We start from the raw sequence: 72,089 nt of genomic DNA on the forward strand, positions 1-72,089 counted from the left end.
AGCTTACGGAGGGCTTTTTTATAGAGCAACAAACTCTTTTTCCAGGCTAAGTGAAGATCTTCTAATTAGTGAGACGCCATTTCCTCTCCAACTTACGGGTTATCTGCTTTAAGCTACGAGTTTGTGAGTTATACCACGGAGTCAGACACTTCTGATTTAAAGCTCTCTTTTTCAGAGGAGCTACAGCATCCAAAGTTGTCTTCAAAGAGGATGTAAAACTATTGACGAGATACTCTATCTCCCTTACAGAGTTTAGGTAGCTACTCTGCTCTGTGTTGGTATATGACATTAGAGAACATAACGAAGGAATCATATCCTTAAACCTAGTTACAGCACTTTCTGAAAGACTTCTAGTGTAATGAAACTTATTCCCCACTGCAGGGTAGTCCATCAGGGTAAATGTAAATGTTATTAAAAAATGATCAGACAGAAGCGAGTTTTCAGGGAATACTGTTAAGTCTTCTATTTCCATACCATAAGTCAGAACAAGATCTAAGATATGATTAAAGTGGTGGGTGGACTCATTTACTATTTGAGCAAAGCCGATAGAGTCTAATAATAGATTAAATGCAGTGTTGAGGCTGTCATTCTCAGCATCTGTGTGGATATTAAAATCGCCCACTATAATTATCTTATCTGAGCTAAGCACTAAGTCAGACAAAAGGTCAGAAAATTCACAGAGAAACTCACAGTAACGACCAGGAGGACGATAGATAATAACAAATAAAACTGGTTTTTGGGACTTCCAATTTGGATGGACAAGACTAAGAGACAAGCTTTCAAATGAATTAAAGCTCTGTCTAGGTTTTTGATTAATTAATAAGCTGGAATGGAAGATTGCTGCTAATCCTCCGCCCCGGCCCGTGCTACGAGCATTCTGACAGTTAGTGTGACTCGGGGGTGTTGACTCATTTAAACTAACATATTCATCCTGCTGTAACCAGGTTTCTGTTAGGCAGAATAAATCAATACGTTGATCATTATTATATCATTTACCAACAGGGACTTAGAAGAGAGAGACCTAATGTTTAATAGACCACATTTAACTGTTTAGTCTGTGGTGCAATTGAAGGTACTATATTATTTTTTCTTTTTGAATTTTTATGCTTAAATAGATTTTTGCTGGTTATTGGTGGTCTGGGAGCAGGCACCGTCTCTACGGGGATGGGGCAACGAGGGGATGGCAGGGGGAGAGAAGCTGCAGAGAGGTGTGTAAGACCACAGCTCTGCCTCCTGGTCCCAACGCTGGACAGTCACAGTTTGGAGGATCCAAGAAAATTGGCCAGATTTCTAGAAATGAGAGCTGCTCCATCTAAAGTGGGATGGATGCCGTCTCTCCTAACAAGACCAGGTTTTCCCCAGAAGCTTTGCCAATTATCTATGAAGCCCACCTCATTTTTTGGACACCACGCAGACAGCCAGCAATTCAAGGAGAACATGCGGCTAAACATGTCACACCCGGTCTGATTGGGGAGGGGCCCAGAGAAAACAACAGAGTCCGACATTGTTTTTGCAAAGTTACACACCGATTTAATGTTAATTTTAGTGACCTCCGATTGGCGTAACCGAGTGTCATTACTGCCGACGTGAATTACAATCTTACCAAATTTTACGCTTAGCCTTAGCCAGCAATTTCAAATGTCCTTCGATGTCGCCTGCTCTGGCCCCCGGAAGACAATTGACAATGGTTGCTGGTGTCGCTAACTTCACATTTGTCAAAACAGAGTCACCAATAACCAGAGTTTGATTCTCGGCGAGTGTATCGTCGAGTGGGGAAAAACGGTTAGAGATGTGAACGGGTTGACGGTGTACACGGGGCTTCTGTTTAGGGCTACGCTTCCTCCTCACAGTCACCCAGTCAGCCTGCTTTCCCGACTGCCCGGGATCTGCCAGGGGGGAACTAGCGGCGGCTAAGCTACCTTGGTCCGCACCGACTACAGGGGCCTGGCTAGCTGTAGAATTTTCCACGGTGCGGAGCCGAGTCTCCAATTCGCCCAGCCTGGCCTCCAAAGCTACGAATAAGCTGCACTTATTACATGTACCATTACTGCTAAAGGAGGCCGAGGAATAACTAAACATTTCACACCCAGAGCAGAAAAGTACGGGAGAGACAGGAGAAGCCGCCATGCTAAATCGGCTAAGAGCTAGTAGCTACGCAACCTAGCGGATTCCTAAAAACACACAAAGTGAATAATGTGTAAATAATTTAAAGGTGATTCAGCAGAAGGAGTGCCCCAATCAAGGCACCAAACAGGCCATGAAGCAGCACAGGCACGCACGACAACAGCGAACGCACGACAACGGTGCTAAAATAAATAAAAATCAACTAAACACGCTGTGGAGCAGCACAGATAACGCATGACAACAGTGCTAAAAGAGAAAAAAATAAATAAAAAAATAAATAACATAAATAAAATAAATAAAAATAAATAAAATAAAAACGAAAGCGTTAGCAAGCTAGTTAGCTTGCCAACGCTGATGAAAGTTAGCTGATAAAAGTGCTCCGTCGCGATGTTTCGACCGTTAGAGGTCTTCCTTAGGCGTTGGAGCACAGTAAAAAAATTTAAAAAAAAAGTAAAAAGGTAAAAAAGTAAAAAAGTCTTGAAAAAGACTGTTAATTCAAGTCCAAAGCAGCAGGTGGCAGTCTCTGTGTAAACAGTCCCAACAGAGAGCCAAAATTCTGATGCCAACACGTAAACCAACACGTAAATCACACACAGGAACTCGCTCAACTGAAGCAGAAGTCAAGCCCAAAGTTTTCAGTCATTGTGTTACATCACAATGACTGAAAACTGTCAACAAGTGACAAGACGGACAGATTTTTTGCCCACAAAAAAGAAACCAGCACCCAACGGGGAGGTGGAGTTCCGGATCAACCCGGCAGCTAACGAGTCCCGGATGTAGGTCTCCATTGATTCGCGTTCCGGACATGAGAGGTTGTACAGCCTGCTGGACGGGTACTCAGCGCCCGGTATCAAATCAATGGCACAATCGTACGGACGATGCGGGGGGCAGCATGAGTGCCAGATCCTTGCTGAGACATCAGCAAGGTCATGGTACTCGGCTGGCACCGCCGCCAGATTGGGGGGAACTAGACCCTCTTCCTTAGCTGTCACGCCAGGTGGAACCGAGGATCCTAAACACTGCCGGTGGCAGGTTTCGCTCCACTGCGTCACAACCCCAGACGGCCAATCAATCCGGGGCTTGTGTTTTAACATCCATGGAAAACCCAAAATCAGTCGGGAGGTAGAAGGTTGTTACATAAAACACAATCTCCTCCCTGTGATTCCCAGACACAACCAATGTCACTGGCTGTGTCTGGTGTGTGATTAGTGGAAGAAGGGTGCCATCTAGTGCCCGTACCTTCAGTGGTGAGGAAGGGCCACTAGAGGGAGCCCCACTTCCTCTGCCCATCTGCTATCCAGCAGATTCCCCTCCGACCCCCGTGTCCACCAGTGCTGGGGCGTGAAGGGTCAGATCCCCACTCAGGATCGTAACTGGGATGCGTGCAGATTTACGGGGTTTCCCCGCGTGAGTATTATGGCCCACCCTTATCCCAGTCTCTAAGGGCGAGTGTTGCTGTTTTGACCGTTTGGGGCAGTTTTTTCTGCGTGTGCTCGGTTGAGCTGCAGTAAAAACACTCCCCACGGGCCAGCCTCCTTTGTCTCTGATCTGATTTTCTTTTGGCCCTGCTTTTCCCTAACAACGTCAGCAGGGGCTGCTGTCGTCACGTGGAGTGCCCTGGCTGTGGAGCGTGGGGAAGAAGGCTCCCTTTCGGACCAGGGAGGAAGAGGGGCGGCTCGTGCCTGACCACACCCTTCGTCTCACTCCCGTCGGCGTTCTGCTAATCGGTTGTCTAACCGTATTACCAGGTCGATAAGCCCATCTAAATCCTGCGGCTCGTCCTTTGCCACCAGGTGCTCCTTAAGGACCAGAGACAGTCCGTTTACGAAAGGCGGCGCGGAGCGCAACAGCATTCCATCGGCTCGCAGGCGCGATGCGGAAGTCGAATGCATACTTCGCTGCGCTCTGACAACCCCGTCTTAACGACAGCAACACGCTTGAAGCGGTCTCGCCTCTATGAGGGTGATCGAACCTTGTCTGAACGCCCTCACGAACTCAGTGTATGCGGAATGGAAGCCGTGAGTTCTGTCCCAAAGCGCCGTAGCCCAGGCACGTGCCTCACCTCGAAGCAGATTTATAACAGCGACCCGGCTGGCGTCTGACGCATACATGATGGGACACTGTGAAAAGACGAGCGAACACTGCATCAAGAAGTCTGCGCACGTCTCGATACAACATCCGTACGGTTCTGGAGGGCTTATGTATGCTTCAGGGGATGGGGGGAGGGGGTGGGTTTTCGTTGAACGACCACTGGTATATCTGTAATGCGGCACTCGTTCAGCAGGAGTGGTGCTGCAGCAGCGCCCTGCGCGTGCGCTTCCACCTGTGCGGTGAGAGCCTCCATCTTCCGATTGAGTATACCTCTGCTCGGTTAACCAAGTCCAACCGAGCAGTGAAGGCGGATAAGATTTGCTGCAGCTCACCTAACACGCCTCCTGCCGACGCCTGTGCACCCTGTGTTTCCATTGGTGGTTCACTTGATGGTTGACGCCCCTCGGGATCCATGACGCTGGCCGAGAAATCCTGTTGTGAAAGTGTAGGTACACGGACCCACAACAGGGGGCGTAAATGAACGGACAATGGAATAAGCCAAACTACAACAATTTAATGTTGTGAATGTGCACAACAGAACAACAGACAACACAATTTAGAATAGCAGTCAATAATTCACGGTGATGTGTGGGCAGGCTCGAGGATAGAAGACGCCTGTCCAGAGAAGAGCTGGATTCCACACGTCTTCCATTGCCAACGGATCTGGAGCACTCCGGAGCCACCAAGCGCTGAGTCCCCAGGTGGCCACTGCCTCCGGCTGTCAGATCTGGTACTGCTGGCAGAAAAAAGCAGACAGGTGATGGTGGTGCGTGCACACCCAGCACACAGTCCAGAAACGGGGTGGGAAACACCTCCACCTCTTAATCACAGTTTTATAGAGTTACGTGCAGATCCTATCGGTATGTTCGTCGCCTCCAACCGAGGAGCGGAGTACGCCAACTCCCCACACATGACTATTCCGTACAAACAGGTACGTCTGCAACAGTACTATTACACACAGAAGCAAAAGGACGTTACTACTGATGTGTTGGTTCAGGCTGAGTAGTTTACCTGTTAGGTAGAACGATTTCTCGGGCAGCGAGGTGAAGATGCTGCCCGGCCTTTATGGTGATGTGGTTGGTGATGATGGTGACAGCTGGTGCTGATGATGAATGACAGCTGCCACTCCCCGGTTGCTCCGGCGCCCTCTCGTCGCCTGAAGCCCGCACTTCAGTGCAGGGCGCCCTCTGGTGGTGCGCCAGCAGTAACCTTCTCTTCAGCGGCCCACACAACAGATTTCATGTCACAATTTAAAAAATGGAAAATTAATCCAGAATCCACATCCAGATCAAAGCCAAAATTTTATATTTCCAAAGATTTCTAGCACCTGATTTGTTATCATTCCAACAAGTTTTTTTTAGAACTTTGTGAGCTAAAATAAATAGAAATTCAATAAAAATAAGCACTCTGCAATTACCGTCAATTTTTTTTTTGTCTTTGACAACTTTCTTCACTCAGGTGAGGGATACATGAACTTTAACCAAGTCATTTAATGTCATTTACCATTAATCATGAAGAAAACCTACACAATGCCATGTTCAAACCAGTTTCCAACACTGAGTGGACCTGCAAGAAGACAAGTGAGGGAAGCCACCAAGACACCAAGACAAATCTGGAGGAGTTACGGCTTCTGTGGCTGTTTCCTGGGTGTCGACAGAAAAGTGGCTTTAAAATGTGATGATTTGCACTTAGTATAATCCTTATATTTAGTTTGTCGAATTACGTATGGATTTGAAAATGCAAGTGATTTTTTTTCCTTTGAAATTCTTTATCCTTTGTTAGCGTGTCACAGATCAGAGAAGATAGACCGTCCATATCTGCCCGCATCCTTCTGTCCCTGTGGACTGATGACCTCAAACCATCGTTCCTGCCAATGAACTTTCAGAAACTTTGTACAGCGATCTTCCCGTCGTGGGATTTCTCTTCGGATTTCTTTTCTACAGTTCAATGGGATGATTAGCATTGTAAATTAGCGCTGACGAGCTGACCGGGATCAGCGGGAGCACAGTGGTGTCCGCGAGGATGATGATAATACTTAACGCCGGCTCGGGCACGCCGAGGTCATCTTCAGGCTCCGCTTGCGTTCAGAAACGAGAAAAAGGCTCCGTAAATTCAAGCTAAAGTCGGAAGGAGTATAAGTCAGGATTCCTCCGGTGTCTTGTGAGAGACACGTCAGCACTTTAAAGAAACATTTTGCTCCAGTTATCGCTCTTCAAGGGAATTACACTTTTTATAGAATGATGGAAATTGACTTACTTCTACCTCAAGGGGTAATACTTAAATGTCATTTTTGTCAAGCAGATGATGAGAAACTTTAGCGTTCTTATTAAATACCTCATGTCACATCCCATCAACCTTGATGCTGAGAACAACATTAGACATTTTCGTTGTGATCAAATGTGGTTTTGATTTGAAAAGAGACAACAATGAGGCGCCGTGAGAGAGGATTCACGCGCTTTACCTTGTAGTTGTAGCTGGATGTACGGCCCATGGCTGGCAGGCTGCTGCTAGCGCTCCGCCAGGCAGATGAGAGCCGGGTTAATGTTGGGATTTGTTCCCTAAAGCTCCGACACAGAGGAAATACTGATCAGTTCCACTGTCAGCCTCCAGACCTGCTAATCGCTAATCAGCACTTACGCCGCCTCTACCTGACTCACACACACACACACACACACACACACACACACACACACACACACACACACACACACACACACACACACACACACACACACACACACACACACACTCTCACGTATGCGACTGGTGACAAGGTGACACCAGGAGTGACTGCTTTGTATACAAGGCTGAAATACTAATTATTTGCCAAATGTTGAAAGTTTTTACTGTTATTTATGGTAAATAAATATTAGAATAACTAAAGTAACTTCAGAGCGTGGTTGAAAATGTTTCATGGTGCTTCTTACTGCCTTGCAGTTAGCAGTCTTCAAACTTTATCAGTGGATGCAGGTCGACTCCGGCATTCAGATCAAGGTCATTGGGATCAAAGGTGAAAATTTTGATTAATACTCCGATTTGTACCAAACCTGGCTCACGCCAGTTCAGAAACTGCCCAGGTTACAGAGTGAATCCACAGGACGCTGTTCTACTATGATCCAAAACAAGTGCAAAAACAGGAAGAAACAGCTTAATCTGCCCTCTCTCCTAACAGGCTGGTTTATAAAGTGCAGACCTGGTAACCCGCCCAAAAACGAAAGAAATCTGGTGCGCCCTCAGCCAGACATGATCAAAAACCGCAACAAACGCTGCTTCAGCTTCTGATTTTTACCCCGATGGAGCATGATCACGCAAGTTTCAAGCCATAGTCACTACGAAGAAGTTCCAACATGACTGAAGCCATTAAGACTAGAAACACCCGGAATTAGCCATGAACTAATAGCAATTTCGAGAATCAGGATGGAATTTTTTAACAATCCCGATTTCAAATCTGGTGGCGTAACTGCTACGTATACTAAGTTTGTTCAAGATTGACCAAGATGGATCAAGAAATAACTGTGTTGCTTCAAAATGTGCCACGATTTGCTATTTGGGATTAAATGAGAAGGAACGGCTCACTGGTCAGATTCATCAGAAGTCAATCACTGGGTTCAAATCTACATGTGTCTCCTGCCACATCCTATGACTGACTTCCACCAAAGCTGGTATGCATAAGGTGAACCCCAGACCTGCCCTTAATGGGTTTGTTTGGGTAAAGGTCAAGGTTGTTGGGTTAAATTCAAGGACAATTATTTTTAAATTTCATTTTGATCAAACATTCACATATGCAAGATTCTGGAATTTCCCTGGCAAGGTCAGCTACAGATCAAACTTTTGGGTGAAGGTCAAGCTCATTGGTGTTAAGATAAAAGATCAAGGGTTTTTTTCTGGTATCATTCAGTGTGCCTTGGAACTCAAATATTTTTTTAAATCAAGATTTCAGTCACTCTGTCAGTTTTTCTATATCAGCTTACCTCATAAACATAATTTCCAACAATCCTGACATCAACCAAAACACACTATTTTAAACTTAATCAAGAAGATTAGCATAAGTACATACTCTTAAATTTTACTGCTTTAACATTATAAACCATAAAAATGGACACACTTTCCATGAATTCTGAAAATCAGAATATAAGCAAATAAAAATAAATAAAAGTCACACTGGAGAGTGTATATAAGTCACGTGTTTTTCTGTGTAGGGAACTCACTTTCTACACGATGTTACATTTTACAAGTTTAATATTGGACAGGGTTCAATGTAGCACAAGTGCACACAACAGCCTGTGCTGTTATTTGACATAAGGACTTTTAAACATCTGAGGTCTAGAAACACAAACACACACACGCACGCAATGAATTCCAACAATAAACAAGCTGAACAAATAAACATCCAGTCCACAGCATGTTGGCTGCTATCTGATGCCGTTTGGACCACAGTAAACATCAGAAGAAACGTGTGGAGAAGAGTGAGTTTTTGCAGGAAGCAGGTGTGTGTCAAAAGGTCTTTTAAATTCCAAACATTACGATTATTAGAATTATTATTGAACATGATTTTTCAGTATATAAGTCGCACCAGAGTATAAGTTGTAGGAGCTCCGAAAATAATAAAAAACTGCAACTTATACTCCAGAAACTATGGTAATTCCAATTAAAGCTGACGTTCTGCATTTTAAGGTCATAGACATTATTTGCTTTCAGCTCCAATATGCTGCGATAGTCAGAATAAGAAAACTTGGACAAACTATGGACGAACTGCACCGCGTGTCACATCCAATCCCCACAGCTGATTTCCTCCAGATGTTCTTCTTAAAATCATGATGACTTTAGCCGTCTTTGCTGCCCCGATCCCCCCACCCACCTTCAGATTGGACAAGTCATATGGAGGGGTAATATGGGCATTGTTCTAAGTTCGGCCGGCCTCTCCACAGTAACATTGGATTCTGTTTGAAGTCGTGATCCGGCACAGCCAACTCACCTACAAGATCAATACGCCGGGTTCAAAGCTGCCGGCTTCACAGAGAACACACTCTTATTAATTTATAGAAACTTCTAGAAACTTTGTCTGAAGGGAAAAACCTCCAACTCTGTGTGGTGGAGAGACAGGGGGAATTATTAATATACTTGGAGAGAGAAAAAGAGAGGGAGAGCGGGAGAGCAACGTCTTCTAACCACCTTATATGAATATTTAAATGAGTTGCTGTTTGATGTGGATTGATCATACAAAAAGTGTGCGCGAGAATGTGTGTGTGTGTGTGTATGTGTTGGCAGTTTCCGAGGAGACGGACTGATGAGGAAAGATGATTGTAAAACTCATTAGATCAAGAACGTGTGTGTGTGTGTGTGTTTGTGTGTGCAGGCGTAGGTGTGTGAATGTGTGTTTAACTCATTAAGGCAGTCTATTTGAGTTTTCCTTTGTTGTCAGATTTGATGATTTGGGGGAAATTTCCAGCCTTGGATTCAAAGCATTCCTGTTCGGCGTTCCAAGCCCGCGGCGTCAGGAATGAAACACGCGCCATTTATATTTAATGATATCAATTTATTAACAGGAACAATATCAGGATGTTGGCTCAGATTTGATTCCATGTTCGCCTGTTTTACCTGTGGGACTTGTGCACGTGTTCGCTCATTGTCGTGTCATTACCATACTTTTCTCTCACACATCTGTGCATTCGTAATAACCAACAACTTCCTGACAGTGCAGTTCAGTCTCCGGCTCACACACTTACTGCACAAGGGTGCAGACGGAGTGTAACGGTTTAAAACTATCATCAAAAAAAAAAAAAAAAAAAAAAAAGTAATAATTTATTTGAGGCCAAATTTGTGATGTGTATCTTTGGTAAATTTAAGTTCTAAAAAAACAATTAACCAAGGCTTTGAAAGCAGTCAAGGAATGAAAATGGAAACCAGAAATAACTGATATATCATTTGGACCAAGAAGAAATGCAGACTCTTTATATTTTTTATTGTTTCACAATAAAACTGTTCATTTTAAATAATGTTAAGCAGATAATGTTACTTTTTACATTCATCTATTGCAAATTAAAAATATTGTCAGCTTGCAGTAAAATAGTCTCGAGTTTACGTCCTGTCTCCTTTTGTGTAATGATAAACAGAGGACCCCAGTGCAGAGAACAATGAAAATTGAACTGTCTTTAGGTTGACTGTCAATAGGTTTGGTCACTAAGGCCCTGTGCCCATAAAATATCCCCCCCACCCCAAGGTGAAATCATTGAAAGAGTGCCCACATTTCAATGGAAAACTAAAAAAGTCTATGTTTGGGATTTAATTTTATGACAATAACCAGCTAAGGACCACCTAATAATGTACAGCAATTAAAAAGTACTCACTCTCAACAAGAACCAATTGTCTGTCCAATTGCTATCACAGATCAGTTTTTTGTTTTTATTAAGATTTTGAGTGACAAATCAGCAGCAATAAACCTCCCCTCCCAGTTGGTTCGAAAGGCCTTGCATTGACATTACAGCAGCTTTTTTAAAAGTTCAGGGATTTTCAAATTAAAAGTGCTCAGTTTATGACGCCCCCTGGACAGGACGCCTGTCCAATGCAGGTTACGCCCCAGCTGAGACCAGTACCTATTTACAACTGAGTGGACTAAGATCATGTAGATTAAGTGTCAGATAGCGTGAGCAGGATTTGAAACCAAGTGTACATACTGGCAGACTACCTCTTTATCCTCTGAGCTACTTGCTTTCCAACCCGAGGTGGCAAATACTGTGCAATGTACCTTGTAAATATAGATATTAACTTCAAAGCTTGATGGACAGGCAAAAAGAGAAATATCAATCTGTAAAAACATAGATTCTGCTTCGAACAAAACAGCTGAATGAATTATTTTTGTTATTCATTCATTTTCTGCCATTTATCCAGGTTCAGTTTGCAATGACAGCAGACCAATAAGCTCATCCCACACTTCCCTATCCTGGGCCAAGTCCTTTCACTCTTCCTGGGGGATCCCAAGGTGCTCCAAGCCAGCTGGGAGTCATAATCCCTCCAGCATGTCCTAGGTCTTCCCTAGGGCCTCCGCCCAGTTGGGCGTGCCTAGAAGACCTCTATTGAGAGATAACCATTGGGCATCCTCATCAGATGCCCAAACCACCTCAGCTGGCTTGTTTCAATCCAAAGAAGGAGGGACTGTCCCTGAGTGTAAGACACCCAACAGAGGGGACCCCATTTGCAAGCTTTTATCAGTGCCATTGTTCTTTTGGTCTTTACAGAAAGTTCATGACCATAACTGGGTCCAGGAGTGTAAATCAACTGGTAAATTGAAAGCCTCACATACTGGATCAGCTCTTTCTTCACCGCAATGATCCGGTACAGTGTTCACAGGACTTCAGATGCAGCCCCAGTCTGTCCTTCTGTATTTTTATTATTGGCTGACATAACAGAAGGAAGCTGTCACTTATCTGTAAAACAGTACTTTGATATTAACAGCCAAGCAAGCATAGATGGTACAGTCTTGATCTGAAGGCCATTTATACAACATTTTGTTCAATCTGGTGCAAAGCCGCTGGTCAGATTCAAGTTCTTTATCACGTCAATTTTATGTCAATCTATATAATAATCTGAAGGCCGTTTATGACTTTGTTTTTCTGAACAATTCACTGTGTAACATGATTTTTGTTCCTGGCAAATAAGTGTCTTTTTCCAACTGCATTTATTGCAAAATAATAGAAAAAGCCCAATTTTCATGCCAAACTTTGTTTTTTTGGGCTGCACAGCAATTTTATCCCCTCAAAACACCTATTTTTGACAATTTTCCGACTTTTTCACAATAAAACCAAAATACGGAACATAACTGCAGCAAGGTTTATTTTCAAACATTTGAAAACAATTTTACAAAGTTAAAAATGAACTGTTTTCCTTGATTTACGAATGTGCAATGACTCACTTTTCCCTTATCAGACCCCCATTATGTTTTCATTGTAAGATCCCTGATATCTGTGTTCAAAGTCCATTATGTCTTGGTGGAAGCGCTGCCCATGTTCTTCTGAGTATACCCCCATGTTGTCCTTGAAGCTGTCAAGGTGAGCATCCAGAATGTGGACCTTCATTGACATCCTACATCCCATTTGGCCATAGTTTCTCACCAAAGTCTCAACTGGTTCCACATAAATGTCAGCCTTGTGGTTGCCCAGAAACCCATTGGACAACATCAACAAAACTTTTCCATGCCTCCTGTTCCTTTGCTGTCAGTTTCTTTGGAAAATTCAGGGCACTCTATTTTTTCTTGACTTGTGGTCCAGTGAAAACATCAGCTTTCACTTTTGCCTCTGACAGCTTTGGGAAAAGTCTTGAAGATACTTGAATGCTGCAGACTCTTGTCAAGCGCTGTGACAATTGTTTCATGAGACCCAGTTTGATGTGCAGAGGATGGGAACAAAACCTTGTGAGGATCCACCAGTGGCTCATGTTTAATGTTACGGCTTCCAGCTGAGAATTCAGTCCTTTCGGTCCATTGCTTCCGGTGATACTGTGCTGCCCTGTCTCTACTGTCCCAAAGGCAGAGAAAACAGGGAAACTTGGTGAAACCTCCCTGGAGTCCCATCAAACATGCCACCATTTTGAAGTACCCAGTGACCTCCCATCCATACTCATCATAGTTCAAAGCTTCCAGCAGATATTTGACACTGTAATCCTCCTTGAGATGCACTGAATGAGCCAAAGGAAGTGATGGATACTTAGTTCCCATTGTGCAGTAGGCACAGCCTTCAGGCTTCTGGATGAGCTATCAATGAAGAGTCTCCACTCATTTGATTACATGCAATTCCAATTGCATTGAACAGTCCTGAAATGTCACAACAATAGCACAAACTCTCTTCCTTGGCAAAGAAGCTAGAGAAAAGTTGGTGACAGTTTTCTTTGGCTTGTTACTTGCCACTTTTCATCCAACAAGTCCCACTCCTTCAGCCTTGAGATCAAAAGGCTCAGCATTTGACTTTGTCAAACCAAGATTCTCTGATCAGGTCATTCAGATCTCCTTGACTTGGGAAGTAAGGGATTCCTCTCATCAGACTGTATCTGTAATGTCACAGTCCACTTCACTGTTCTCCCCATCCTGATTCAGTGCTTTCTTCTACTGATGGTTGTTTTCTTTCTGGAGGTGAAGGTACAGGAAGCTCAGCACTATGTGGCACTGGTGCAATGGAAGATGGAATGTCAGGATAAGGAATGGCAGGTGCATTCTTCCCACTTCAGCGTTTGGAAGGATCCACCATGTAGAAGTAGCAGTTGGTTGAGTGGTCAGTGGGTTCATGCCATATTCTTGGAACAGCAAACTTCATTGCTCTCTTTTCCCCTCTGTTGTTTAATTTTCTTTGATTAAAGAGTGAAATATTCATGAACAAAGGAGATTCTTCAAACCTCAGTAAATTACTCTCCTGTTCTTGAAAGTTCTTGCTCAATCTGTACAAATGAGGAAGGTTTTCATAAATATAATTGCTTTGTTGACATTGTATTATGTTTGAAATGATGTTTGAACCCTTTTGACATGATCACAAAAAGAAAATATGATGACCACAACTCTGACAAATGGACTTAACTTTTCCAGAAATTAGCAGTGACCACTTAGTGAATGTGAAAACTGGTTAATTTGCAATTTCATTGTCTTGACCACAAAACCAAAGTTTGGAGGCCAAGACCACTCTTTTCTCTTTTGATTGGTTGTGAAGAAATGGGAAATTATGGTTTTAACCCAGGAACAAGACAAAAGTGAAAATTTGTTACTTTGTGACACAGCTCATAAACTTTGCTCCATAAGCGAGAGTCATGCACATGACAATCTGACACAAAAAGAAGTAGATCCGATCAGATGTCTGGTTGGTAATGTCCTCTTCAGTTTGTGTCAGTAGAATACGAGTCTCACATATTTGGGTTCAGTAGTGGAGTTTTGGGAATGTTCAAAACCCCAGAGTGACTGTGCTGTGTGGTGAAGCAACACAACAGAGAACACAAGATGTCTGCGTAGACTTTGTGAAATCCTTGGAGCTTGGAATATCCTCCAAGTCACCCATCAGTACCGTATCTTCAGCAACCAACTCATTATGAAGACAGGGATGGGACAGAGGATATCAAAATACATACCAAAATGGTAGGCCCATATAGGCCTACACTTTCCCACTTCTGTTGGGAAAGTGTAGTGACACGGACCCACAACAGGGGGCGTAAATGAACGGACAATGAAAGAGTCGAATATGAACGCTTTACTGTTGTGAATGAGCACAACCACAATACAGAGGAATACAGAATTTTGCAAACAGTCAATCCACAAAGGTGACGTGTGGGCAGGCTCGAGGATAGAAGACGTCTGTCCTGAGAAGAACCGGAACCACACGATTTCCTCCGCCACCGAACCCGGAGAATACTGGAGCCGCCAAGTCCCGAGTCCCCAGGTGGCCACCGTCTCCGAATGTCGGCTCTGGTACTGCTGGCGAGGAGCAGAAACAATAAGATGTGGGTGTGTGCACACCCAGTAACAACAATGGTGGGGATTCCACCTCCACCTCAAACACAGTAACACAGTTGTGCAGAGCCTGAGAGCTACTTATCCGTTTTGGCGTGAGGGGTGAAGAGCGTCACTCCTACACAGTCCACAAAACCCAGCACCCAGCTGAAAGTAGCTACAGAAACTCCTGCAAACACTCAGAGCACAAATACAAGTGCGTTTGGTACCGAACAGAACGGCTGAGAGTTTACCTTTACAGGTCGATGATATCTCGGCAACGAGGTGGAGATGACGTCCGGGTTTTATGGAGTAGTATGATGAAGTGTAGATGGGTGACAGCTGTCATGAGATAATGAGTGACAGCTGTCACCCCCGGCTGTGTCCGTGGCGGCAGCACCCTCTCATGCCTGAAGCCCGCACTTCAGGCAGGGCGCCCTCTGGTGGTAGGCCAGCAGTACCTCCTCTTCTGGCGGCCCACACAACAACTTCCTTCAAAGTTCAGTGAGGAGGATTAAAGTGGCTTTAATCTCACTCGGTTCCGTCTTTGATGCTATTCATGGCTTCAATCAAAGACAAAGTGACATTTGTCTCAAAACTGTACTGTCACAGGTGAAGCCATCATAAATGTCTACAAAATTTCACACCAACGTAAGAGTTCGTCACAGTGCACCACCTCAAGATTGAGGAGCTACTTTTATATCATTTGTTACTCTGGCAGACAGATGACTGGCCTATTGCTAAGTAACAGTATCTGCAGCAACCAACTCATTATGAAGACAAGGATGGGACAGAGGATATCAAAATATATATAGTAAAGTAAAAGTCCCACTTCTTTCCTTCTGCAGTGTCCAAATATTTATCCAACATTAGTATCTAATGTTAAATAGATAAACATACTGAGCAGTCAAAAGCAAAGTTCAATGAGGAGGATTAAAGTTGCCTTTAATCTCATGGGGTTCCATCTCATGGCTTCAGTCAAACACAATCAAAGCAACATTTGTCTCAAAACTGTACTGTCACAGGTGAAGCCATCATAAATGTCTACAAAATCTCACACCAAGGTAAGAGTTCTTCACAGTGCACCACCTCAGGATTGAGGAGCTACTTTTAAATCATTTGTTACTCTGACAGAATCCGTCACGCCCAAACGTTTCTCCAGCATTAGGCAGGTGGGAGATACTTTTACTATGTTTGATGCTCCTTGATTCTGGGTCCTAAAGGTGACACGAGGAACCTTGAAGTGAATCCTTTTTAATTACTGAGTGTGTGAGTGTGTGAGCCTCTTCCTCCTTCGCCCTCCATCTACTTTCATGTTTTGGAGTGTGCTGGTCGAGGACTTGGAGAAGAAGATGTGTGTGTGTGTCACATATAAAAGCTCCTCCATCCCAGAGAAGTAAAGCTCAAAGCAACAAGGTTCAAGAGTGCAGGCTTCAGCTGTAGAGCTGAAAGTGTGTATGAGGAGACGCTTAAGAGGAAGATATTGCGTGTGTGTGTGTGTGTGTGTGCGCACGTGTGTGTGTGTCTGTCCAGTGAGCAGGCCGCTCCAGTGAACTCTGGGGAAACAGAGAGAATCCAAAGTCAGCCTGCAGAGAGTGAAGGGCTTTCCCTTTCAACTAGTGCTTCTCTGGACTTGAGTCCACACACATACACACTTGTTCACATGTTTCTAGTGAGGACTCTCGCTGGGTTTTCCAGCCACACCGCAGCTCCACGCTGTCACAGAGACTCAGCCATCTAAGTGATGAGTCGCTCCGCCCGCACAGAGATGTGACGATTCACTCAGTTAATTGAGAATTTTCCGACAAGCGGCGTATACATCACCCATCAAATCCTAATGATAACAAAGGAATACATCTTCTTTATAGCCGTCTGAAGCTGCAGCCTATAGACGGCTGTTCCAACCGTCCCCTCCAGCAAAATCCCTTTGTGTGACATCTGTGTGAAACATTGAAATGAGATTCTAAATGTCTCTTCAATGTCCAATCAAGACGTTCATGGAACAATTTCATATTGTCGACAGGCGCAAAAAAAACCTGACATCCGTTCACTATACGTATTCAGCTTTATAAACTACCCAGAATGCCTTTGGACTGTGAGAATAAGGCAAGCACTAACAGGAAATGTAAAATTTAACTTTAGACATTCTCCATCAGAGATAACAGTGATAACCGCTGCACCAAACCTTGTGGTGACTGTATGAATCGATCAGCAGCATATATGGTCATTCTATGGTAATGGAATTACACACAGATGAAATTTTTAATGGCAAGCTAAAATATATCAAGGTTTTGCTGTCATTGTAGTTCTGTTACTGTAGAACTGCCCGTCAGTAACAGAAAAGAAGAAGAAAATAAATATATGACTCAAAGACACTACACCAATCAAAAGACTCCAATTAATTATATTTTTAATCATAACTAAAAACATTGTTTTTTATTTGATGTCACCTACATCCTACCATCAGGTAGGCAGGTGCCAAAAGTCACAACTACAAAATAATTCAGACGTATATCTGTCTGTCAAACTTGTAAAGAGAGTAAGTAATCTTTGTAATGGTTAGACAGAGGACCCCAGGGCAGAGAACCAAAATGGAAGGTAGGCAAAAACAAGTTTATTGTCCCACTGGACTTAAAGGCACATTTTGTACAAGAGGACAGCACGGTGGATTAGTGGGTAGCACTGTTGCCTCACAGCAAGAAGGTCATGGGGTCAATTCCTGCCTGTGGACTTTCTGTGTGGAGGTTGCATGTTCTCCCCATTTTTGCTTGGGTTTCCTCCAGGTGCTCTGGCTTCCTCCCACATCCAAAGACATGTAGGTTAGGTGAAATGGAAATGTTAAATTGCCTGTAGGAGTGCGTATGGGTGTTAATGTGTTTGTCTATATGTGACCTTGTGACAGACTGGCATCCTGTCCAGGGTGTACCATACCTCACGCCCTATGACTGCTGGGATAGGCTCCAGCCCCCCGTGACCATTACTTGGAGTAAGGGGCTGAAGATGAGTGAGTTTGTACAAGAGGCAACAGGCTTGGTCGTGAGACAAGTAGGGATGTTCAATATGGCTGGGTAAACCTCAGGAGACTCAAAATTGTGGTTAAGATCTATAACAGACAGTGGTGGGCACAGCTAACCAAAAAGTTAGCTTTGATAACAGTTAATCCACTAACTGAAAAGTTAACTTTTATAAAGCTAAACCAATAAACGCCTAAGAAATTTAACATAAGTTACAGCTGAAAGCTAAACCGATAACTTTTAGTATTGACTTCAGTACACTGACAGGTACTGATACATTGAGTAAATTTAAAGACAATCACAAACAACAACAAGCCAGTGCCTCTGTCTATGATCAGCCTTCTCTCAGCAAAAGAGACCTGGTGACCAGAGAGAAAAAAATGGGAGAAAAAAATGAAAGATAATTTATTTTCACAGCCATACAGTCTTGCAGACATGTTGCAGGAGACATGCACAACAATGCAATTTTGACTTATGGTTAAAATTTTAAACAAACTAATTGCGAACAAGTTATCAAAATTAACGTCATCTCTGTCGTTTTTACAAAGTGAAAATATCAGCTATATGTTTTAGTTTTAAAGTAATGCACTAATTTTGAAGGTTTGAGTGTTTACAGACACACATGCCAGAAGGCATTATGGGAAAATGGGCTTCCTGTCATCAGTGGTTGGTCAGTTTATATATATGTAAAATCAACACACAAGTTACTGTAAGAGGTGTGTTGGTTTTAACAAATAAATTTGAAAACTGAAAATTCTGTTTGTTAAGTGTGATTCAACATGTAGCGAATGTGTGGCAGTTGGTATTAACACTCCCATCCAGTACATGGCAGTGTTCATGGCAGTGTGACTGCCAATTGCCACACATTCGCTATAAGTGCTGAATCACTTAAAGAGAATTTTAAGTTTTCAAATTGCCTTTTTTTTTTACAAATGAAAAAATATATGACATATTGACAAATACAAATTTATTCGTAAAACCCAACACACACACACATTACATTAACTTATGTGTTGGTTTTTACATATACTCAACAAAATATAAACGCAACACTTTTGGTTTGCTCCCATTTTGTATGAGATGAACTCAAAGATCTAAAACTTTTTCCACATACACAATATCACCAGTTCCCTCAAATATTGTTCACAAACCAGTCTAAATCTGTGATAGTGAGCACTTCTCCTTTGCTGAGATAATCCATCCCACCTCACAGGTGTGCCATATCAAGATGCTGATTAGACACCATGATTAGTGCACGGTGTGCCTTAGACTGTCCACAATAAAAGGCCACTCTGAAAGGTGCAGTTTTATCACACAGCACAATGCCACAGATGTCGCAAGATTTGAGGGAGCGTGCAATTGGCAGGCTGACAGCAGGAATGATCAACCAGAGCTGTTGCTCGTGTATTGAATGTTCATTCTCTACCATAAGCCATCTGCAAAGGCGTTTCAGAGAATTTGGCAGTACATCCAACCAGCCTCACAACCGCAGACCACGTGTAACCACACCAGCCCAGGACCTCCACATCCAGCATGTTCACCTCTAAGATCGTCTGAGACCAGCCACTCGGACAGCTGCTGAAACAATCGGTTTGCATAACCAAAGAATTTCTGCACAAACTGTCAGAAACCGTCTCAGGGAAGCTCATCTGCATGCTCGTCGTCCTCATCGGGGTCTCGACCTGACTCCAGTTCGTCGTCGTAACCGACTTGAGTGGGCAAATGCTCACATTCGCTGCCGTTTGGCACGTTGGAGAGGTGTTGTCTTCACGGATTAATCCCGGTTCACACTGTCCAGGGCAGATGGCAGACAGCGTGTGTGGCGTCGTGTGGGTGAGCGGTTTTCTGATGTCAGTGTTGTGGATCGAGTGGCCCATGGTGGCGGTGGGGTTATGGTATGGGCAGGAGTCTGTTATGGACGAAGAACACAGGTGCATTTTATTGATGGCATTTTGAATGCACAGAGATACCGTGACGAGATCCTGAGGCCCATTGTTGTGCCATACGTCCAAGAACATCACCTCATGTTGCAGCAGGATAATGCACGGCCCCATGTTGCAAGGATCTGTACACAATTCTTGGAAGCTGAAAATGTCCCACTTCTTGCATGGCCGGCATACTCACGCGTACATTCACCCATTGAGCATGTTTGGGATGCTCTGGACCGGCGTATACACAGCGTGTACCAGTTCCTGCCAATACCAGCAACTTCGCACAGCCATTGAAGAGGAGTCGCCAACATTCCACAGGCCACAATTGACAACCTGATCAACTCTATGCGAAGGAGATTGTTGCACTGCATGAGGCAAATGGTGGTCACACCAGATACTGACTGGTATCCCCCCCCAATAAAACAAAACTGCACCTTTCAGAGTGGCCTTTTATTGTGGACAGTCTAAGGCACACCTGTGCACTAATCATGGTGTCTAATCAGCATCTTGATATGGCACACCTGTGAGGTGGGATGGATTATCTCAGCAAAGGAGAAGTGCTCACTATCACAGATTTAGACTGGTTTGTGAACAATATTTGAGGGAAATGGTGATATTGTGTATGTGGAAAAAGTTTTAGATCTTTGAGTTCATCTCATACAAAATGGGAGCAAACCAAAAGTGTTGCGTTTATATTTTTGTTGAGTGTATATATAAACCGACCAACCACTGATGTCAGGAAGCTCATTTTCCCACAATCCCTTTTGGCACGTGTGTCTGTAAATACTCAAACCTTCAAAATTAGTGCATTAATTTAAAACTAAAACATATAGCTGATATTTTTAACTTGTCCGGAATTAGTTTGTTTAAAATTGTAACCATAAGTCAAAACTTCCTTGCTGTGCATGTCTCCTGCAACACGTCTGCAAGACTGTATGGCTGTGAAAATAAATGATCTTTTTTTAATTCTCTTCTTTTTTGTCTGGTAACCAGGTCTCCTCTGCTGGCAGAAGACTGAGCTCTACCTCTCATAATGTCTGTCTGCTACAAACACGTAACAGACATGAACTAAAATGTATGATTTCAGGCTTAACAAAGGTGTTTAACTGTAAAGCTTTATTCACTATGCCCGCAAAAAGATGTTAGCGGTCTAAAAGTTATCGGAACTAAATTCAGCGGAAGTTAATTGGTCCGTTGATGGTTTTCGAAGTTAGCTGAAAAGCTAATCCGCTAATGAAAAGTTAGCTTTGCTAATTAGCGGTTAGCGGCACTGTACCCACCACTGATATTAGAGAAGTGAAAACAATTGGAATATGAAGACAAGAAAAGAGGAATGAAGACACCACAGAGGAGTGGTCTTCTTCTTCCTCTTCACTGTAAGAATGCCATTTTTTGTTGTATTGGATGTATTTTATGTGGTTTGTATTTTTTAATGGTTTTCCTGGTGCCTCTTGGCCAGATGATGAAAATGAAATCTGGTTCTCAATAATAATAATAATGATAAGGCAAAAATAATCATTACAGACCCTCAGTGAGCATAAGTCCTGGAGAATAAGTCTTCAGTCTAGACCAGTGGTGTCCAAAGTATTCCAGAAAGGGCCAAGAGGCTGCAGGTTTTCTTTGCAGCCACTAACTCCAGTAGATGATTTCACTGATTAACATCACTTTTAGCAGATGGGATGAGTTCATAGGATCATTTCATTTTCATTTTACTCTGTTCTCTCAGAAATTCACAATTTCACTACGCAATGTGCCAAAAAATCAAGGGGGGGGGGTTACTAGGGTGGGGGCCTTTAATAGCGTAAATACGGTGGATAGCTACTTTCAGGAAGTGGAGGTGGACATATGGTGTGTCTGGGTGATTGTCAATCAGGAGATGAGTTGTTCTCGAGTGTGATGGAGGTTTCAATGTGCACACCAGTGCATGCTGCCAGACTTGATGTCATAGTTGCCTGGAAGTGATCGGTTTCATTTGGTATACACAAGGATTTTAATTTGCTTCTTCAAGTCCCCTTTTTGAGCGACTCGTCCTCTTCCACAGCTGCTCCAAATTTCAGATGATGATGTCTCAAAGTCCATGTCAGCAGTACTGAAGAGGTAACAGCCGAAAACAGAAAAACTTAACACTTTCTCATCCTCATGGCTCTGTAACTCAATAACAAGTGGTTGCAGGTTGGTTTGTCGGTTTGGGCTGACTGATGCAGAATCCTGATTTTGTTCAGGTTGATGCAGTGCCCCATTTTCTTGTGTGCAAAGTTGAATGCATGAAGCATTTTCACTGAGGGGAAAAAACTCTGTTGTCATCAGCATACTGAAGGTCAATACTGGCATCAAGACGTCTGAGCCTAAACAGATGACCATCTGTCCGTGAATCAGTGTCAGTGCCACATGGAGAGGTGATGGTCTAGTGGGTAAGGTGTTGGGCTTGAGTCCAGAAGATCATGGGTTCAAATCCCCGCCTGACTGGAAAATCACTACGGGCCCTTGGGCAAGGCCTTTAATCCACTATTGCTCCCGGTGTGTAGTGAGCGCCTTGTATGGCAGCACCCTGACATCGGGGTGAATGTGAGGCATAATTGTAAAGCACTTTGAGTGTCTGATGCAGATGGAAAAGTGCTATATAAATGCAGTCCATTACATAGAATTTTGGCGATGGCAATGTACACGATAACTGAAATGAACACAGTAAAATATTACTATAGGCAAGGACACATCTTTTTGTTTTTTACTCTGTAGTTGACGCAGAAAGAAGTCCCTGCTTATCAGAACAGCTGCAGGTTTATCCTCATGAAGAAGCTTCAGAATTGCGACGAACTAGCCAAAGCACCCAAACGCTGCAAGGATATTTCAAAAACTATTGCACCTGTCCAAGTATACACTGAGTGGGTGAACTATTACCTCATTCAGTATATATGTAGACAGTGTCATCTTATTTCATAGATGATAACATTTTCAGATTTATATTCTGCACTGGAAGCTTTAAAAAACAAAACAAAAAAACAACCTGCACCTTATATGTTGTGGACTCCAGTAGGCCACGAGGATGCCCATGTTTCACCTGGCTGCGTCAGATAGTAGATGGTTAGTTTAGAGATGTGGCAATGGACTAGTTGTCTGCCTGGGTGGTTGTCATCTAAGGGCCCTGTCCCACTGGGGAGAGGATCAATTGCACATGAATTGAGTACACAAAATATGGGCGTTCCTTGTCGTCCGCAACAAAAATGGCCAAAAATGACAAATGTCCCAGTATGAATTCCGGATATATTAATAATATATAGCGAATATATGATGAACAATCACAGTTATATAACGCATGTAGTGAGGAAACTGATCCGACACATTGAGATTATCACGGCAGCATTACGGGTGTATTATGAATGCATCACGCACGTGTTGCGCGTGCACGGCATCTGCATTGTGGTCATAAAATAAGAGCACTCGCTCCTTTCGGCATCACTATTCACACCAACAATACAGCCTCTGAAGCATTTGCTGGACTTGGACAAATTGATCACAGAGTTAATGTTCATTTTGTCATGCGAGGTTAACTGTTCATGAGTTTGGGGAGCGGCAGGGGGGAAGCCGCTCGGGGTGTGAGACGGTGTTTTTCTGAGAGTGTCACAGAAAACAGACTTCAGCATGAGTTGTGGCTAAACAGCAAATCTTCCTTTTGTTGGTGTTAAATAAAAGTCCTGGAGGAGACCCAATTGCAGCAGCTACGTCTTTGTGGATCTACACAGCCGGACCGGCACTGACTGGCAGGTATGTCGCTTTCTGCCACATATAATACTTTGGGTTTACGTGACGTGTTTGTTATGCATTCACAGATTGTCCTCAAATCAGCTGCAAAGCAGATGTAATAAAAACGCTTTATTTGTGGCCAGTTTGTATGTATTTGCTACAACTTATTTTAGTTTGTGATGTGGACATGATGGGGACGATATATATCTGTTTTACACACTGTCCCGGTTCGCTGCCAAATCCCTGTCAGTTGCGGATATCAGCGGTTAACGGCAGATATACAGCGCATAGAGTGAATATGTATTGTGTATGAACTGAGTATATATGGAGTATGTAAGGCGGATGTCATCCGCATCCAGATTTTTGAACAGCTCAAAAATCCTGGCTGCGGACATGCGTGCCTCTGTGGATGATCACGGGCGTGTTCGGATGACGGCCGACTCATACAGGCATGTTACATGAATATTGCAGATGTTTGGCGAATATGGGCCAATTTTGTGTGCAATCCATACGCAAATCCTCCTAAACGCCAGTGGGACAGGGCCCTAAGACCTGCGTTTTTCTGTGGTGTTGGTCGATGCGGCAAAGCGCAGCACCAGCAAATGCTCCCAGACTTGACTTGACTTATGTTCCGGATAATATGGTAGTTACTGTTGGATTTTTAAAACTAGAGTTGCATCAGGAAGACATCCGGTGTAAAACTTGTGCCAAATACCAACACGGATCTGGTTGTATCTACTGCGCCAACGCTGTAATAAATGGCTGCCGCCGAGTGGACAAAAACAACAGCAACAGCTGGGTTTTAAAAATTGCCTAAGATGTAAGTTTTTCTTGTGATGTGGTGTCTTCTTCTGCAAGCCTCCCGTCCTGTGCACCAGCATGGACTCCCAAAATTTCCTGCATATCCGTTTTTTCTATTGTGTCAGTAGCATGGCCCAAGCAGAGGGTCACCCCTTTGAGTCTGGTCTGCTTGAGGTTTCTTCCTCAAATCATCAGAGGGAGTTTTTCCTTACCACTGTCGCTTGTGTTCTTGCTCTGGGAGTTGGTAAGGTTAGACCTCATTTGTGTGAAGCGCCGTGAGGCAACTTTGTTGTGATTTGGCACTATATAAATGAAATAAATTGAATTGAAATGCCATTTGCATCAAAAGTCTGGGCAAGGACTTTGATGCAAATCATTTGCCTCCCTTTAAAAACACTGCTGTCATCACACGGTCGTAGTTGGTGTGTGTTGTTGTGTGCACACAGCAACTATGACCACATGTCTCTTGTAGCTGTAAAGCACCCACTTATTGAAAATGAATGGCAGCTAGTCGCTTTGCCTCTGTCTCTCATAACTTATGTGACCAAGGGCTGATGAGGGCCCCGGACATGCTTGACATCATTGTGAACAATGTCGCTGGAACACATTCTCCTGGACAAACTACGTAATAACACCATTTCTAACAGCCAAAATGTTTTTCTGCATCATACTGTTGGTCAAATACAAGTTTTAATATCGGCAAAAATGTAGCCGATATCGATATGTTTGTGAAAGGCTCCTGTTGGCTAATATTAGAGACATAAAGACATGGATGACCTCTAATTTCCTGCTTTTAAACTCAGATAAAACTGAAGTTATTGTACTTGGCCCCACAAATCTTAGAAACATGGTGTCTAACTAAGAAATCTTGGAGTCATTTTTGATCAGGATATGTCATTCAATGCGCATATTAAATAAATATGTAGGACTGCTTTTTTGCATTTGCGCAATATCTCTAAAATTAGAAAGGTCTTGTCTCAGAGTGATGCTGAAAAACTAATTCATGCATTTATTTTCTCTAGGCTGGACTACTGTAATTCATTATTATCAGGTTGTCCTAAAAGTTCCCTGAAAAGCCTTCAGTTAATTCAAAATGCTGCAGCTAGAGTACTAACGGGGACTAGAAGGAGAGAGCATATCTCACCCATATTGGCCTCTCTTCATTGGCTTCCTGTTAATTCTAGAATAGAATTTAAAATTCTTCTTCTTACTTATAAGGTTTTGAATAATCAGGTCCCATCTTATCGTAGGGACCTCATAGTACCATATCACCCCAATAGAGCGCTTCGCTCTCAGACTGCAGGATTACTTGTAGTTCCTAGGGTTTGTAAGAGTAGAATGGGAGGCAGAGCCTTCAGCTTTCAGGCTCCTCTCCTGTGGAACCAGCTCCCAATTCGGATCAGGGAGACAGACACCCTCTCTACTTTTAAGATTAGGCTTAAAACTTTCCTTTTTGCTAAAGCTTATAGTTAGGGCTGGATCAGGTGACCCTGAACCATCCCTTAGTTATGCTGCTATAGACTTAGACTGCTGGGGGGTTCCCATGATGCACTGAGTGTTTCTTTCTCTTTTTGCTCTGTATGCACCACTCTGCATTTAATCATTAGTGATTGATCTCTGCTCCCCTCCACAGCATGTCTTTTTCTTGGTTCTCTCCCTCAGCCCCAACCAGTCCCAGCAGAAGACTGCCCCTCCCTGAGCCTGGTTCTGCTGGAGGTTTCTTCCTGTTAAAAGGGAGTTTTTCCTTCCCACTGTCGCCAAGTGCTTGCTCACAGGGGGTCGTTTTGACCGTTGGGGTTTTTCAGTAATTATTGTATGGCTTTGCCTTACAATGTAGAGCACCTTGGGGCAACTGTTTGTTGTGATTTGGCGCTATATAAATAAAATTGATTTGATTTAATATTATCAGTCAACCGATGTATCGACGGAGTTCTAGTTCTGTGTGAGGAGCAGTGTCCCTTCGCCAAATTGCATAATGATTAATATTTTACATTAGTTATGTATGAGTGTAATAGACATCATGTGGTTTCAATGTAATTGAAAAATAATGTATGTTTTTGTTGTGCGCGGCACTAAGCGCCTCTGTGCTAACTTCTGTCACTCACATGCAAATTCAGCTCTTCAGACTTCTGAGCAAAACAGAAAGTGTGTCACCCACAAATCTCAGGAACACGACAGAGACAGCTTGTCGTCACTTCAGACACTTTAAGAATATGCAAATTATAAAAACATTACATTTTTTTTCAAGTAGCAAGCAGAAAAAAAAAAATTGGGTATCAAATTTAGTGAATTTGGTTTTTGTCAAGTTGAGGGTGAGATTGTGTCACTCTGTATGTGTGTTTGTTTTTGTGTGCGTGTGTGTATGTGGACCGAGGTCACCTTCCCCCCCCCACCTGGGAGTGTGTGTTCACAGGGTGTCTGCACTGTGTGGGGATCCGGGGTGAATACAGAGCAGAGCCACACTGGGAATAAGCTGTCAGATGAAACAGAGAGGAACTACTGAGAGACACAAAAAGAAAGAACGTCTGTGTGTAGAAGTGTACGCGTGCACGGCTGGGTGTCTGCGCGGTGCACAACGCTGTGCTCATACGTGTCTCGTGCTTTTGTCTGTGTGCAAATTTGGGCATCGACGTTCCCCATGTGTGTTTTTGTGCATCTCTCAGTACATGTGTCTTTGCCTTCTGTGCACCGCTGTCTACTTATTTATACACCTTTGTGGGGACCTGTTTGAGTTTTCCGACTCTCAAGTGAGTCAGAAAATTTTACTGGTCCACACTTTTCCAAAGGCCTTCAAAGGGCTGTTTGAGTGTTTAGACTCGTCTTTAAGGTCAGGATTAAAGTTAGGCATAGGTCAGAGTTTGTGCAAATGGTTGGGTTTGAGGACCCAGAGACATAACACCATCTCGAGATCACTGGACAGTCACAGAGGTGTTTCTTAATGCCGTCCAAGTCTTTCAGGTCCTGGTGCTTCCTGTCTTACTGTAGTAAGCTACAGTTTTGAGACTTGGGCATCAACCAGTGATCCAATCCACTGACTGGATGTCTTTGATAGCAGGTTCGTTCTGAGGATTCTTGGGGTCTGCAGGAAAGACTTTGCGTCAAGCGAATGGTTACTTAGGAAGATTTGGACTTGTATTGTGAGGCGACCCCTGCTATGACAGTTTGGAAATGTGGACAACCAAAGCGGCTACAGAAGAACGAGGGAACAACAGCACTTCATCTGACTGCCACAAGTAGATATTACTTTCAAGAAGTGGGGTTGGACCAGGTGTCTGCATGGGTGGTTGCCATCCACAACCCATGGTAGAGCTGTAGTGTGGTGGTTGCTGTGAGATGCGGCACCCACCCATGCACCCACACCTGACCTGACCTGTTGGGTTTAGGCATTGTGAGGAAACTATCTGAGTAACGCAAGACATTTTATTCCAAGATGTTTGCAAGCAACAGCATGTTCTTGAGTTTTCCCTCTTTGGATTACTGTGTTGTTGTCATTGTGCTCTGACCCTCAGCCTGTTTCTCTGGATTTCCTCTGTGCCTGTTGCCTCGTGCTATGTGCCTGGACTTGCTTGTGTTATGTCGCTGAATTGTTTTATTCACTTGTCCTTGCAAAGGAGTAGCCAAAGTTGAACTATTACATTTTTAAATGAACATCCAATATATTTACAGTTTTTTTCAATTGCTAACAAGCGCTTACCCATACATTGGATACTTTTTCTAAACTCTTAACACAGAGTGACACCTAGGAAACACAATTGGCCAAATGGTTAATTTTCTTCTCAAAAGCACATACACACCTTTCTCTGCACATACTAATGTTACCATAACACTGGATATATGCCTCAAAATGAAATACTTCTGTCAGAGAATAACACTTATTTTCACTTCACAAGGTATATGAAGTCAGTCAAAGTACACCAGGGTTCAAAATACTGAGTACTTTTCACATTTAATAACTACATAGACATTTATGTTTCAGTTTTACATGTATTTGCATGCAAAACATGCAATCCACTGGTTTACCCCAATATCTTGGTTGTATGTTGACATGTAATAGTCACATTCAAAAGAATTTCAGTAAAAAGCAAAGAGTTTTACAAACGGTTTATTTTACTGTTGTAGGTATATTTGAAATACTGTATACACTGTGACAGAACACAAAGGTTTTACAGTATGAAAAAAACACAAAAGAGCAATGCTTCCCAATAAACAAAATACAGCAAAATACCCAGATAAAGAGGGGAAACCAACCAAAAAAACAAAAATGTGCATCTAATCTCTACGGTTGTCTGGGTTTGGCCACATGTTTTCATCCATATCACATCTTATGCCCTCCAAGGCAATGCACCTGGGGTAAAACCACTTTGAGTGGCAGATCCAGCCTTGACAACCGTCCACTGTAATGTCCCTACAGCCAGTTTCCATGGCATCTAGGAGGGTCATTTGATCGTGTGGCCGATGGTCATACACCTTCCACCTCCATGCCGAGAAGAATTCTTCGATTGGATTGAGGAAGGGTGAATATGGTGGAAGGAAGAGGTATAACAGTCTTGGGTGGTCCCTGAGCCAGGCTGTCACCGCCTGTGAGTGATGGAAAGCCACGTTATCCCAAGTGATCACGAAGGTCCTGATGTTGTCACCCTCATCATCCTCTTGTGGAACCAGGCGCTGGTGGAGGTCATTCAGGAATGCGAGGAGGCGCTCTGTGTTGTAAGGCCCCACCTGAGACCTGTGCAGGAGTAAACCTGTATGTGCAATGGCTGCGCACATAGTGATGTTGGCCCCCCTCTGCCCTGATACATCAAATGTAGCCCTTTGTCCAATGACATTTCTTTCACGGAGCCGGGTTTTTGCCAAATTGAAGCCGGCCTCATCAACGTAGATGAAATCATGAGGAACCTGGTTGGCCTCCAATTCCATTACTCTCTGAAACAAAGTTCATGCAAATCAAATCATTACTGTATAATATACTGTATTGTAATCTACTGTGGTACTGTATTGTTCACAAAGTGCTCAGCAAATAGAACTAGACATAGAATTGAATATACTGTGTACCTGCACATACTGCCTTCGCAGCTCCTTCACTCTATCACTGTTCCTGTCAAATGGTACAATGTAGAGCTGCTTCATGCGCACTCTGTGTTTTGCCAGTATGCATGTAATGGTGGTCAGGCTGATGCTGTTGATATTTTGAAAGAGTTCCTGGTCATCAACAATTCTGGCGTGAATTTCTCGCAGCTTTATTTCGTTGTTGGCAACAACCATTGCCACAATGGGCAGCTCTTGCTCATTGTTTAGAAGCTTTCCTCTTCCCCCAAAGCGAGGAAGGCATTGCACCCTTTAGGGTGATCAATCAATCAATCAATCAATTTTTTTATATAGCGCCAAATCACAACAAACAGTTGCCCCAAGGCGCTTTATATTGTAAGGCAAGGCCATACAATAATTATGTAAAACCCCAACGGTCAAAACGACCCCCTGTGAGCAAGCACTTGGCTACAGTGGGAAGGAAAAACTCCCTTTTAACAGGAAGAAACCTCCAGCAGAACCAGGCTCAGGGAGGGGCAGTCTTCTGCTGGGACTGGTTGGGGCTGAGGGAGAGAACCAGGAAAAAGACATGCTGTGGAGAGGAGCAGAGATCGATCACTAATGATTAAATGCAGAGTGGTGCATACAGAGCAAAAAGAGAAAGAAACAGTGCATCATGGGAACCCCCCAGCAGTCTACGTCTATAGCAGCATAACTAAGGGATGGTTCAGGGTCACCTGATCCAGCCCTAACTATAAGCTTTAGCAAAAAGGAAAGTTTTAAGCCTAATCTTAAAAGTAGAGAGGGTGTCTGTCTCCCTGATCTGAATTGGGAGCTGGTTCCACAGGAGAGGAGCCTGAAAGCTGAAGGCTCTGCCTCCCATTCTACTCTTACAAACCCTAGGAACTACAAGTAAGCCTGCAGTCTGAGAGCGAAGCGCTCTATTGGGGTGATATGGTACTACGAGGTCCCTAAGATAAGATGGGACCTGATTATTCAAAACCTTATAAGTAAGAAGAAGAATTTTAAATTCTATTCTAGAATTAACAGGAAGCCAATGAAGAGAGGCCAATATGGGTGAGATATGCCCTTGCTTGCCTCTACTGGTGGTTGGCTCTCACTGCGGTATTGTATCACTTCCTGTTCCGGAGCACAGCGGTGTTTTGCTGTATCTGTTAGCTGTTTAATCTGCGCAGTTAGATTGATCTAGTTATCTAGATTACGATTTGTTTCCCAGTGTAATCTTTACGTGCCTTAACTAAAGCACTCCTTCTGCTGAATCACCTCTAAATTATTTACACATTATTCACTTTGCGTGTTTTTAGGAATCCACTAGGTTAGCGTAGCTACTAGCTCTTAGCCGATTTAGCATGGCGGCTTCTCCTGTCTCTCCCGCACTTTTCTGCTCTGGGTGTGAAATGTTTAGTTATTCCTCGGCCTCCTTTAGCAGTAACGGTACTTGTAATAAGTGTAGCTTATTCGTAGCTTTGGAGGCCAGGCTGGGCGAATTGGAGACTCGGCTCCGCACCGTGGAAAATTCTACAGCTAGCCAGGCCCCTGTAGTCGGTGCGGACCAAGGTAGCTTAGCCGCCGTTAGTTCCCCCCTGGCAGATCCCGAGCAGCCGGGAAAGCAGGCTGACTGGGTGACTGTGAGGAGGAAGCGTAGCCCTAAACAGAAGCCCCGTGTACACCGCCAACCCGTTCACATCTCTAACCGTTTTTCCCCCGCTCGACGACACACCCGCCGAGGATCAAACTCTGGTTATTGGCGACTCTGTTTTGAGAAATGTGAAGTTAGCGACACCAGCAACCATAGTCAATTGTCTTCCGGGGGCCAGAGCAGGCGACATTGAAGGAAATTTGAAACTGCTGGCTAAGGCTAAGCGTAAATTTGGTAGGATTGTAATTCACGTCGGCAGTAATGACACCCGGTTACGCCAATCGGAGGTCACTAAAATTAACATTAAATCGGTGTGTAACTTTGCAAAAACAATGTCGGACTCTGTAGTTTTCTCTGGGCCCCTCCCCAATCAGACTGGGAGTGACATGTTTAGCCGCATGTTCTCCTTGAATTGCTGGCTGTCTGAGTGGTGTCCAAAAAATGAGGTGGGCTTCATAGATAATTGGCAAAACTTCTGGGGAAAACCTGGTCTTGTTAGGAGAGACGGCATCCATCCCACTTTGGATGGAGCAGCTCTCATTTCTAGAAATCTGGCCAATTTTCTTAAATCTTCCAAACCGTGACTATCCAGGGTTGGGACCAGGAAGCAGAGTTGTAGTCTTACACACCTCTCTGCAGCTTCTCTCCCCCTGCCATCCCCTCATTACCCCATCCCCGTAGAGACGGTGCTTGCTCCCAGACCACCAATAACCAGCAAAAATCTATTTAAGCATAAAAATTCAAAAAGAAAAAATAATATAGCACCTTCAACTGCACCACAGACTAAAACAGTTAAATGTGGTCTATTAAACATTAGGTCTCTCTCTTCTAAGTCCCTGTTGGTAAATGATATAATAATTGATCAACATATTGATTTATTCTGCCTAACAGAAACCTGGTTACAGCAGGATGAATATGTTAGTTTAAATGAGTCAACACCCCCGAGTCACACTAACTGTCAGAATGCTCGTAGCACGGGCCGGGGCGGAGGATTAGCAGCAATCTTCCATTCCAGCTTATTAATTAATCAAAAACCCAGACAGAGCTTTAATTCATTTGAAAGCTTGTCTCTTAGTCTTGTCCATCCAAATTGGAAGTCCCAAAAACCAGTTTTATTTGTTATTATCTATCGTCCACCTGGTCGTTACTGTGAGTTTCTCTGTGAATTTTCAGACCTTTTGTCTGACTTAGTGCTTAGCTCAGATAAGATAATTATAGTGGGCGATTTTAACATCCACACAGATGCTGAGAATGACAGCCTCAACACTGCATTTAATCTATTATTAGACTCTATTGGCTTTGCTCAAAAAGTAAATGAGTCCACCCACCACTTTAATCATATCTTAGATCTTGTTCTGACTTATGGTATGGAAATAGAAGACTTAACAGTATTCCCTGAAAACTCCCTTCTGTCTGATCATTTCTTAATAACATTTACATTTACTCTGATGGACTACCCAGCAGTGGGGAATAAGTTTCACTACACTAGAAGTCTTTCAGAAAGCGCTGTAACTAGGTTTAAGGATATGATTCCTTCTTTATGTTCTCTAATGCCATATACCAACACAGTGCAGAGTAGCTACCTAAACTCTGTAAGGGAGATAGAGTATCTCGTCAATAGTTTTACATCCTCATTGAAGACAACTTTGGATGCTGTAGCTCCTCTGAAAAAGAGAGCTTTAAATCAGAAGTGTCTGACTCCGTGGTATAACTCACAAACTCGTAGCTTAAAGCAGATAACCCGTAAGTTGGAGAGGAAATGGCGTCTCACTAATTTAGAAGATCTTCACTTAGCCTGGAAAAAGAGTCTGTTGCTCTATAAAAAAGCCCTCCGTAAAGCTAGGACATCTTTCTACTCATCACTAATTGAAGAAAATAAGAACAACCCCAGGTTTCTTTTCAGCACTGTAGCCAGGCTGACAAAGAGTCAGAGCTCTATTGAGCTGAGTATTCCATTAACTTTAACTAGTAATGACTTCATGACTTTCTTTGCTAACAAAATTTTAACTATTAGAGAAAAAATTACTCATAACCACCCCAAAGACGTATCGTTATCTTGGCTGCTTTCAGTGATGCCGGTATTTGGTTAGACTCTTTCTCTCCGATTGTTCTGTCTGAGTTATTTTCATTAGTTACTTCATCCAAACCATCAACATGTTTATTAGACCCCATTCCTACCAGGCTGCTCAAGGAAGCCCTACCATTATTTAATGCTTCGATCTTAAATATGATCAATCTATCTTTGTTAGTTGGCTATGTACCACAGGCTTTTAAGGTGGCAGTAATTAAACCATTACTTAAAAGCCATCACTTGACCCAGCTATCTTAGCTAATTATAGGCCAATCTCCAACCTTCCTTTTCTCTCAAAAATTCTTGAAAGGGTAGTTGTAAAACAGCTAACTGATCATCTGCAGAGGAATGGTCTATTTGAAGAGTTTCAGTCAGGTTTTAGAATTCATCATAGTACAGAAACAGCATTAGTGAAGGTTCCAAATGATCTTCTTATGGCCTCAGGACAGTGGACTCATCTCTGTGCTTGTTCTGTTAGACCTCAGTGCTGCTTTTGATACTGTTGACCATAAAATTTTATTACAGAGATTAGAGCATGCCATAGGTATTAAAGGCACTGCGCTGCGGTGGTTTGAATCATATTTGTCTAATAGATTACAATTTGTTCATGTAAATGGGGAATCTTCTTCACAGACTAAAGTTAATTATGGAGTTCCACAAGGTTCTGTGCTAGGACCAATTTTATTCACTTTATACATGCTTCCCTTAGGCAGTATTATTAGACGGTATTGCTTAAATTTTCATTGTTACGCAGATGATACCCAGCTTTATCTATCCATGAAGCCAGAGGACACACACCAATTAGCTAAACTGCAGGATTGTCTTACAGACATAAAGACATGGATGACCTCTAATTTCCTGCTTTTAAACTCAGATAAAACTGAAGTTATTGTACTTGGCCCCACAAATCTTAGAAACATGGTGTCTAACCAGATCCTTACTCTGGATGGCATTACCCTGACCTCTAGTAATACTGTGAGAAATCTTGGAGCCATTTTTGATCAGGATATGTCATTCAAAGCGCATATTAAACAAATATGTAGGACTGCTTTTTTGCATTTACGCAATATCTCTAAAATCAGAAAGGTCTTGTCTCAGAGTGATGCTGAAAAACTAATTCATGCATTTATTTCCTCTAGGCTGGACTATTGTAATTCATTATTATCAGGTTGTCCTAAAAGTTCCCTAAAAAGCCTTCAGTTAATTCAAAATGCTGCAGCTAGAGTACTGACGGGGACTAGAAGGAGAGAGCATATAAATCAATCAATTTTAATGGTTTAATTACTGCCACCTTAAAAGCCTGTGGTACATAGCCAACTAATAAAGATAGATTGATCATATTTAAGATCGAAGCATTAAATAATGGTAGGGCTTCCTTGAGCAGCCTGGTAGGAATGGGGTCTAATAAACATGTTGATGGTTTGGATGAAGTAACTAATGAAAATAACTCAGACAGAACAATCGGAGAGAAAGAGTCTAACCAAATACCGGCATCACTGAAAGCAGCCAAAGATAACGATACGTCTTTGGGATGGTTATGAGTAATTTTTTCTCTAATAGTTAAAATTTTGTTAGCAAAGAAAGTCATGAAGTCATTACTAGTTAAAGTTAATGGAATACTCAGCTCAATAGAGCTCTGACTCTTTGTCAGCCTGGCTACAGTGCTGAAAAGAAACCTGGGGTTGTTCTTATTTTCTTCAATTAGTGATGAGTAGAAAGATGTCCTAGCTTTACGGAGGGCTTTTTTATAGAGCAACAGACTCTTTTTCCAGGCTAAGTGAAGATCTTCTAAATTAGTGAGACGCCATTTCCTCTCCAACTTACGGGTTATCTGCTTTAAGCTACGAGTTTGTGAGTTATACCACGGAGTCAGACACTTCTGATTTAAAGCTCTCTTTTTCAGAGGAGCTACAGCATCCAAAGTTGTCTTCAATGAGGATGTAAAACTACTGACGAGATACTCTATCTCCCTTACAGAGTTTAGGTAGCTACTCTGCACTGTGTTGGTATATGGCATTAGAGAACATAAAGAAGGAATCATATCCTTAAACCTAGTTACAGCGCTTTCTGAAAGACTTCTAGTGTAATGAAACTTATTCCCCACTGCTGGGTAGTCCGTCAGAGTAAATGTAAATGTTATTAAGAAATGATCAGACAGAAGGGAGTTTTCAGGGAATACTGTTAAGTCTTCTATTTCCATACCATAAGTCAGAACAAGATCTAAGATATGATTAAAGTGGTGGGTGGACTCATTTACTTTTTGAGCAAAGCCAATAGAGTCTAATAATAGATTAAATGCAGTGTTGAGGCTGTCATTCTCAGCATCTGTGTGGATGTTAAAATCGCCCACTATAATTATCTTATCTGAGCTAAGCACTAAGTCAGACAAAAGGTCTGAAAATTCACAGAGAAACTCACAGTAATGACCAGGTGGACGATAGATAACAACAAATAAAACTGGTTTTTGGGACTTCCAATTTGGATGGACAAGACTAAGAGACAAGCTTTCAAATGAATTAAAGCTCTGTCTGGGTTTTTGATTAATTAATAAGCTGGAATGGAAGATTGCTGCTAATCCTCCGCCCCGGCCCGTGCTACGAGCATTCTGACAGTTAGTGTGACTCGGGGGTGTTGACTCATTTAAACTAACATATTCATCCTGCTGTAACCAGGTTTCTGTAAGGCAGAATAAATCAATATGTTGATCAATTATTATATCATTTACCAACAGGGACTTAGAAGAGAGAGACCTAATGTTTAATAGACCACATTTAACTGTTTTAGTCTGTGGTGCAGTTGAAGGTGCTATATTATTTTTTCTTTTTGAATTTTTATGCTTAAATAGATTTTTGCTGTTTATTGGTAATCTGGGAGCAGGCACCGTCTCTACGGGGATGGGGTAATGAGGGGATGGCAGGGGGAGAGAAGCTGCAGAGAGGTGTGTAAGACTACAACTCTGCTTCCTGGTCCCAACCCTGGATAGTCACGGTTTGGAGGATTTAAGAAAATTGGCCAGATTTCTAGAAATGAGAGCTGCTCCATCCAAAGTGGGATGGATGCCGTCTCTCCTAACAAGACCAGGTTTTCCCCAGAAGCTTTGCCAATTATCTATGAAGCCCATCTCATTTTTTGGACACCACTCAGACAGCCAGCAATTCAAGGAGAACATGCGGCTAAACAAGTCACTCCCGGTCCGATTGGTGATAATACAAAACACCAAATTACTATATGACATTATTTACCAGTGAGAATAGAAACAATCCATGTAAAATTAAATACTTACCCGTTGGTTTGTTAAAATATGCGAACAATGCTGGCGACTGTTGATCGTGGCAAATTGGGCTGCACCCTTTCACCTGCCTCTCTCAGTGACAGACCATGGTTTAGCACGTGATCAATTACAGTGGCACGGATTTCATCAGTCACCTCTGTTCTTGCAGGTCTTTGAATGCCTCCACCACGCATCCGTAACCCTCTACCATGCCCTCTCCTCTGGCCTGCTCTTCTTCCTGGGCCTGCAACTCTTACTGGGCCTGCACCTCTTCTTGCAAAAGCCCCTCTCATTGCTTCTGCCCCTCTTCCTGCACCTACCCCTATTCCTGCACCTACCTCTCTTCCTGGGCCCCTCACTCTCTGCCTTCCTCGTCCAGACATTCTCTTTCTCCTTCCAAAACATCAATTCACAAAGGAAACCTTTTGTAAGTGTCTAAATTTAAGCCATACTATGATCAGCTGTGGTTGGTCCCATTTACCCAATAGAAGTGAGCTGTCAATTATTCAACAGCTAAGATATATTGATTTTGAACTGATACCATTGCTGAAGGAGGTGCTTTTATGCTGTATCTATGGTTTGGCACACTGTTTTTGCTATTGTGGGATGTTGTGTGTTAACAATCGTAAGAAATACATTTTGTTAAGGGGCATATCTTGTCTGTTATGAAAATGTAAGCATTGTGGAAATGTGTTTACTGACTGCAGATTGTGTGAAAATGTCATGAAATGTGTGAATGTTATGACCACAAAAGCATGATATTTTGCTAATTGTGTGAAGAGTTTTGAAATTGTGTCAAATGGCTGGACACACGCTTGTTAGCAACTGAAAAAAACTGTAATAGGATCAATAATTACATGACCTACAATAATAACAAGAAAAATAAAAACATTCTTCAATAATAGAACATGTGACATTTACATAATTGGAAATTAAATGTACGATTATTTAAAAATATTAGACTTTTTTGTGGTCAGTGTCAGTTACCCCAAAACAAAAAAAAAATCCACAAATCGGGTGTCCTCCATCTTTATTTAATTAAATCATCATCCTGGATCTCTCCATGATTTAACCAACTCCATTGGTTGGAGTACCCCCGTTTTTTGGAGCTATTCTGTGATATACGTCCAAAGCTCTGCTAAAAGCGAGAGAAATTCTGTCAGCACAGCTGCAGAATTATGGGACTGTGATGATGATGTTTAACATGAATCCTCAAACAGTGTATCAATCTACAGTAACAATGGATTTTGTACGATATAACCTCCTTATCAGTTATTAAGGAGGTTATGTTGGAGGAGGAAGTGATCATTTTCATCATTCATTTCAAACTTAAATGAAAAAGTCCATTGAATCTTTTCAGGCAAAATCTTTAAATCATGTCAATCATCTTTGAAAAACAAATGGGTTTAGTTTTTTGTTGTTTCAATAAATGTAAAGGCATAATGTCTTAGCTTCACATTTGGCAACTACCCAATCAGTAGACAGTCTTGTGGATAGTTTAAACTCAGTACTCAGTACTACACTCGACATGATTGCACCACCTTTTTCCTGGTTCTCTCAGCCCCAACCAGTCCCAGCAGAAGACTGCCCCTCCCTGAGCCTGGTTCTGCTGGAGGTTTCTTCCTGTTAAAAGGGAGTTTTTCCTTCCCACTGTCACCAAGTGCTTGCTCACAGGGGGTCATTTTGACAGTTGGGGTTTTTCTGTAATTATTGTATGGCTTTGCCTTGCAATATGAAGCGCCTTAGGGCAACTGTTTGTTGTGATTTGGCGCTATATAAATGAAATTTGGTTGGTTGGCACCTTTGTTAAAAACACAGTCACCTTGGTTCAATGATTACCTGCGCAACCTCAAGCATAAGGCAAGACGTCTAGAACAGAAATGGCGTAGTTCAAAATTAGAAGTATTCCACCTTGCGTGACGTGATGCTATCTTAGACTATAAACATGCACTACTGGCTACAAAGCGGAACTATTACTCTGATTTGATCAACAAAAACAAGCATAACTCAAAGTTCTTGTTCGACACAGTGGCAACACTTATTCATGGACAACCACCTGTAGTTCGCTCTCCTTTTACAGCACAAGATTTCCTGGATTACTTTGAGAAGAAAATAGAAGACATTAGGTTAAACATATCCCAGCATGCCTTAACCCAGCCGCTACACCCTACTACTGAGGTGGGCACCATTACTGAGGTATTTACCCAGATTTACAGAATTTGATAGTATCTCTCTAGGCGTGCTGATGAAACTCGTAATGTCAACAAAGAGCAGAACCTGTTTATTTGATCCTATACCAACAAAACTGTTTAAGGACCTGTGGTCCACTCTTGGGCTGACTGTGCTGGAAATGATTAATCTTTCTTTAACTTCTGGATCTGTTCCTAAATGTTTCAAATCTGCAGTGACTAAACCATTACTTAATCTTGACCTTAGTGTATTAAAAAACTATCGGCCGATATCAAATCTATCATTTTGCTCTAAAATTCTGGAAAAAGTGGTGTCACGGCAGCTCATGGACTATTTTACTGAGAATAATCTCTTTGAGCCACTGCAGTCTGCTTTTAGAAAACATCATTCCACAGAAACAGCTTTCACTAAAGTAGTGAATGATCTTCTGCTTACAATGGATTCGGACACCACTACGGTTCTGTTGCTGTTAGATCTCAGTGCTGCATTTGATACAGTGGATCATCATATTCTACTTGATAGGCTGGAAAATCATTTTGGGATTACTGGGAGTGCACTTGCATGGTTGACGTCATACTTGACCAGTCGTTCTCACTGTGTTTTGTACAGTAACACTACCTCTAACCTTAGAGACATGAAACTTGGGGTCCTACAGGGGTCCGTCTTAGGCCCCTTGCTTTTCTTCTTTTATATAGCACCCCTTGGGCACATACTGCGGCGCTCTGGGATTACCTTTCACAGCTATGCTCGTGATACTCAGCTATAAATGCCGATAACTGCTGGTAATATCATCTACATCAGGGGTGGCCAAGTTCAGTCCTCGAGAGCTACCTTCCTGACGCTCTTAGCTGTGTCCCTGCTCCAACACACCTGAATCCAATGAAAGGCTCATTAAAAGTCTGCTAACGAGTCTTTCATTGGATTCAGGTGTGTTGGAGCAGGGAGACAATTAAGAGTGTCAGGAAGGTAGCTCTCAAGGACCGAACTTGGCCACCCCTGATCTACATAATATCCTTAGAAGATTGCCTTGCATCATTTTAATTCATTTTATTAGGAAATGCAGCTGGCCACGGCCTCAACTTTACCTAAATTCTGGGTCTTTTAGTGAAGCTTAGGGTTAGTGGCCGGCGATCACCTTCATATTTCCTGTTTTTCTTGTTGTTTAATGCTGACAAATTATACTGTATTTCTTGTCTTTCTGATGCTTGATCCTGTTTTTTCTCTCTGTTTAAGGTGCAGCTCCATCCAGAGATTGGCGTGGTATTTGTGCCGGAGACCCTCCTGTCTGACTCCACCCCAGGAAGGCAGCAGGCCCGGATAAAATGTGTCCCAGAATGCTTAAGGCCTGCGCCAACCAACTGGGGGAGCCCCTCCAGCATGTTTTCAACCTGAGCCTGCGTCTCGAAAAGGCCCCAGTCACGTGGAAGACATCCTGTGTCATTCCAGTTCCTAAGAAGGCACACCCGAAGGAGCTGAATGACTACAGGCCAGTCGCTTTGACATCCCACGTGATGAAGACCATGGAGCAACTGCTGCTGAGCGTCCTCAGACCTCAGGTCAGACATGCTGAGGACCCACTGCAGTTTGCATACAGGGAGAAGGTGGGAGTGGAGGACGCCATCCTCTACCTCCTTCACAGGGCCCACTCTCATCTGGACAGGGGTAACAGCGCTGTGAGGGTCATGTTTTTTGACTTCTCCAGTGCCTTCAACACCATCCAGCCCCTGCTACTGAGAGACAAGCTCATGGAGATGGAGGTGGACACTCATCTGGTCACCTGGATCACTGATTATCTAACTGGAAGATCACAATACGTCAGACTCAGTAACTGTACCTCGGACACAGTGATCAGCAGCACTGGAGCACCACAAGGAACCGTGCTCTCTCCAGTTCTGTTCACTCTGTACACATCAGACTTCAATTACAACTCGGAGTCGTGCCACATGCAGAAGTTTTCGGACGACACTGCTATTGTGGGATGTGTGGGAGAGGGACAGGAAAGAGTACAGGGACCTGATACAGGACTTTGTGGAGTGGTGCAAATCAAACCACCTGCAGCTGAACATTGCCAAAACAAAGGAGATGGTAGTGGACTTCTTAAGGTCTGGGCCCACTCTGCAGCCAGTCTCCATTGAGGGGGTCGATGTGGAGGTGGTCCAGACTTACAAATGTCTGGGGACACTTATGGACGATAGGTTGGATTGGTCAGCCAATACTGACACCCTCTACAGGAAGGGACAGAGCAGACTGTACTTCCTTAGGAGGTTAGGGTCCTTCAGGATCTGCCATAAACTCCTGCGAATGTTCTACCAGTCTGTGGTAGCCAGTGTCCTCTTCTCTGTGGTGGTCTGCTGGGGGAGCAGCATGAAGAGGAGGGACGCTGGGCGACTGGACAGGCTGGTGAGGAAAGCTGGTTTAGTGCTGGGAACAGAGCTGAAGACACTAACATCAGTGGCAGAGAGAAGGACCCTCAGTAAACTGCTGGCCATTATGGACAATGTTGAGTACCCTCTGCACAGCGCCATCATCAGGCAGAGGAGCTCATTCAGTGGCAGACTGCTGTCCCAGTCCTGCCACACGGACAGATTCAGGAAGTCTTTTGTCCCTCAGGCCATCAGACTGTTCAACTCTTCCCATCTCAGTAAGAAATAATCCTGTGACACATCTGTTTGACCTTTTATTGCTTTCTTTTGCACTACCAACACTGTTTACACTGCTTACTTCTTTGCACAACCTACACTGTTCACATTGTGTACTGTTTACATCTGTGCTACCTCCTCACTACTGCACTACTACATTTACTCCTCCGTCATATTCTCTGAGACTGGATGCTGTACTTGCACACAAATTTTATTTTTATTTTTAGTTAGTAGCTTTTATTGATTAGTCTATTTCTCTTTTATTTACTTAACCCTATTTTTGTGTGTCTGGTGCAATGTGTGTGTCTTGTCTAATGTGTAAGCTGCTGGATGCCTTAAATTTCCCTCTGGGATCAATAAAGTATCTATCTATCTGTCTATCTATCTATCTGTCCTGTGCACCAACAGCATTTCCTGTAAGTTTGTTTTGTGACTTTTTCTGTAATTTGTGTCTGTAGTATGGCCCAAGCAGAGGGTCACTCCTTTGAGTCTGGTCTGCTTGAGGTTTCTTCCTCAGAGTTTTTCCTTACCATATCACCCCAATAGAGCGCTTCGATCTAAGACTGCAGGCTTACTTGTAGTTCCTAGGGTTTGTAAGAGTAGAATGGGAGGCAGAGCCTTCAGCTTTCAGGCTCCTCTCCTGTGGAACCAGCTCCCAATTCAGATCAGGGAGACAGACACCCTCTCTACTTTTAAGATTAGGCTTAAAACTTTCCTTTTTGCTAAAGCTTATAGTTAGGGCTGGATCAGGTGACCCTGAACCATCCCTTAGTTATGCTGCTATAGACGTAGACTGCTGGGGGGTTCCCATGATGCACTGTTTCTTTCTCTTTTTGCTCTGTATGCACCACTCTGCATTTAATCATTAGTGATCGATCTCTGCTCCCCTCGACAGCATGTCTTTTTCCTGGTTCTCTCCCTCAGCCCCAACCAGTCCCAGCAGAAGACTGCCCCTCCCTGAGCCTGGTTCTGCTGGAGGTTTCTTCCTGTTAAAAGGGAGTTTTTCCTTCCCACTGTAGCCAAGTGCTTGCTCACAGGGGGTCGTTTTGACCGTTGGGGTTTTACATAATTATTGTATGGCCTTGCCTTACAATATAAAGCGCCTTGGGGCAACTGTTTGTTGTGATTTGGCGCTATATAAAAAAATTGATTGATTGATTGATTGATTACCACTACTGCTCTGGGGGTTAATAAGGTTAGACTTTACTTGTGTGAAGGGCCTTGAGGCAACTCTGTTGTGATTTGGCGCTATATAAATGAAAATAAATTGAAACTGAAATTAAAACAATGTAAAGTACATATTTCTTTTCCTACACTGAAAAAAGAACCAACTTAATTGAACTGTGTCAATTAGTAACACCTGAATGAATTAAGATCTTTGAAATTAAGCTAATAAGTTAGATCAACGTGTCTTTGACATTAAGTTAGTAAATTAGAATAACACGTTAATCTAACTTATTAATTTAATTTCAAAAAACGTAATTCATTCAGCTGTTACCAACTGACACAATTCAATTAAGTTGGTTCAACTATTTTGTTTTTTCAGTGTAAATAGGATCCAGCACTGAGGAACCCTGTGATTGGATGACCAGTATTGGTTGATGTACCTGAGAACCACACTTGTGTAAAAGTACAAATATCTTACTCAAAACTGTTTTGTCTACACATTCGCACTCATCACACACTCTAAAAAAGGAACTGCTGTCTCAATGAGAAAAACTGATCTAACGATTTGCATAGTTTTTCTAAAAAAAAGTTATTTCAACTTTCAGCTGAGTTAATGCTACAAGACTTCTCTAGTTGAAATAACTTTACTTGTGTTGAAATAACATAAAAAAACCTATGCAAGTTGTTACACCACTTTTTCTCATTGAGACAGCGGTTCATTTTTTAGAGTGCATATATTCATCTATGTTTGGGTTAGGTTCATGGTATTGATTGTTAGGGTTTGCGTCACGCAATTTGTCACATAGTGATATTTTTGACAAAATGTTACAATATTTTGAGAAAAAGTACTTTTTTGCCGTATTTATATTAATAGATCAGTGTGATGGAACGTCACAGAGACGTCATTCAACAGTTTCCTGAAACTACAAATTCTCATCTGTAAAATACATCTCTCCTAAAGATGATCTCTGACTCACAGCCAATTCCGAGAGGCGAAAGAATGTCACACGGGTATGTCTCCAGCCAGATGGAAGATGGGCGTGTCCTTGGCCTTCTCCAGCTGCTGGGGTCCTCAACACTGAATCGCCTACGTGCTGGTGGATGCACAAAGAAATGTGTCACGTGACCAAAGTGTCATAGCTCATGGTCTCAGTGCAAGTGATGTTCTTCATGTAGGAGGTGTTGCTAAGTGCCGTGCAATACATAACATCAAACATAACATCTAAAAGAAAAACAAAAAACTGAAAAAGAATAATACTGATTTTATGAAAATGTGAGCACTCAAATATTCCCAATATTATTTCTCTCTCTCTCTCTCACCCCTTCCCTCCTGAATTTTCCCCTGGAGCACTATGGAAAGATTCCCAGTGTCAGGAAAACCGCCTGCATCCCATGAGAGAGGGTGACATTCATCGCCTGCTTGTGTGTGTACAGTGGATACACACAAACACATCTGTTTATCAGTGTGTGTGTGGAGAGAGAAAGAGAGAGAGAGAGAGAGAGAGAGAGAGAGAGAGAGAGAGAGAGAGAGAGAGAGAGCGCGAGCAAGCGATGTGGCTAGCTGTAAACCATTAGCCCAGGGGCACTACAATAATAACCACGGGACACGGTCACTATCACGGTGTGTGTGTGTGACACTACACATCTTCAGATTCTGTGTATTTTTATATATTCACCCACATTCACAGCTAAAGTGACCTGAATCTGATTTTTTTTAATTGAATTTTTTGTATCTGGGATCACAGGCATAAAAACTTTGTCCTGATTCACAACTAAAGCTGTGTGTCCACACAAAGGCAGAACAGTGCATGATCATTTTTGTGCAAGGTTTTTAACCTTCATCAACACACGTCATGAAATTTACTCATCTGTACAACTGGTGTCCGTGTGGACGCCAACAGAACTTTTTGTTTTGTCATATTGATCAAAAGGGTCACTTTGCAACTATTAAGGAGGAAAAAAGAAAAAATCTATTGTGTATCTGACAATAAACCACATTTAGTTTTGAAAGCACTTTGAGATTTTTTTTTATTTTACTTTTTCAAACTTTTCAACACAAAATTCTATGCCAGCTATCCTCACTGCAGTTTGCTCTGCTGTAAACATCAAGAATAAAAACACAAAGCTCAAATTGTTTTGCTCTAGACTCCTATCACATGCTGTTATATCAAACTGGAAAAAATTATGAAGACAACGAAGACAACAATATTGGTGACAACTACATAATGTAACAATTCAAGTTTTTATTTTTTGCAACAAATTAATTTTAAAGGATAAAATTTAAATAAGGTGTAGACTGTCACAAGAAGTATGCACCAATTTAAATTTGCTCCAATTTTGGTAAAAAGTGGTGCATTATTGGTTGAGCTAATAGGATGAATAAATTGAATAGTTTTGACTGTGATGAATGCTTGGTCTCCAAGGTAAAGGTCAAACAATATCAACATTTGTTGACATGTGATGCGTCTATGGCATGTGACGTATGTAGGTCATTTTTACCAAAATTACAGCAACTTTAACTTTTGACCCCGTACAAACTGAATTTGACCTTTGTCACCATTTTTCTTGTTTTACTCCACAACATTCAGAGTAGGGAGAGATGGAACATGGACATATTAGGTGGTCCTTCAGGACTGGTTTGAGAACCACAGCTATATAGTAATATGACGTGAATTTGTACAGCTATTGTAATAAAGAAACAATAAACAAACCATAAATAAACAATTTCCTTTGGGATTAATAAAGTTCTTTTTGTTCTTAAATTGGACCAGATTTCCTTAGTTCTGGAATCTAGAAGACAATCACACCCACAACATTCTATGTTTTGAGTGGCCAACTTTATTTCATTTGTTAATATACATCCATTCCTGCATGCAACACTTTAAATATATGTTAGCATTGAGGATGATGTATTTCAGGTGTTATTCTGTCCCATTCCGGTGTGCAGTATAGTATGGGGGTCATCCCTGCATTTTTCTATTCAAAATATTCCACACACAGTGGAGCAGATAACTACAGTAACAATTCTTGGAAACAAGCACCAAAATTGGCACATACACTCTTTAGACATTACTCTTTAGATTAAAAAAAAAGACTTTAATTTTCAATAGCCAGGTTGGGGTCAACTGAAGACTTTCACAGGGGTCAAAATGAATGAAAAAACTGTCATTATTTGTTTTATATAACGCCTAACAATCCTGACGATGTAGTCCGTACCTGACGCTGTGCATTCAATTCTTCATGTACAGAATGCCGTCTGATTTCCTCAGTCCAGCGAAAAATCAAAAGCTCTTAATCCGACAGTGCGTCTACTTCAGGTAGAGACACGCCTGCGAATACTGCAAAAATGCCTCCAGGCGGCTTACAACGTAATCGATTTGTGTTTTTGTGTTACAAGAATGAGCATGTCAATAAAACAAACCCCACCATGTTTGTTTTTTTAAGCTAAGCACCGTCTCCGCTAGTGTGAGCGCACGCATGGTACAAAACGTATGGAATTAAATTTACATGGTAAATGGAACCAAAATTTGCACGGTCAGTGGAAAACAACAGCAAATGGGATGAATGATCCATATCACATGACATATAAACCACCAATCAAATGACAAGGATCTGTTTAGGTGTTATATAATTATATATAAGTTTAGATCAAGTTTACTTCCCCCTTCTTTTGACAATTATTTTACTTCCATTTCATCAGGGCACAAATAACACCAGACTGGCATTAAGATCTTCTTACCCACTACCCTCAGCACGTACAAACTACGGAAATTTCAACATTCCATTCAAAGGGGCTACTATACTATGGAACAATATTGATAAAGAATTTAATACGTGTAATCTTGGTAAATTTAAATATTCCATTAATTTTTTTTCTCCTCATAATCATAAGTATATAGGTCTGTTTTCATTTATATTTTTTGGCTAATGCACGTGTTAATTTTTATTTATATTCATGTCTTTTATTACCTCCATTTAATTTATTTTATAACCAATTCTTGGCTGTCCAGCTAGATTAGCTTCTAAGTTATTTCTGGATATCCTTACATCCTACCTACTGGATGTATATTTTAGATTTCTTCTTTTATTTATTTATTTTTTAGTATATTTTAGACTGCGGTGTAAATAAACTCCACATTAAGACCCACCTGGCCGTTGGGCGATTGACATCACCCACTCCGGCCCCTTGCTGTACACACACTGGAATGTGACTTGCGTTTCCATGCAATCCTTCGCAAAATGCACATTCATTTCACATCACCGTGTAATGAGTGGAAGAGGAGTACTGCTGTATTCTACTGAGTATTGTACTGCTTGGTTGCTGATTCAATATGGTATTGAATCATGGTAGTATTGAATCGGGAGATAAATATACTGTCCCAGCCGTAGTTCATACAGTACAAAATAATTTGCCACTGGATATATGCAGGAGATGTTTAAAGGAGAAGTGGGAAAATGAGTCTGCATGCTCCCGACTCTCTCTCTCTCTCTCTCGTTGCTGCAGGGTTGATTGGAGGTTTTGTCACGCCTGCTTTGACAGGCCGGGCAGAGCTCAGGTCCCAACGGTTTGGCAATTATCCTCTAACCCAGCAGCCTACTACACACACACACACACCAATACGTCAGAGACGAGGAGACAGGCTGTCTGTTTTCCATCTCCTTCTCTTTTGCCATCTCTACATCTGTCTGTCGCTCACGCTTTCTCTCCACCTCTCCATCTCACCCCCTGTCTCTCTCCCTCTCTCTCATTAGCCGGGTGCGTTGTAGAAGAGAGAAAGGTGTGAAACTCCAAAGGCTCTTAACATTCCGGTCTAATATTCGGTCCATCTTACATGTAAGCCATCCAGAGTGTGAACCTACACACACACACACACACACACACACACACACACAGTAATCCTGGGAGATCTGAAGGGCTCCTCTTCCTCTTGCTAAGTAGCACTGGACCCATCTCCAGACACACCGATGGTCTCTCTCAGAAAATCTACAACAGCTTCCAAAGCACAGCAAGCAGCTGCAGCTCTTTAGAAACCACCACAAATCTGCACTGTGCAGCCTGATTCATTTCTAACCATATTTTAAATCCAAATTGTAATAAATCAGTGGTACATTTTGATATTAGTAATTTTGTACAAATGAAATGATCAATCCGTGTGCTCGCACCAGTACTGCTGTGAAATGTTTTTAAAACATAACAGTCTTTCTGCTACAGCCAAGTGAAATGTGAGCGTCCACTTCGCCTTTTCCAGCAGTTGGAGGTCTTGAACACTAAGGCACCTGTGTGCTGGATCATGCATAGAGAAACGTACCACATGGCCAAAATATGGTCGCTGATGTTCCCTCTCAATGCAGGTGATACTCTTCATTCAAAGTAACCATTCATTTGACACAAGTCATTCCAGCACTACCCAAGGATCCTACAAAGAGGTCTAGTGCCAAAGACAGCTAAACAATTCACACAAACAAAGAAATCACTGGTTAATATCCAAGTCCCACCACCAGGCAGTAACACAGGAAGCACCAGAACCCCAAAGAAATGGACCTTCATTGTCCTGCAAGATGTTGGTATCACCAAACTCTATCCAGCAGTCATGATTCCATGAGCTTTTCCCAAGTATCTCCTCATCTCATCGGCTGAGGACCCAGACATACAAATGTCACTGTCAAGAGAATTCACTTTCTGACAGCCCAGACCAGGAAGTAACCAAGGTACCCACTGATACTGCAAAGATCACATCTGATATCAGATGCTTTCCCTCATAATGTACTAACATTCATATTGCATATTGTTGCTAGCAAGCAGGGTGTACGTGCATCAAAACCCCTCTGTGTCTGAATATCATGCCACTTATGCAAGGATTTTATTCTTTGTATTGTAGTTTCCTGCTTTAATTTGGTAACTTCCTATCCTTGTTTTATTACTTCACACTTCCTGTTGCTCTGTTGATTACCCATGATTTTGTCTTCAGGCCTCCCTGTGTATTTAAACCCCTGGGGCTGGTTTCATAAAGTAGTCTAATCTTTTTGTCTACTAAACGTACTTAGTCTACTAAGGTCAGTCACCCAATATTAGCGATCTAATTGTTTCCCATCGATGACTAAACTTGTAGATTAGCCATCTAACATTAGTCGACAATTTTCACAGGCATAAATGGACTCGCCAGCGCTGTTGCCAAGAAATGCCTCCAATGCACAAGACTTGTGTTTACTTCCAAGTTGGGCGTCTGCTACAAACATGGCCGAGTCCGCCACACCAGAGGAGAATTGATCCCGGCCAATGAATTATTCTGGCCCCGGAACATCCGCTCCCACTGCAAGGCTCTCCTTCTTTCCTTCTCCATCAATTGCTGGTACATGATAGCTGCCATTTTTGAGGTAAGACACTGAAGTTTTGTCAACTAAAATAAGATAGCCTCCTCTGTACCAAGTGACAAGCTTCAGTTGGCCAACACAAAACTTTAGCCGACTAAGCGCTTTGTGCAATGACTAATGTCAAAAGATTAGTCAACTAAGTGACTTTAGTTAACTAAACAAGATTAGACTGCTTCATGAAACCAGGCCCAGGTTTAACATTTCCCTGTGCCAGATTGTCTTTGCATTTACAAGCCTTCTAGCACTCATTCTTTCTTGTGTTTTCCCAGGTTTTGCTCTCACCATGTCTGTAGTTGTTGAATGTCGTTAAGGATTTCTTTGCTGTGTTGGACTGCTTTTCGGTGTTTGGCCCTACTGTTTTGCCCCGTGGACACTGTCACCTTCCCAGACTGTTACCTGTGAATCAAACCTTTTTTAAAATAAAAACCTAATGTTATTAGATATCTCTGTGTCTAGTGGTGAATTCTTTGCACTGGGGTCTCAAGTATGTGCTACATGAGTTACATTTAATACCACAAATACACTGCACTCAACTTTAGAGTTTTTGCTTTCAAAGATTGTCTCTTGGCACCATGTCACCAAAACACCAACTGCTTTGGCTGAAAATGACAGATGACACCTGTGTTGTGCTGTGCATTCACTGGCTGCGAGACATGGCTTCATATCTCCAAGTCCCTTGGGCCCAATCTATCCAAATTTGGCACATGGGTAGTGTGAGAAATGGTCACCATAGCACAAAAACCTTAACACAAATGGACTCCAAGGTACCCACTAGACATTAAATCACACCTATTATTTTTACCCAGAGCTGAGTGAAGGATTTGCCTCATACCTTCTCATTGTTGATGGTTAAATACCTTCTCATTTAGGGTGTAGATGCACTCAGTTTTGTATCAGGAAAGCAAGAATGGTTTTGTGACATTACAATTCGAAATAACCCTGTAACATCACCAGAGATGACTTCTTAATCATGTGAAACAGTTCAGAGTCTGTCTTATAAAACACTGTATAAAATGTAGGGGTGTTGAACAGGATTGAGGAGGCCAGCAGTTTATGAGTTTTTGTTGGCAAGTAAAGGTTTGCTGACCTTGACTTCATGTATGATGCTGTGATCTTTGAAGAATCAATGGATACCCTGACTGCAGCACTTCAGAAGTTGAATGAGGAGTCAGAATGTCTGGGTTTGAGATTTTCCTGCATCATGTCTAAGAGCCAGGCTTTCAGTGACATCCTAGCCTCAACCATGTGAGGTTTACCTGTATGCAGTGAAAGTGATGAACTTGTAGAGGCGTTCACTTATTTTGGCAGTGACACTCATGTCCTTGACTTTTGTTATTCAGAGACACCTGGGAAGAGGTGTTTGGTGATGCAGATAGCTTTGCAGGTAAATGAGGGTCCAAGAGTTTAGGTACATGGTGTCTCCTGTCATATTGTATTGTTGTATGCAATCGTGCAAATTAAAATGCAAGATGGCCGCCCATAAATGTGAATTTGCCTACAGGTACATTTTTGTTAGTAGCACTATTTTTTTGGCCCTGAAAACGTGTATTTCGCCACTGGAATCATCTTGAGTCTAGATTATTTAGAAGCCGAGATACTTGGAAAAACTCCCCCTTAAATTTGTCATTTTTTTACAAATCCAACATGGCTGCCATAGTGGCTTTTGGGAAAATGGAATCACTAATTTTCTGACTGGCCACTGTATGCACTTTCCAAAATTATACAGCACTATTAATATCTATTATATTCCAACAAAATTACACAGCAAACCTGACCTGAACGGTTATTTGAATTATGATGAAATGTCAGTTACACATTTTGGTCCTGCGGCACACTTTCTCTGGGTACGATCCAGTTCGTTGAACATCCGCTTACTACAGTGACATGGACCAACTGCTGATTTATCCTGAAAGATGGTACAAGAGTGACACATGTAGTGCAGATACATCTTATACTGTATCAACAAAAAATAGTCATGACATTACAAAGACAAATTAAGCTGTAACATTACAAGTTTTACTTTTGTTTGTTTTATTTTGTACAAAAAAGAAATGTCATACTTAATATTACTGAGCAAGAATAACTTTTCTTTTTCTTTTTGTATTTTTGAGTTTTTGTGAGAAAAACAAAAGACACAAAATGTAAAAAGGATGGACTATTTTACACGGATACATTTTTAAAGTAATAAATAGGCCGAGACCGTGACCTGGGCCTTGGTAAGTGGCAGAAAATGGTACGTCTCTGCCCGCGGCGTTGGCGGAGACGTACCATCCAGGCCGCGGCAGAGGTGAACCATCCAGGCCGCGGCGTCAGCGGAGGGAACCATCCAGGCCGCGGCGGTGGCGCAGGCGAACCATCCAGGCCCGCGAAATCGGCGGAGGGAACCATCCAGGCCCGCGGCATCGGCAGAGGAGGTGATCCATCCAGGCCCACGGCGTCGGCTGCACCCGAAGCCGGAGACGGCTGCATCCGAGACTAGCGGCGGCTAACGCCTGAAGCTAGCAGAGGCTGTTGACAACGCCGACGCTGTTAACAGAGCTAACAACGCCAACACTGACGCTGCTAACGGAGCTAGCAACACTAATGCAGCTAGCGGAGTTAAGGGAACTGATCCCATAATGCCACCAAAGAAGGTAAACTCTGGTGTTGAGGAGGAGTTGGAGGAGATCAGGAAATCTCTTAACTTCATGTCTGATGAATTGAGTAAAGTCTCTAAACAACAAGGTATGCTACATGATTTGATGGGTGAAATAAAACAACTGAAGAACCTGATAAAGGAGAAAGATAAGAAAATAGACAGCTTGGAAAGTTGAATTGAGGATCTTGAACAATATATTAGAATGGATGAGATAATCATAAATGGGTTGGAGACGCAACATCGGACCTATGCCAGAGTTACAGCAGATGGAGGTGGAGAAGGTGAGGATGCCCCAGCAGAGGAGTTACAAATGCTGGAACAGCAAGTTACAAAATTCCTCCAAACCAAGAATGTGAGTATTCAAAGCCATCATATTGCAACCTGTTATGCGTCCCCCAGAAGAGACGGTAAAACAAAGCCGGCAATTATTGTTCGGTTTGTGAGCAGAAGGACCAAGATTGATGTACTGAAGCAGGCAAAGAAGTTAAAGGGGACAGGTGTGTATTTAAATGAGCACTTGACAAGAAAGAATGCTGAAATTGCCAGGCATGCACACATTATCAATCAATCAATCAATCAATCAATCAATTTTTTTATATAGCGCCAAATCACAACAAACAGTTGCCCCAAGGCGCTTTATATTGTAAGGCAAGGCCATACAATAATTATGTAAAACCCCAACGGTCAAAACGACCCCCTGTGAGCAAGCACTTGGCTACAGTGGGAAGGAAAAACTCCCTTTTAACAGGAAGAAACCTCCAGCAGAACCAGGCTCAGGGAGGGGCAGTCTTCTGCTGGGACTGGTTGGGGCTGAGGGAGAGAACCAGGAAAAAGACATGCTGTGGAGGGGAGCAGAGATCGATCACTAATGATTAAATGCAGAGTGGTGCATACAGAGCAAAAAGAGAAAGAAACAGTGCATCATGGGAACCCCCCAGCAGTCTACGTCTATAGCAGCATAACTAAGGGATGGTTTAGGGTCACCTGATCCAGCCCTAACTATAAGCTTTAGCAAAAAGGAAAGTTTTAAGCCTAATCTTAAAAGTAGAGAGGGTGTCTGTCTCCCTGATCTGAATTGGGAGCTGGTTCCACAGGAGAGGAGCCTGAAAGCTGAAGGCTCTGCCTCCCATTCTACTCTTACAAACCCTAGGAACTACAAGTAAGCCTGCAGTCTGAGAGCGAAGCGCTCTATTGGGGTGATATGGTACTACGAGGTCCCTAAGATAAGATGGGACCTGATTATTCAAAACCTTATAAGTAAGAAGAAGAATTTTAAATTCTATTCTAGAATTAACAGGAAGCCAATGAAGAGAGGCCAACACGGGTGAGATATGCTCTCTCCTTCTAGTCCCCGTCAGTACTCTAGCTGCAGCATTTTGAATTAACTGAAGGCTTTTTAGGGAACTTTTAGGACAACCTGATAATAATGAATTACAATAGTCCAGCCTAGAGGAAATAAATACATGAATTAGTTTTTCAGCATCACTCTGAGACAAGACCTTTCTGATTTTAGAGATATTGCGTAAATGCAAAAAAGCAGTCCTACATATTTGTTTAATATGCGCTTTGAATGACATATCCTGATCAAAAATGACTCCAAGATTTCTCACAGTACCACTAGAGGTCAGGGTAATGCCATCCAGAGTAAGGATATGGTTAGACACCATGTTTCTAAGATTTGTGGGGCCAAGTACAATAACATTCAGATTTATCTGAGTTTAAAAGCAGGAAATTAGAGGTCATCCATGTCTTTATGTCTGTAAGACAATCCTGCAGTTTAGCTAATTGGTGTGTGTCCTCTGGCTTCATGGATAGATAAAGCTGGGTATCATCTGCGTAACAATGAAAATTTAAGCAATACCGTCTAATAATACTGCCTAAGGGAAGCATGTATAAAGTGAATAAAATTGGTCCTAGCACAGAACCTTGTGGAACTCCATAATTAACTTTAGTCTGTGAAGAAGATTCCCCATTTACATGAACAAATTGTAATCTATTAGACAAATATGATTCAAACCACCGCAGCGCAGTGCCTTTAATACCTATGGCATGCTCTAATCTCTGTAATAAAATTTTATGGTCAACAGTATCAAAAGCAGCACTGAGGTCTAACAGAACAAGCACAGAGATGAGTCCACTGTCCGAGGCCATAAGAAGATCATTTGTAACCTTCACTATGAGAAAACAAAACAAGATACAAGCAACGTGGATGAGAAATTGCAAAGTATTGTTCCATTTGAATGGTACACCTGAAGAAGCAAAAGTTGTGATGATAAGAGAACTCAAAGACTTAGAACAATATAAATAAAACTGAAATGATCACAGCTGTTTACATCACGAGTTTACATTTTTTGGTGGAAATGTGCGAAGACTGGAGATTATGGATAAACAATTGTGGACAAATGTTTGGCCTTATGGCTTTAACAGACAATGAAAACGACACATGACAAGTATGGATATGGATTATACTTTACCATTTAGAAATATTGAAGATGAAGATCTTTTGGTAGTTCAACAAAAGAATCAGAAACAAAAATCAGATCAAACATGGAAACAGATGATAAAATATATGACATAGATACTAATATTGATGAAAGTATATTTGATTTGACTACAATTGATTGTGAGTATTATATGGGAAAACAGTTAAATAGTGAAAAAAATCACTGTAGATACTCTGTCACTTATACATATAAACATCCGAAGCTTGTACTGTAAAATGTCAAAAATAAAAGATTATTTAAATCAGTTTAAAAATAGATTTAGCATTGTTGCAATCAGAATCTTGGCTTAAAAATGACCTTATGGCTGATGTTCAAATGGAGGGATATGAGTTATATTTTGTAAATAGAAGAGAAAAAAAAAGGCGGAGGCATTGCTTTGTACATAAAAGCAGATCTGACATGCAAAATTGTAGAAGAAATGACAATTATAGATGATGTTATAGAAATTTTAACAGTGGAAACTGTACAGGAAACATCTAAAAATATTCTAATCAGTTGTGTATACAGAGCACCAGATTCTTGTGTTGTGAAATTTACAGATAAAATAATAGAATTATTCCATCAAATCAAAAATAAAACACTCTTTATGTGTGAACACTTTAATGTTAATGTGGAAAGTTCCACTTGCCAAAGAGTAAGTGATTTTGTGAATTCAATGAACAGCTTGGGCTTATTCCCTTTGATAACAAAACCAACCAGAATTACATCACAAAGTGCAACTGTAATTGATAATATATTCACAAATAGAACAGATGAAATTATTAAGAATGGGATATTGATGACAGATCTCAGTGATCATTTACCAGTTTTTTCAATATTTAAATATAAAAATAGGCATAAAAAAACTGATATAAACTTAAAAGAGATAAGTCATTAAAAGCCTTAGAGGCATTAAATTATGACCTTAATAATCAAAATTGGGAAGAAGTTCATGTCGGTGATGTTAATGTAGCATATAGTTCATTTATGAAAATATTGATGAAATCATATAATAAAAATTGTAAATTAATAAAAACTAGTAAGAAAAGAGTAGATAAACCATGGCTGACCAAGGGAATAAAAAACGCTTGTGTAAAGAAAAACTATTTATACAGGTGCTTTTTAAAAATGCAAACAAAGGAAACAGAATACAGATACAAAAATATAAAAATAAACTACTGACAATAATTAGGAAACAAAAAAAAGATTATTATAGTGAACAATTGAGTAAAGCAAAAGAGTAAAGATAATATGAGGGCAACATGGGGAATTATAAAAAGGGTGATGGAAAGTGATTGAGTGAAATCAACTTTCCGAACTACCTTGTCAAGGAAAATAAAGAGAGATATGACATAAAAGAAGTTGTAAATGAGTTTAATGATTATTTTTCGAAGGTGGGATCAAATCTGGTGGGAAATAAACCAATAGTAGAAGATAAATTAAATACTATTGTAAATACGGTCAATAGTATTTTCCTTGACAATGTGGAAAAAGATGAAATAAGGAATACTGTAAAAAACTGTGTAAGCAAAAGATAACTGACTATGAAGATTTAGACATGATGACTGTAAAAAGTATAATAGAAACTGTTATTGAACCAGTTGTAATCTGTCTCTGTCAACAGGAATTTTTCCAGAAGAAATGAAAATTGCCAAGGTAGTCCCATTATATAAAAATGGAGACAAACATAACGTTTCAAATTACAGGTCAGTGTCATTGCTTCCACAGTTTTCTAAAATTATGGAAAAGGTTTTTGTGACAAGGTTGGATAAATTCATTGAGAAACATCATATTTTAAAGAATGCTCAGTATGGATTTAAAACAAAACATTCGACAGCAAAGGCAATTATGGAATTAACAGAGAAAATATCAACAGCAATAGATAATGATTATTTTGTAAGTGTTTTTATTGATTTGAAAAAAGCTTTTGATGTTATCGATCATTCAAGACTGCTTCATAAGTTACAACAATATGGAATAAGAGGGATTGCACATCAATGGGTAAAAAGCTACTTAGAAAATAGAAAACAGTTTGTTCTAAATCAGAATTGTGTAATATTATGTGTGGAGTACCACAAGAATTGGTACTTGGACCTAAACTGTTCATTTTGTATATTAATGATTTTGTGAATGTGTCAAAGGTACTTGGTAGCATTTTATTCGCTGACGATACAACATTATTTTACTCTGGATCAGATATACAGGAAGTAGTACAGGTGATAAATACAGAGTTGGAAAAAGTTAAATATTGGTTTGATACAAACAGATTTTCACTTAATCTTAATAAAACAAACTTCATATTGTTTAATGACAGAGTAAAAAAAATTAGGTGTCAATAAAAATAGATGGAATGGACATTCAAAGGGTAAAAGAAACAAAATTTCTAGGAGTTATGATTGATGAGGATTTTGCATGGAAGTCACATATAAACTACATAAAAGGAAAGATAGCGAAAGCCATTGCTGTTTTGCATAACGTTAAATATTCATTAAATAATTATGGATTATTAACATTGTACAATTCATTGATTGTTCCATATTTGACTTACTGTGTAGAAATCTGGGGATCAATATGTATAACTTATACACAACCTTTATTTATTTTGCAGAAAAGAGCTTTAAAAGTGATTAGCAACAGTCGATTTAGAGATCCATCTAATCCATTGTTCATTAAGTATAGGGTACTTAAATTTCATGATTTAGTTGATTTGAAATTATTACAAACAATGTACAAAGCGAATAACAATACCTTACCAATAAACATTCAAAATATGTTTGAAAAAAGAGTAAGTAGTATTTGAAGGGCATAGAAGTCTTTAAGAAACCAAGATTTAGAACCAAGATAAAGGAACGGAGTATTGCAGTCAATGGTGTAAAATGATGGAACAACCTCAGCAAAGAAATCAAAGAATCAAGGTTGCTTAAATTATTTAAAAAACCTATTAAACTTGATGTATTTCAAAAGTATGAAACTATGAAATAGGTCAGTGTACTGTGACAAAGCTAAAAGTAAGCTGTTAATAATGTTTAGAATGTTTGAAGTTTAAAATGTAATCTGTTAGGGGTGTAATCTTATAAATAATGGTTAAAATTAGGAAATAAGTTGGTGGCATGTGACAAAATCATAGAAATGTAATTATTCGTGTGTCGATTGATGATGCTTTGTGAGATTGTATTGTAACAAAGGGGGCAGAGTATACGAGGTCTGTGATGAAAAAAGCGGTCCTTTTTATTTAAAAAAAAAATAAATGGATTTGATTCATATGTTTTACGTCAGACATGCTTGAACCCTCGTGCGCATGCGTGAGTTTTTTCATGCGTCGGTGACGTCATTCGACTGTGGGCAGGCCTTGAGTGAGGAGTGCTCCACCCCACCCGTCGGAATCTCTTTGTCTGAATAGCCGCTGCTCGAGACGGCGCGCGTTGCTTTATCAACATTTTTTCTGGACCTGTCTGTGAGGGATATCCGAGTGGACACTATTCGAGAAATTAAGCTGGTTTTCGGTGAAAAGTTTAACAGCTGATGAGAGATTATGGGGTGTTTCTGTCGGTGTAAGGACTTCCCACGGAGCGGGATGTCGCGCAGCGCTTCCAGACGCCGTCGTCGGCCTGTTTTGACCTGAAAACATCCTAATTTAAGGATTAATTCACCCAGGACGTCGTCAGAGAACAGAGAAGATTCAGAAGAGGCCGGCATGAGGACCTTATGCGGACATTCCACTGTTTAAGGACATTTTGTAATGAAAGACGTGCGCGCAAATTTGCGTCTTTCTTTCATTGTCTTTCCGCCGCGACAGGAAAAACACCTCCGTGTTGAAAACCATTTGTAAAATTCAGGCGGCTTTTGATGGCTTTCAACAAGTGAGTAACTGAGAAATTGTTTAACAGCTTGGGCATGTTCTAACTTGCCCGTTAAGGTTTCCAACGGAGGTGTTTTTCCTGTCGCGACCCCCCGCGGTCGGGTCCGGCCCGACATGCGACTCTGCCTGCACGTTCTTTCATTACAAAATGTCCGTTAACAATGGAATGTCCGAATAAACTCCTCATGCCGACTTCTTCTGAAAGTTCTCTGTTCTCTGACAACTTACTGGGTCAACAGAGCCTGAAATGTGGAAGTTTTCAACTTGAAACGGCGAGACGCTGCCGCCTCGAAGCGCAGATCGCCGTCAGGCGCCGTGGGCCGTCCTTAAAGCGACACTACAGACCAAAATCTCTCATCAGCCGTTAAAATTTTTACCGAAAACCAGCTGAATTTATCGAATGGTGTCCACTCAGTTGTGCCTTACAGTTTTTGAAAAAATTTTTATCAAACAAAGCAGCAGTCTCTGAGCCATTCCTAAACAATGAAAAAACAATGAGAGGGTGGGCGACTCCTCACTCAAAGACTGCCCACAGGCGAATGACGTAACCGACAGGCGTGAAAAAACTCTTGCATGCCCACGAGGGTTCAAGCATGTCTGATGTAATCACACGTCATTCAAATCCATATGGTTTTTGAAAAAAATAATAAGGTCCGTTACTTTTATCACAGACCTCGTATAAAACTTGTTCTTCTAAACTGCTCCTTTTCATTCAGTGGTTTGTGGTGTTTTGTTGATTCTGCTTTTGTTTTTTATTTTCTTTTAAATGAATGAAATAAATGAAATAAATGAAAAAATGAAATGAAATGAAAATGAGTAAAAGAATGAATGAATGATTAAATACCCTCAAAGGTTTTTGTTTTTACCCTGTAAACCAGTAATGGTCTGAACGTCAATGAACGTAGTTGAAAAGATAACTTTAAATTCCATATTGTTCACTCATACCAACTCGTGGCAACAGATCCAACACATTTCGGATGTGCACCGATTCATCATTCTGACACCATTCTGCGTGATTCTGGCTATGTGTGACTGGGGTATAACTGTGAAGGGAGCGGTAGGATGTTGTGTGTGACATCTGTCTGTCCGTCTGTCCACAGCTTCATGCTGAAACTATGAGAAGCTGAGTTTCCCTGTTAGGTAACATTTAACTTTTTGATATATGGACAGTGGTGGGCACAGCTAACCAAAACGTTAGCTTCGATAACCGCTAATCAGCTAACTGAAAAGTTGCTAAACCCATAAAGAAGATTTGAATATTAACACACAGATGCTCAAAGGGATTATAGGTAAACTTAACCTCCGCTCATACTGATTGGTTGACTAATTAATTATGTGTAAAAACCAACACATGTGAATGTAATGTGTGTGTTTGTATTTATAATTAAATGTGCTTTTGTAAAATATGTCATTTTTTTCATTTGTTAAAAAAAGGCATTTGCAAAACCGAAATGTCTGTTAAGTTTTGATTCAGGTCGACAACCGTGTGATATAACCGGGTGCCAGTAGATGGCAGTGTTCTATGCATTTTGACCCCAGTTCAAGTTCAAGTTAGCGACAGCCATTTCAGCATTGACCAAACTAGCTTTTTGGCTAATACGAGCTACATAAGTAGCTAAGTTGGCAAATCTTCTATGAAAATAACAAATCCCCCCAAAGCAAAAGTTACAAAGCAAAATTACTTGTCCAACAGAAAGAGAGCAACCTCTGTGTCACTTTTCAGGCCCTTCAGATGCCTCAGCTATTTCCACCAAGAAAATGCCGCACCGATGTTGACTCTCGTCCGACCTCTTGCTTTATCCTGAGCCTTTTTCATCGCAGCCTCCGGCTTTCTTTTCCTTGGCTTTCTATCGGGGTGAGCCATTAAAGGTAATAGTGGAAGTGGTAGTTTCAGCTGTATTCCCTCTGCCATTGTACCGAAGTGAACTTCTTCTGTGAAACGACATGAGTGTGCACGAGCGGAGGAGAGAGGGACAGAGGGGGGCATTGAGCTTGGTGATACGAGCAGGAAGAACTAGACATGAAGGCATCTGATTGGTTTTTGAGAGCACACCGTGAGGCTTATACTGGTCAGAGTTTTATCGATCCTACAGTTGTTAGAGATGTCTGATTTTTTTCCATTCCTTTTTTCTGAGATCAGGGCTTTGGGAAGGCCATTCCAGATTCCTGCTTTATCCAAACCACAACCAGCTTTGAGATGTGTTTGTGTCCATTGTCTTGTTGGAACATCCAATTGTGTTCAGGTTTCAACCATCGAGCTATTGATTTGAGATAATGTTGATAAAGTTGGAGGTGGTAGTCCTCCTTAATCCTTACATCTACTTTGTGCAACACACCAGTACCACTGGCAGCAAAACAGCTGCAGAGAATGATGCTACCACCACCATGCTTTACAGTTGGTACAGTGCTCTTAGGTTTGAAAGCCTCACCGTTACTCCTCCAAACATACCTCTTGTCGCTGTGGCCAAATAGCTCAATTTTTGTCTTGTTTGGACATAAAACCTTTCTCCAGAAGGCATTTGGTTTGTACATATGGGTAGATCCAAATTTCAGTCTAGCTTGAAGGTGTTGATTTTTGAGCAGGGGCTTCTTTCTTGGTCAGCAGTTTCTCAGTCCATGGCGATATAAAACTTGCTGTACTGTGGACAGTGACACCAGTGTCCCAGCAGTTTCCAGTTCCTGGATTGATCCTGAACAACCTAACCAATTTCTTCTCATCTGAGGGGGACAGTTTGGATCTTTTTCCAGACTTTGGCAAAGTTTTGACACATCTGATTAACTTGTAGGATCAAAAAGTGACGTCACTATGAATGCTTGGCCGCCACAAGCCAATTATCCCTGTGGTAACTTTTCTGACACCTCCTGCTTAAAACCCAAAAAGTCAGAAGGATCGTTACAATACGAGGGCTGTCAATAAAGTATAGGTCCTTTTTATTTTTTTCAAAAACTATATGGATTTCATTCATATGTTTTTACGTCAGACATGCTTGAACCCTCGTGCGCATGCGTGAGTTTTTCCACGCCTGTCGGTGACGTCATTCGCCTGTGAGCACTCCTTGTGGGAGGAGTCGTCCAGCCCCTCGTCGGAATTCCTTTGTCTGAGAAGTTGCTGAGAGACTGGCGCTTTGTTTGATCAAACTTTTTTCTAAACCTGTGAGGCACATCGAAGTGGACACGGTTCGAAAAATTAAGCTGGTTTTCAGTGAAAATTTTAACGGCTGATGAGAGATTTTGAGGTGATACTGTTGCTTTAAGGACTTCCCACGGTGTGAGACGTCTTGCAGCGCTCTCAGGCACCGTCGTCAGCCTGTTTCAAGCTGAAAACCTCCACATTTCAGGCTCTATTGATCCAGGACGTCGTGAGAGAACAGAGAAGTTTCAGAAGAAGTCGGTTTCAGCATTTTATCCGGATATTCCACTGTTAAAGCAGATTTTTTTAATGAAAGACGTGCGGACGGGTCCGCGCGTCGGGACGCAGCTGGCGCGGTGCGGCAGCACAGGAAAAACACCTCCGTGTTGATAACCATTTGTAAAATCCAGGCGGCTTTTGATGGCTTTCAGTGGAGTGAGTATATGAGAAATTGTTTAACAGCTGGACATGTTCCAACTTGTCCTTAAGGCTTCCAACAGAGGTGTTTTTCCTGTGGCGGAGCGTCGCGGCGGCTGCGAGCCGACGCTGCAATCCGTCCGCACGTCTTTCATTAAAAAAAATCTCCTTTAACAGTGGAATATCCAGATAAAATGCTGAAACCGACTTCTTCTGAAACTTCTCTGTTCTCTCACGACGTCCTGGATCAATAGAGCCTGAAATGTGGAGGTTTTCAGCTTGAAACAGGCCGACGACGGCGCCTGAGAGCGCTGAGCGACGTCTCGCTCCGTGGGAAGTCCTTAAAGCGACAGTATCACCTCAAAATCTCTCATCAGCCATTAAAATTTTCACTGAAAACCAGCTTAATTTTTCGAACCGTGTCCACTTCGATGTGTCTCACAGGTTTAGAAAAAATTTTGATCAAACAAAGCGCCAGTCTCTCAGCAACTTCTCAGACAAAGGAATTCCGACGAGGGGCTGGACGACTCCTCCCACAAGGAGTGCTCACAGGCGAATGACGTCACCGACAAGCGTGGAAAAACTCACGCATGCGCACAAGGGTTCAAGCATGTCTGACGTAAAAACATATGAATGAAATCCATAGTTTTTGAAAAAAATAAAAAGGACCTATACTTTATTGACAGACCTCGTACAATCGATACGATACAATGCGATTGACACAATCGTTGGAACCAATGATCTTGGATTCTGTGTTGTGTAGAAGTTGCTCTAAGAAGTTGCTCTAAATCTACAGTTTTCATTCTTAGACCTCCCTGAGTTCTATGGACTGTCCCAGTGTTGGTCAGTCCAATGAGTGCTGTCAAATACATTGTTTTAATGCTGGCAAAGACAAACTACCAGTTGTAGTCTATCATGATCACTAATGAGGAGTTAATAGACCTTGGCCTTGTCATGTTAAAAGACATCGTAGAACCTTCAGCACAGCTTATTATAAGATTGACGTGAATGTATTTATATATTTGAGCCTGTATGTATAATTCCAACCTTGTGTGGATTAGAGAAGATCCAAAATGAATTCAAACTTGTGCTTCCAATTCTTTTGTTTTTGGAGTCACTAATGATGTTTGATGTACAATGATTCCACCCTGGCAAAAAAAAAACAGGTCAAAGACATCATTAAAAGCCCAAATTTACTGTGACATTCATGCAGAAGATGAGTGGATGCAAACATAATTTGAAGAAGAAAGAAAGTCAGATGAAGATGAAGAAAGTCACTGATCTCGACTTTGTTGACTGTGAGCTTTACAGAATCAAGGAATACCATGAGTACAGCACTTAGCTCATGGAGTCATGCTGTCTTTGGTACTCTGTCTTCTCAGAGGATCCTTGGGCACACCCACATTTCACCTGGCTGTGGCAGATACATGGTTACAATCGAGAGGTGGGGATGGACCAGTTGTCTGAATAGGTGGTTGCATTCCAGGACCCAAGACAGGTCTGTAGTAGAAAAGTAGATGTCCTAATACCATAAAAAGTAGAAACCTAATTCTATAGACATCTGGTTGTCACCTGTTTAGTGTCCAAGTCCCACAACCGTACAGTAAGACAGGTAGCACCAGGACCCTCAAGATTTGGAACTTCATTCTCCTGTAAAGTGCTTGCTCACAGGGGGTCGTTTTGACAGTTGGGGTTTTTCTGTAATTATTGTATGGCTTTGCCTTGCAATATGAAGCGCCTTGGGGCAACTGTTTGTTGTGATATGGCACTATATAAATGAAATTGATTTGACTTGATTAAAGGTATCGTCATTGTTAAACACCTTTGTCCAGTGACGTCATTCACCTTCCCGAGTGTCTAACGCTAACCCTCAATTGGTGAGAACCCAGAAACATAAATGCCACATGCAGATATACTTCTGATGGCAGAGAGAAAAAAAAAATCATTGAAAGCCTGGATCTTAGTCTTGATCCAGGACAATCACAAATCCAGATTCTTCAACTCCTCAAGAGCTGCAATCATTATATCATTCAATCCATTTTATGCTGTGGGTTTACATCGTAGATGAGATATAGGACTGCATGTTGATTTGACACATTTTACATCAGATGCCCTTCCTGATGCAGCTCCACATTACAAGGACATGGCTCCACTTTCAGATGAAACATCTGGTAAACATCTAGATTCACCCCAATGGCAGTATCCCAAGGCTTGCTGTAGTTCCATATATGACCATAATTTTTCATATAGAAATTGTGGAGTTTCTGTGAAGGCCTGCCCTTTTTTGAGTGAACACTGCCATCTAGTGGCGGCAGAGAAAAATACCAGATTTTTTTAATGAGGCATGATTTGCTATCATGAGCAAGTTATGTAAGGTCTGTCTAGGGGTGTTTTGTAATGTGTAACTTTAATGTTGTAAACATAGTATTCAGTACTGATTTGTTAGTAATTTTAATTAAATAAAATTTTCAGTTTTCATTGCATCAACTTTATTTTCCAAAGAGCCTTGCATGCGCATTCTGTTGGGAAGGTGTCTTTCCATTAAAGTATGTAACACAAAAAGACATGTAAATTTTCTTACTTTTTCAGCACATTAGTAAAATACTGCAAGATTACACAGAAGTCTTTTTAGTATGTTGGAATTTCGTGTTAATTTTGAACAAAATGTAATGTACACTGATGTAAGATTAAAATTTATTTTTGGCACATTTTGGCCCTTCATAGGAAGTTTTTGGGTACTACCAAACATCTCACAAAATCTTGTGGGTAAAGATCAGGTCAGACTAGCTAGAAATGAGGGTGGCAAACAGTTAGCATATGTTACTTGATGGGCATTCATGGGACGTGACCAGCGTGTGATTACTTGGTGTTACTGTGTGCAATATTTATTATGACTATTAAAGACAGGGAAGCCCAACACTATGAGCTTTTACTCCCTGCATGACCGCTTAACCCTCTGGGGTCCGAGGGCATTTTTTGGACAGTTCACTCGCCTGGCGTAAATGTTTTATTATTGCTGTTAACAGTTCTCCCTGCATCCCACAATCAAGTTTTATGTCTTTTTTCAGGATAACCTATGCTTTCAGAATATATATGTTTTTGTTGTGTTTTATAAGTGTAATAAAGGTTTACAATCAGAAATAGTCAAGGAAAAAATAAAGCGAAAAATAATTTTCCACACACATTTATTCAAAACACACAGCAAACTAAAATAAACAACTGTTGACTTTATAAAGGTAATTTGAGGTCTTGTGTGAAAGACTGTACAACAAAAAGGTTCAAACAAACACAAATGCATATTTTGAACAATATATACAAAATGGTCTATGTGTTTTGTTGTCCATCGATATGGTAAACAGTGCTTTACGCAGAGAAAGCAACAGAGTTATCCAGTAACATTCACATGCAAACTAGTGGAGCAATCCTGATAGTTACACAGTCTTTGTTTGAGCACGTGAGATTGTCATCAGAGGCTCTCCGTCTGCTAATGCTTTCACTGATCACTGTGCGTAATGGCGCAGGGTGCACTGAGTATGTACTAATAGTATGTACTCATTGGAGCACCCAGGGGGCTATTCAGACGGGCCAACTAGTAACATATCACTCCTGAAAACAATCTTTGGCTTTTCACGTGAGGTAAATCTGCCCTACGATTGGATTTTGGAAAACCACGTGACGGTGAACCAATTCTGATTGGACACTCACATTGCGCACATCATTATACAGCTTCTATGAGGGGTACAAAGATGGCCGATGGCTGGCTCAAAAGTCCGCAGAGTTAACTTTTCACCAAAAAAAAAAAAAATAATAATAATAATAAGTTTCTATCTCATATCATTCAAAAGTTATTTATAATTTAGTAAAGCTTGGTCTTAGCCGTCGTATACGACGGCGTCGGCCCCAGAGGGTTAAGGAAACCAAATTTCAATTAATTTGTTTCTGTCCAACGTTTTTCACAGTGGCATTCCTGTATTGCTAGTTAGCATGCTAACATCTCTGTAAATGGTCTTGTAGATCACTTCAGAGGTATTATCAAGTGACAAATCCAGCATTTTTAGATTTAGACGTGTTTCTTTCTCACGAACCTAGACAAAATATTAAGCAAAAATGCAAAATATAGTAGATTTATAAAGAAATACAGATGTCTGGGAGTGTATTCAGCCATCTTGGATCATTTTGATCAAGTGAGCAACCAGCATACGTCACGCTGCCTTCACTCGGGCTGGTATTCGCTGCATTGCATCACTCATTACTCACAAAAAATAGACTTCTCGACTAATTCTGGCTCCGCCTATCTGGCGTCGTAGTGACCGCTTGTCACTTGTCGCTTGTCACTGTAAAGTGCCAACTCTGATTGAAAATGAGTGACAGCTTGTTTATTTGCCTCTGTGACCAAGGTGTGACACCGGAGACCGTATGTGGACCGAGCTGACGGTGAGAGCCGCGACAGAGAGAAACGGATGCGCCTCATTTCCAGACTGTCTGTGCTTCTGATGGGAACAACATCACTGAGAAAAACATAAAAATGTAACACGTAAGCCTGAGCTGGGTACATTCGGGTACGCCCATCAATCCACAAACGCCAACAGCTTGTTGCCCTCATTTGTAGCTGATCTGATCAAAGCGTAACGGTGACCTGATATCTGCAGCGGCTGCAGAATTCACACCAACGGGTGCCGAATTCTCCCGATTTGACACTTTACACCTTTCGGCTTCTTTAATCAAGTTGTTCATGTTCCTTTCTATTTCCACTTCTACAGCGTGGCGCCATCACAGCTTCTTGCTCAGCGCCCTGGGCGGCGTAATCGTCAAATCCATCAACATACTCGCCTCGCATCAGATCAGCGCGGTGCGCTTTGAAGGAGATGGACGTTGTAGCTTTATCAAACAGACAAAGCAGTGATCTTCCCTTCCGGCGTAAAACAACTACATACACCTTACAGCAACAAACGTCTGCCTCTACATGTGTGTGTGTGTCTATTCAGGCAGAACAAGTAAATGGGTGTAATTTCACAAGTGTGTGCTCTTGTGCCTGCACATTGGTGTGCGTGTGTGTGTGTGTGTGGGTGGACCTTGCCTGAAGCTAAAGTCATTGAACAGTTAAGGAGTTCCTGCTGCACTCCAGGCTAAAGCTGAAATGCAACCGTCTGACCACGCGTGAAATTACCACTCTTTGATGAGCGAAAAGCGAACACACACACACACACACAGACAAAACTGTACCTGGACATTTTCCACATGCACAGTCGTACTGTACATCAGCATATGCACAAACTGTAGCACACACAAACACACACACACGTGATGAAAGAGTGTGCAGAAACCCTGTCACGGCTGTCAGCCGCGATACAGTGACACCGAAAAGTAACTGAAGTGCTAATGGTAGTCGTGGTGCCGTCCTGTGTGTGCACGTGGCTTTAAAATGGATTTACATGAAGTTAAAATCACACTGAAACAGCAGATAAACTGGCAAAGCAAAACGAGCAACAATATTTATATGAAATAAAAACAAAAACATCATCCAGAGAACGCACAACTCCACCACCATCATCCATTTGGTTTAAACCCTTATGTCAGTGACTCTTGTCTGAAAATATGTTTCTCCACAACATCAGCTGGATCTGGATCAAATCAACCTGAATACTCCTTTGATGCAAGTCATTTCCTTGATCCTGAGTTTTCATCTTTGTTTCTGACTGCTGACCATGTGATCCTGATTGTGGTATTCAAATCTGAGCACTTATTTTTGATCTTGACTGCTGACCTTTGATCCTAATCTCTATTTCCACTCATTTATACTGAAACCTAATCCTAAGCATTTATATTTAGTTGTGTTCCTGACCTTTGATCCTGATCCATTAAGGAAGATCCTTACTGGTGAACTTTGATGATCGCTAATCCTTGATCCCAACAATCATCTTTGATTGTGACCTTTGATCCTGATTGCTGAAATGAGATCCTGAATTTTTTTTTTTTGTGTAATCATCTGGAATGTTCCTGACCTTTGATGGTGATCACTGAACTTATATCCAGATTGATCCTGATTATTCATCTTTAATCCTGAAGTTTGATACTGTTGAAATTAGCTCCCATTTGCTTTGATCATGATTACAGTATAAAGGCATCAGACTGATTGATCAAAGACAGGGCCATATCAAAGGAATCTAGATCAGAGCTCAAAGGCAGGATGGGATTAAAGGAATTAGGATCAAAGATCCAAAACATAATCTGTACCTATATCCAGATCCCAACCACAACTGAATGGGTTCTTTCTGGAACTTTACTGACAAACTAACAGGCAGCAGTGAAAACAGGGGCTGCTTTTTTTTAATATTCATAATTTGAGAGCAGCATTGAATGAGGAACAAGATGTGCAAGCAACATTCATGCATCGTCATGGTCCCTCTAAGACTTACAGTTGACCCAGGATGGAGGATGTCTGTTGGGTCCCTCTTGTCCAGATCTGGAAGATTATTGATGCTCCACTTCCATCATCTGGCAAACAAAACAAGCTTCCATCTGGTGTTGAAAAGCAAATCAATGCATTGTTCAAACTCTTCAAGTTGACTGTACTTGTTTGATGTTTTGCTTCTCCTGACACTGTAGTTCATTTAAATTGTAGAATTGGGTATGGTAATACTTGCAGAATAGAGATAAGTTATAAGATAAGATATGTTATATTTCTATTTGTGGTGAAATGCGGAGTATTTGATACCTTAATAAATATTTTGTGAATATATTACTGACGGCATGCTCTTTCAGCGGTATAATTCTTTTTTTATGATAGACCTGTCATATATGAGCAATATACATTTGAAACATAGCAGTGAAATTATTAAAATTTTTAAATGCCTCATAAATCAGGAAATTTTATTTCTTTCAGAAAAATACTTATTCTCCAAAATAGTACTATAACATGAGAAATGAGTACCAAAATTTGAAAGATCTAGTGTGGTTCAGTGTGAAAATACAGAGGGTCAAAACTGCTCCAAAGCAAAAAACAGAAAAAATCTTTTTCAGTAACCTATAAACTGAGAAATATGAAACTAGATCTTCTTATACAGTAGTTAAAGACATCTCATACCCAAGAACAACTCCTGAAAATTTCATGCATTTAACATGAATAGTTCAAAAGTAATGACTTATTGAACATAGAATCTTTTTCTGTAACGCTCATTTTTGCAGTAAAACGTGTCATTCCCCATTTTTAAAGTCAGTTCAATTTATTTCATTTATATACTGCCAAATCACAACAAAGTTGATTCAAGGCACTTCACACAAGTAAGGTCTAACCTTAGCAACCCCCAGATCAAGAACACAGGTGACAGTGGTAAGGAAAAACTCTGGATGGAGCTGTACCTCAAACAGAGAGAAAAAACAGAATCAGGCAGCAGAAAGAAAATGAATACAGTATAATTTGTCAGCATTAAGCAACAAGAAAAACAGGAAATACTAAGGTGATTGCCGGCCACTAGCCCTAAGCTTCACTAAAAGACCCAGACTTTAGATAAAATTGAGGCCGCGGCACTCTCCATTTCCTAATAAAATGAATTTAAAAGGGTAAAAAGCATAGTAACATACTATGCCAGTATGCTAGCCATACGAAAGGGAAAACAAGTTCTTCTTAAGTCTGGACTTGAAAGTCTCTACAGAATCTGACTGTTTTAATGATGCAGGGAGATCATTCCACAGGGGCATGATAAGAGAAAGCTCTGTGACCCGCAGACTTCTTATTCACCCTAGAGACACAAAGTAGTCCTGCATCCTGAGAACATAAAGCCCGGGCCGGTACATAGGGTTTAAATAGGTCAGCTAAGTAGGGAGGTGCTAGTCTGTGAATAATTATATAGATTAGTAGCAGAACCTTAAAATCTTGTTATGTGTCGGACGCGGGCGGAGGACCGACCAGCGTTTGAAGTAAGACCCAGTATAAAATAAGCAGAGCACAGTACAAAGGATAACAGAATTTAATAAACATAACAGTGATGTGCAGAATAACAACGAATGAGTGCACGGTCTGCGAGGTGGAATAACGGTGCGCTCCCAGCAGCACAAACGGTCCGGAGCCAGAACAGTTCGGACCCAAGGACCCCGCCGACACCCCCCAGGTGGCCGCGACCAACCGAGTCTGTGAAAGAAGAAACCATCATGTGAGTCCACCACTCCACACACAGAGAGACCACTCAAAGGTGTACATAAACAGCAAACACTTCCTGGCTTAATCACCAATCAGCTTCCCACCCTGCAGGCATGGAACACCCAGTTCAATTCTCCACTGCAGTGGAAGCTGATTAGACGACTAACATAACAGCTCAATATAATAAGGTGTGAGGGACACCACATCTACTGACTGTACTCATGTTAGTCACAAAACCTAAAGTACCTCAGGAAGTGTGCTGACGAGCGTGAGACCTCACCCCCTCCTCTTTCACAGACCATGCATCAAACCTGGTACGGTCTCTGCATCCATGATGATGAGATGGCTCTCGAGACGACGATCTCACCCGTCTGGTCACAAGGTCGAGTCTCTGGCAAATACACACTGTGTACTCCAGACTTAAATGCAACCATGCCCCAATCCATAAAGATGCACCACAGCTGTGAGTCCTGACGAGCTGCACATGACCAGCCTCAGGTGATCAGGGTGAGGTCCTGATAACTCAGCCACACAGCCACTCAGTCCTGAACGCATGCCACCTGGAAGGAAAAACAAAAGACAGAGAACAGAAGACAGAAACAAAAGGCAGCCAGGCACCCCAGCCATACAACAAATCTGATCTCACAGGGACAGGAAGCCAGTGAGAGAGTTTGTCAAGTGTCTGGCAGCACCAGCATTAAAGCCCCAATATCTCTAAAACCAATAAAGATATAAGGCTGAAATTTTGCATGATGTTTACTGGCAATAAAAAAAAATTGTTTTTAAAAGTATGAAGCAAATAATGGTCAGCCTCCTTCGATGATATCTCATGGACTGACCCAGGTGTGGCAGCACAGTGAAGCTTTTCTGGATGAACTGCCAAACCTTTTGAAGGAACTGAGGAAGTCCAGTTGACCTGATTCAACCTACGTGAAGAAGGAGGAGTACAGGGTGACGTAAGTGGATTACAGTCTGTGCAGGAGATGCAACCTACAAAAAACTTGTAATAGTGGCAGGGACGAGCGTAGCTACAAGGCATCAGAAATGGTGGCGGCTTGTGGGATGACAATGCAGTGAAGAGGAGTGAGCGCTCAACCGAGGCTCAGATGGTGGAAGCTGAATGAGGAGGTGAGACGTGCACTCGGTGGAGGTGAAGAAATGCTGAACAAGTGGGCAGCTACTGCAGAAATGGAGAGGGTGACAGCTAGAAGGAAAAAAGACAAGGAGACTGTGATGGGATGAGGAAGAACAAGAAAGGATGAGGAAGAAGCGGCTGGAAAAATGGGATGGTCACAGAATGCAAGTGATGCGTCGTTGAGACAGGTTTTACGTATTCCTTCACATTTCTACATATTTCCTTGCACCCAAGAAAGCCAGAGGAGGTGGTAAAACTAAGCTTCCGATGTTGGCCAACAAAGGCTGGCAGAGCTCAACTCTTGCCTGGGGTTTTAGCATGAATGGCGAAGATTTTAAGCATGTTGAAAACTTTTGTTGGGCCTACCGTGATGAACATCAACTCAGCTCCTACAGAGTGTGGTGAAATTGTTACTCTTCATCGACAAAAGCCAGGCGAGGTGGTCAGAGTGTGAATGCACCCTAATGTATTAGCATCAACCTGTCAGAACACACAACGGCCAGCAAAGCTCCCTGACGCCTCATATGACCGTAATATACATGATGTGCCATCTATGTGTTCTACACAAATAAAGGCATCAAATTCTTCCTCCGCTTCGTCAAATCAAAGGTCTTCTCCTCCGCCGAACGCGGTCTCTATTGTCCATGTACGTGCTTCGTCTCAAAGGAGTTCAGTCGACTACATAAAATACAATCCAACATCCTCGTCGCCAATTCTGTTGTATATCGCTCAGTTTAGGCTCATAAGCTTGAAGATATGGCGTAGCAGCACTGGAACTATTTACATTTATTTACAGAACTGAAAATGAATTAAGCCCCGTTTACACATAGACGGTAAGAGCTCCCGGAAGCGTCCCGGAAGAGTTTTTGGCAGTCTTAAGGATCACACGCCGTTGTTAAAGCCGGCACTAGGGGGCGTGGCTTAGTTCCGGCTTTACCGGGAATCGTCGAAAAAATTATTCAACATGTCGAATAATTCCGGGAGCACTCCCGGAGAATTCGCGTGACGACGGAGACAACGCAAACAATGGTGTTTGATACTTTTTAATCGCCGTTTCATCCTGCCCCTTCCTGTAGTGCCGCAGTTTACACCGCCGTAATTGGCGGCCGGCGTTGTATCCCTAATCAACGGCGTGTAAAACGGCGATAGAGCCCACATCGGCATCCTCAAGGGCATTTTAACGGGCAACAGAGGCAGACAAAACGGTGGCGCTAGCGGACAGTACGCCATTCTAAATGCCACCTCCCGGTTAACGGCGTTCCAAACGGCCGATAGGTGGTGGTCAATATAAAAACGCTAGCGCACAGCATGCAGGCCTCTCACTCGCGGCCAGCTCCAGATATTTTTGCCGAGAAGCTCCAGTATGCCTCCTAAAAGAAAATTGGCAGCGGCAAGGACTTACCAAGAGGTCTGGTTCAGAAGCAGAGGGTAGTCCTGTGGTGGAGACGGAGCAACACGTTGAGGAGGGTAAAAGGAAGGAGAAGAAAAGGCTGAGGATGATCTCCCTCCCCCTGCAGTGACAGAGGCATGTATTCCTGCTGCTTCAGCCTATTATACTCTGGGGGTGGTGCCTATATGCAAAAGTTCCTGGAGTAACGCAGGATTTGCCTGGATAAATCCAGAGGTACACAGGGCATTATCGGTGGCAGCAGAACACCGCTGTTCTCACGCGCGTCTTAACCTGCGATTGTAAAGGATAGAACTGGGTATTAACCCCCGTTGCCTGACGTGTGC

General features: G+C 41.9%; 1 long non-coding RNA gene across 2 annotated transcripts; it reads right to left on the bottom strand.

Moving 5' to 3' along the window:
- Nucleotides 1-13,884: 13,884 nt before the first annotated feature.
- Nucleotides 13,885-42,485, bottom strand: LOC117503110. Of its 2 annotated transcripts, none has more exons than XR_004558484.1 (4): nt 42,473-42,485; nt 40,545-40,550; nt 29,130-29,140; nt 13,885-13,958 (listed from the first exon to the last, which is right to left on the bottom strand). It is a non-coding gene; the product is annotated as an uncharacterized LOC117503110 (long non-coding RNA). The 2 variants fall into 2 exon arrangements; XR_004558485.1 differs by lacking the exons at nt 40,545-40,550; nt 42,473-42,485 and adding exons at nt 33,576-33,581; nt 37,152-37,164.
- Nucleotides 42,486-72,089: the final 29,604 nt, after the last annotated feature.

The sequence above is a fragment of the Thalassophryne amazonica genome, chromosome 21 (genome assembly GCF_902500255.1).
Source record: "Thalassophryne amazonica chromosome 21, fThaAma1.1, whole genome shotgun sequence".
Taxonomy (NCBI): Eukaryota; Metazoa; Chordata; class Actinopteri; order Batrachoidiformes; family Batrachoididae; genus Thalassophryne; species Thalassophryne amazonica.